This window comes from Erythrolamprus reginae (assembly GCF_031021105.1).
Source record: "Erythrolamprus reginae isolate rEryReg1 chromosome 13 unlocalized genomic scaffold, rEryReg1.hap1 SUPER_13_unloc_8, whole genome shotgun sequence".
Classification (NCBI taxonomy): Eukaryota; Metazoa; Chordata; class Lepidosauria; order Squamata; family Dipsadidae; genus Erythrolamprus; species Erythrolamprus reginae.
Genome location: NW_027248452.1, coordinates 54,236 through 125,537, shown reverse-complemented (window position 1 = coordinate 125,537; position 71,302 = coordinate 54,236). Strand labels below are relative to the sequence as shown.

The 71,302-nt window shown below is 39.3% G+C and overlaps 3 protein-coding genes across 4 annotated transcripts; 1 reads left to right on the top strand and 2 right to left on the bottom strand.

The window, feature by feature from the left end:
- Positions 1 to 23,440: 23,440 nt before the first annotated feature.
- Positions 23,441 to 25,102, top strand: LOC139155200 (serum amyloid P-component-like). The gene is made up of 2 exons (XM_070730285.1): positions 23,441 to 23,501; positions 24,498 to 25,102. Exons 1-2 carry the CDS (start codon positions 23,441 to 23,443, stop codon positions 25,100 to 25,102), a joined length of 666 nt encoding a protein of 221 aa, XP_070586386.1.
- A 5,776-nt stretch (positions 25,103 to 30,878) lies between these two features.
- LOC139155202 (mucosal pentraxin-like) lies at positions 30,879 to 44,243 on the bottom strand. Of its 2 annotated transcripts, XM_070730288.1 has the most exons (4): positions 44,052 to 44,243; positions 41,904 to 41,989; positions 41,548 to 41,745; positions 30,879 to 34,418 (listed from the first exon to the last, which is right to left on the bottom strand). In XM_070730288.1, exons 2-4 carry the CDS (start codon positions 41,981 to 41,983, stop codon positions 33,932 to 33,934), a joined length of 765 nt encoding a protein of 254 aa, XP_070586389.1. In that variant the 5' UTR covers positions 41,984 to 41,989; positions 44,052 to 44,243; the 3' UTR covers positions 30,879 to 33,931. The 2 variants fall into 2 exon arrangements, with proteins under 2 accessions (XP_070586389.1, XP_070586390.1); XM_070730289.1 differs by lacking the exon at positions 44,052 to 44,243 and having other exon boundaries at positions 41,904 to 41,953.
- Positions 44,244 to 52,286: 8,043 nt separating this feature from the next.
- On the bottom strand, positions 52,287 to 63,211 carry ACKR1 (atypical chemokine receptor 1 (Duffy blood group)). The gene is given in 3 exon segments (XM_070730286.1): positions 52,287 to 54,875; positions 54,877 to 55,197; positions 63,105 to 63,211. Coding segments are annotated over 3 exon segments (918 nt in total). The 5' UTR covers positions 63,126 to 63,211; the 3' UTR covers positions 52,287 to 54,299.
- Between the last annotated feature and the right edge of the window lie 8,091 nt (positions 63,212 to 71,302).

The window sequence follows — 71,302 nt, the reverse complement described above, 5'->3', positions numbered from 1 at the left end:
GAATTTTAGAAAATTCTAGAACATTTTAGAAAATTCTAGAACATTTTAGAAAATTCTAGAACATTTTTGAAAACTAGAACATTTTTCAAAATTCTAAAACATTTTAGAAAATTCTAGAATATTCTAGAACATTTTTGAAAATTCTAGAACATTTTAGAACATTTTTGAAACTTCTAGAACATTTTAGAAAATTCTAGAACATTTTAGAAAATTCTAGAACATTTTAGAAAGTTCTAGAACATTTTAGAAAGTTCTAGAACATTTTAGAAAGTTCTAGAACATTCTAAAACATTTTAGAAAATTCTAGAACATTTTTGAAAATTCTAGAACATTTTTAAAAATTCTAGAAAATTCTAGAACATTTTAGAAAATTCTAGAACATTTTAGAAAATTCTAGAACATTTTTGAAAATTCTAGAACATTCTAGAATTCTAGAAAATTCTAGAACATTTTTGAAAATTCTAGAACATTTTTGAAAATTCTAGAACATTTTTGAAAATTCTAGAACATTTTTGAAAATTCTAGAAAATTCTAGAACATTTTTGAAAATTCTAGAACATTTTTGAAAATTCTAGAACATTTTTGAAAATTCTAGAACATTTTTGAAAATTCTAGAACATTTTAGAAAATTCTAGAACATTTTTGAAAATTCTATAACATTCTAGAACATTTTAGAAAATTCTAGAACATTTTAGAAAATTCTAGAACATTTTTGAAAATTCTAGAACATTTTTGAAAATTCTAGAACATTCTAGAACATTTTAGAAAATTCTAGAACATTTTTGAAAATTCTAGAACATTTTTGAAAATTCTAGAACATTTTTGAAAATTCTAGAACATTCTAGAATTCTAGAAAATTCTAGGACATTTTAGAAAATTCTAGAACATTTTAGAAAATTCTAGAACATTTTAGAAAATTCTAGAACATTTTAGAAAATTCTAGAACATTTTAGAAAATTCTAGAAAAATCTAGAACATTTTAGAAAATTCTAGAACATTCTAGAACATTTTAGAAAATTCTAGAACATTCTAGAACATTTTAGAAAATTCTAGAACATTTTAGAAAATTCTAGAACATTTTTGAAAATTCTAAAACATTCTAGAATTCTAGAACATTCTAGAACGTTTTACAAAATTCTAGAACATTCTAGAACATTCTAGAACATTCTAGAACATTCTAGAACATTTTACAAAATTCTAGAACATTCTAGAACATTCTAGAACATTCTAGAACATTCTAAAAATTCTAGAACATTTTAGAAAATTCTACAAAATTCTAGAACATTGCAAAACATTTTAGAAAATTCTAGATTCTGGAAAATTCTAGAACATTTTAGAAAATTCTAGAACATTAGAAAATTCTAGAACTTTTTAGAAAATTCTAGAACATTTTAGAAAATTCTAGAACATTTTAGAAAATTCTAGAACATTAGAAAATTCTAGAACATTTTAGAAAATTCTAGAACTTTTAGAAAATTCTAGAGCTTTTAGAAAATTCTAGAAAATTCAAGAACATTTTAGAACATTCTAGAACATTTTAGAAAACTCTAGAACATTTTTGAAAACTCTAGAACATTTTAGAAAATTCTAGAACATTTTAGAAAATTCTAGAACATTAGAAAATTCTAGAACTTTTTAGAAAATTCTAGAACTTTTAGAAAATTCTAGAACTTTTAGAAAATTCTAGAAAATTCTAGAACTTTTAGAAAATTCAAGAAAATTGAAGAGCATTTTAGAACATTCTAGAACATTTTACAAAATTCTAGAACATTTTACAAAATTCTATAACATTCTAGAACATTTTAGAAAATTCTAGAACATTTTAGAAAATTCTAGAACATTTTTGAAAATTCTAGAACATTTTTGAAAATTCTAGAACATTCTAGAATTCTAGAAAATTCTAGAACATTTTTGAAAATTCTAGAACATTTTGAAAATTCTAGAACATTTTTGAAAATTCTAGAACATTTTTGAAAATTCTAGAGCATTTTTGAAAATTCTAGAACATTCTAGAACATTTTAGAAAATTCTAGAACATTTTAGAAAATTCTAGAACATTTTTGAAAATTCTAGAACATTTTTGAAAATTCTAGAACATTTTTGAAAATTCTAGAACATTCTAGAATTCTAGAAAATTCTAGGACATTTTAGAAAATTCTAGAACATTTTAGAAAATTCTAGAACATTTTAGAAAATTCTAGAACATTTTAGAAAATTCTAGAACATTTTAGAAAATTCTAGAAAAATCTAGAACATTTTAGAAAATTCTAGAACATTCTAGAACATTTTAGAAAATTCTAGAACATTTTAGAACATTTTAGAAAATTCTAGAACATTTTAGAAAATTCTAGAATATTTTTGAAAATTCTAAAACATTCTAGAATTCTAGAACATTCTAGAACATTTTACAAAATTCTAGAACATTCTAGAACATTCTAGAACATTCTAGAACATTTTACAAAATTCTAGAACATTCTAGAACATTCTAGAACATTCTAGAACATTCTAAAAATTCTAGAACATTTTAGAAAATTCTACAAAATTCTAGAACATTGCAAAACATTTTAGAAAATTCTAGAAAATTCTAGAAAGTTCTAGAACATTTTAGAAAATTCTAGAACATTTTAGAAAATTCTAGAACATTCTAGAACATTTTAGAAAATTCTAGAACATTTTAGAAAATTCTAGAACATTTTAGAAAATACTAGAACATTTTAGAAAATTCTAGAACATTTTAGAAAATTCTAGAACATTTTAGAAAATTCTAGAACATTTTAGAAAATTCTAGAACATTTTAGAAAATTCTACAACATTTTAGAAAATTCTACAACATTTTAGAAAATTCTAGAACATTTTAGAAAATTCTAGAACATTTTAGAAAATTCTAGAACATTTTAGAAAATTCTAGAACATTCTACAACATTGCAAAACATTTTAGAAAATTCTAGAACTTTTAGAAAATTCAAGAAAATTGAAGACCATTTTAGAACATTCTAGAACATTTTACAAAATTCTAGAACATTTTACAAAATTCTATAACATTCTAGAACATTTTAGAAAATTCTAGAACATTTTAGAAAATTCTAGAACATTTTAGAAAATTCTAGAACATTTTTGAAAATTCTAGAACATTTTAGAAAATTCTAGATTCTGGAAAATTCTAGAACATTTTAGAAAATTCTAGAACATTAGAAAATTCTAGAACTTTTTAGAAAATTCTAGAACATTTTAGAAAATTCTAGAACATTTTAGAAAATTCTAGAACATTAGAAAATTCTAGAACATTTTAGAAAATTCTAGAACTTTTAGAAAATTCTAGAGCTTTTAGAAAATTCTAGAAAATTCAAGAACATTTTAGAACATTCTAGAACATTTTAGAAAACTCTAGAACATTTTTGAAAATTCTAGAACATTTTAGAAAATTCTAGAACATTTTAGAAAATTCTAGAACATTTTAGAAAATTCTAGAACATTTTAGAAAATTCTAGAACATTTTAGAAAATTCTAGAACATTTTAGAAAATTCTAGAACATTTTAGAAAATTCTACAACATTTTAGAAAATTTTACATTTTAGAAAATTCTAGAACATTTTAGAAAATTCTAGAACATTTTAGAAAATTCTAGAACATTTTAGAAAATTCTAGAACATTCTACAACATTGCAAAACATTTTAGAAAATTCTAGAACTTTTAGAAAATTCAAGAAAATTGAAGACCATTTTAGAACATTCTAGAACATTTTACAAAATTCTAGAACATTTTACAAAATTCTATAACATTCTAGAACATTTTAGAAAATTCTAGAACATTTTAGAAAATTCTAGAACATTTTAGAAAATTCTAGAACATTTTTGAAAATTCTAGAACATTTTAGAAAATTCTAGATTCTGGAAAATTCTAGAACATTTTAGAAAATTCTAGAACATTAGAAAATTCTAGAACTTTTTAGAAAATTCTAGAACATTTTAGAAAATTCTAGAACATTTTAGAAAATTCTAGAACATTAGAAAATTCTAGAACATTTTAGAAAATTCTAGAACTTTTAGAAAATTCTAGAGCTTTTAGAAAATTCTAGAAAATTCTAGAACATTTTAGAAAATTCTAGAACATTAGAAAATTCTAGAACATTTTAGAAAATTCTAGAACTTTTAGAAAATTCTAGAGCTTTTAGAAAATTCTAGAAAATTCAAGAACATTTTAGAACATTCTAGAACATTTTAGAAAACTCTAGAACATTTTTGAAAATTCTAGAACATTTTAGAAAATTCTAGAACATTTTAGAAAATTCTAGAACATTAGAAAATTCTAGAACTTTTTAGAAAATTCTAGAACTTTTAGAAAATTCTAGAACTTTTAGAAAATTCTAGAAAATTCTAGAACTTTTAGAAAATTCAAGAAAATTGAAGAGCATTTTAGAACATTCTAGAACATTTTACAAAATTCTAGAACATTTTACAAAATTCTATAACATTCTAGAACATTTTAGAAAATTCTAGAACATTTTAGAAAATTCTAGAACATTTTTGAAAATTCTAGAACATTTTTGAAAATTCTAGAACATTCTAGAATTCTAGAAAATTCTAGAACATTTTTGAAAATTCTAGAACATTTTTGAAAATTCTAGAACATTTTTGAAAATTCTAGAACATTTTTGAAAATTCTAGAGCATTTTTGAAAATTCTAGAACATTCTAGAACATTTTAGAAAATTCTAGAACATTTTAGAAAATTCTAGAACATTTTTGAAAATTCTAGAACATTTTTGAAAATTCTAGAACATTTTTGAAAATTCTAGAACATTCTAGAATTCTAGAAAATTCTAGGACATTTTAGAAAATTCTAGAACATTTTAGAAAATTCTAGAACATTTTAGAAAATTCTAGAACATTTTAGAAAATTCTAGAACATTTTAGAAAATTCTAGAAAAATCTAGAACATTTTAGAAAATTCTAGAACATTCTAGAACATTTTAGAAAATTCTAGAACATTTTAGAACATTTTAGAAAATTCTAGAACATTTTAGAAAATTCTAGAATATTTTTGAAAATTCTAAAACATTCTAGAATTCTAGAACATTCTAGAACATTTTACAAAATTCTAGAACATTCTAGAACATTCTAGAACATTCTAGAACATTTTACAAAATTCTAGAACATTCTAGAACATTCTAGAACATTCTAGAACATTCTAAAAATTCTAGAACATTTTAGAAAATTCTACAAAATTCTAGAACATTGCAAAACATTTTAGAAAATTCTAGAAAATTCTAGAAAGTTCTAGAACATTTTAGAAAATTCTAGAACTTTTTAGAAAATTCTAGAACATTCTAGAACATTTTAGAAAATTCTAGAACATTTTAGAAAATTCTAGAACATTTTAGAAAATACTAGAACATTTTAGAAAATTCTAGAACATTTTAGAAAATTCTAGAACATTTTAGAAAATTCTAGAACATTTTAGAAAATTCTAGAACATTTTAGAAAATTCTACAACATTTTAGAAAATTCTACAACATTTTAGAAAATTTTACATTTTAGAAAATTCTAGAACATTTTAGAAAATTCTAGAACATTTTAGAAAATTCTAGAACATTTTAGAAAATTCTAGAACATTCTACAACATTGCAAAACATTTTAGAAAATTCTAGAACTTTTAGAAAATTCAAGAAAATTGAAGACCATTTTAGAACATTCTAGAACATTTTACAAAATTCTAGAACATTTTACAAAATTCTATAACATTCTAGAACATTTTAGAAAATTCTAGAACATTTTAGAAAATTCTAGAACATTTTAGAAAATTCTAGAACATTTTTGAAAATTCTAGAACATTTTAGAAAATTCTAGATTCTGGAAAATTCTAGAACATTTTAGAAAATTCTAGAACATTAGAAAATTCTAGAACTTTTTAGAAAATTCTAGAACATTTTAGAAAATTCTAGAACATTTTAGAAAATTCTAGAACATTAGAAAATTCTAGAACATTTTAGAAAATTCTAGAACTTTTAGAAAATTCTAGAGCTTTTAGAAAATTCTAGAAAATTCAAGAACATTTTAGAACATTCTAGAACATTTTAGAAAACTCTAGAACATTTTTGAAAATTCTAGAACATTTTAGAAAATTCTAGAACATTTTAGAAAATTCTAGAACATTTTAGAAAATTCTAGAACATTTTAGAAAATTCTAGAACATTTTAGAAAATTCTAGAACATTTTAGAAAATTCTAGAACATTTTAGAAAATTCTACAACATTTTAGAAAATTTTACATTTTAGAAAATTCTAGAACATTTTAGAAAATTCTAGAACATTTTAGAAAATTCTAGAACATTTTAGAAAATTCTAGAACATTCTACAACATTGCAAAACATTTTAGAAAATTCTAGAACTTTTAGAAAATTCAAGAAAATTGAAGACCATTTTAGAACATTCTAGAACATTTTACAAAATTCTAGAACATTTTACAAAATTCTATAACATTCTAGAACATTTTAGAAAATTCTAGAACATTTTAGAAAATTCTAGAACATTTTAGAAAATTCTAGAACATTTTTGAAAATTCTAGAACATTTTAGAAAATTCTAGATTCTGGAAAATTCTAGAACATTTTAGAAAATTCTAGAACATTAGAAAATTCTAGAACATTTTAGAAAATTCTAGAACATTCTAGAACATTTTAGAAAATTCTAGAACATTTTAGAACATTTTAGAAAATTCTAGAACATTTTAGAAAATTCTAGAACATTTTAGAAAATTCTAGAAAAATCTAGAACATTTTAGAAAATTCTAGAACATTCTAGAACATTTTAGAAAATTCTAGAACATTTTAGAACATTTTAGAAAATTCTAGAACATTTTAGAAAATTCTAGAATATTTTTGAAAATTCTAAAACATTCTAGAATTCTAGAACATTCTAGAACATTTTACAACATTCTAGAACATTCTAGAACATTTTACAAAATTCTAGAACATTCTAGAACATTCTAGAACATTCTAGAACATTCTAAAAATTCTAGAACATTTTAGAAAATTCTACAAAATTCTAGAACATTGCAAAACATTTTAGAAAATTCTAGAAAATTCTAGAAAGTTCTAGAACATTTTAGAAAATTCTAGAACATTTTAGAAAATTCTAGAACATTCTAGAACATTTTAGAAAATTCTAGAACATTTTAGAAAATTCTAGAACATTTTAGAAAATACTAGAACATTTTAGAAAATTCTAGAACATTTTAGAAAATTCTAGAACATTTTAGAAAATTCTAGAACATTTTAGAAAATTCTAGAACATTTTAGAAAATTCTACAACATTTTAGAAAATTCTACAACATTTTAGAAAATTTTACATTTTAGAAAATTCTAGAACATTTTAGAAAATTCTAGAACATTTTAGAAAATTCTAGAACATTTTAGAAAATTCTAGAACATTCTACAACATTGCAAAACATTTTAGAAAATTCTAGAACTTTTAGAAAATTCAAGAAAATTGAAGACCATTTTAGAACATTCTAGAACATTTTACAAAATTCTAGAACATTTTACAAAATTCTATAACATTCTAGAACATTTTAGAAAATTCTAGAACATTTTAGAAAATTCTAGAACATTTTAGAAAATTCTAGAACATTTTTGAAAATTCTAGAACATTTTAGAAAATTCTAGATTCTGGAAAATTCTAGAACATTTTAGAAAATTCTAGAACATTAGAAAATTCTAGAACTTTTTAGAAAATTCTAGAACATTTTAGAAAATTCTAGAACATTTTAGAAAATTCTAGAACATTAGAAAATTCTAGAACATTTTAGAAAATTCTAGAACTTTTAGAAAATTCTAGAGCTTTTAGAAAATTCTAGAAAATTCAAGAACATTTTAGAACATTCTAGAACATTTTAGAAAACTCTAGAACATTTTTGAAAATTCTAGAACATTTTAGAAAATTCTAGAACATTTTAGAAAATTCTAGAACATTTTAGAAAATTCTAGAACATTTTAGAAAATTCTAGAACATTCTAGAACATTTTAGAAAATTCTAGAACATTTTAGAACATTTTAGAAAATTCTAGAACATTTTAGAAAATTCTAGAACATTTTAGAAAATTCTAGAAAAATCTAGAACATTTTAGAAAATTCTAGAACATTCTAGAACATTTTAGAAAATTCTAGAACATTTTAGAACATTTTAGAAAATTCTAGAACATTTTAGAAAATTCTAGAATATTTTTGAAAATTCTAAAACATTCTAGAATTCTAGAACATTCTAGAACATTTTACAAAATTCTAGAACATTCTAGAACATTCTAGAACATTTTACAAAATTCTAGAACATTCTAGAACATTCTAGAACATTCTAGAACATTCTAGAACATTCTAAAAATTCTAGAACATTTTAGAAAATTCTACAAAATTCTAGAACATTGCAAAACATTTTAGAAAATTCTAGAAAATTCTAGAAAGTTCTAGAACATTTTAGAAAATTCTAGAACATTTTAGAAAATTCTAGAACATTCTAGAACATTTTAGAAAATTCTAGAACATTTTAGAAAATTCTAGAACATTTTAGAAAATACTAGAACATTTTAGAAAATTCTAGAACATTTTAGAAAATTCTACAACATTTTAGAAAATTCTAGAACATTTTAGAAAATTCTAGAACATTTTAGAAAATTCTACAACATTTTAGAAAATTCTACAACATTTTAGAAAATTTTACATTTTAGAAAATTCTAGAACATTTTAGAAAATTCTAGAACATTTTAGAAAATTCTAGAACATTTTAGAAAATTCTAGAACATTCTACAACATTGCAAAACATTTTAGAAAATTCTAGAACTTTTAGAAAATTCAAGAAAATTGAAGACCATTTTAGAACATTCTAGAACATTTTACAAAATTCTAGAACATTTTACAAAATTCTATAACATTCTAGAACATTTTAGAAAATTCTAGAACATTTTAGAAAATTCTAGAACATTTTAGAAAATTCTAGAACATTTTTGAAAATTCTAGAACATTTTAGAAAATTCTAGATTCTGGAAAATTCTAGAACATTTTAGAAAATTCTAGAACATTAGAAAATTCTAGAACTTTTTAGAAAATTCTAGAACATTTTAGAAAATTCTAGAACATTTTAGAAAATTCTAGAACATTAGAAAATTCTAGAACATTTTAGAAAATTCTAGAACTTTTAGAAAATTCTAGAGCTTTTAGAAAATTCTAGAAAATTCAAGAACATTTTAGAACATTCTAGAACATTTTAGAAAACTCTAGAACATTTTTGAAAATTCTAGAACATTTTAGAAAATTCTAGAACATTTTAGAAAATTCTAGAACATTTTAGAAAATTCTAGAACATTTTAGAAAATTCTAGAACATTTTAGAAAATTCTAGAACATTTTAGAAAATTCTAGAACATTTTAGAAAATTCTACAACATTTTAGAAAATTTTACATTTTAGAAAATTCTAGAACATTTTAGAAAATTCTAGAACATTTTAGAAAATTCTAGAACATTTTAGAAAATTCTAGAACATTCTACAACATTGCAAAACATTTTAGAAAATTCTAGAACTTTTAGAAAATTCAAGAAAATTGAAGACCATTTTAGAACATTCTAGAACATTTTACAAAATTCTAGAACATTTTACAAAATTCTATAACATTCTAGAACATTTTAGAAAATTCTAGAACATTTTAGAAAATTCTAGAACATTTTAGAAAATTCTAGAACATTTTTGAAAATTCTAGAACATTTTAGAAAATTCTAGATTCTGGAAAATTCTAGAACATTTTAGAAAATTCTAGAACATTAGAAAATTCTAGAACTTTTTAGAAAATTCTAGAACATTTTAGAAAATTCTAGAACATTTTAGAAAATTCTAGAACATTAGAAAATTCTAGAACATTTTAGAAAATTCTAGAACTTTTAGAAAATTCTAGAGCTTTTAGAAAATTCTAGAAAATTCAAGAACATTTTAGAACATTCTAGAACATTTTAGAAAACTCTAGAACATTTTTGAAAATTCTAGAACATTTTAGAAAATTCTAGAACATTTTAGAAAATTCTAGAACATTAGAAAATTCTAGAACTTTTTAGAAAATTCTAGAACTTTTAGAAAATTCTAGAACTTTTAGAAAATTCTAGAAAATTCTAGAACTTTTAGAAAATTCAAGAAAATTGAAGAGCATTTTAGAACATTCTAGAACATTTTACAAAATTCTAGAACATTTTACAAAATTCTATAACATTCTAGAACATTTTAGAAAATTCTAGAACATTTTAGAAAATTCTAGAACATTTTTGAAAATTCTAGAACATTTTTGAAAATTCTAGAACATTCTAGAATTCTAGAAAATTCTAGAACATTTTTGAAAATTCTAGAACATTTTTGAAAATTCTAGAACATTTTTGAAAATTCTAGAACATTTTTGAAAATTCTAGAGCATTTTTGAAAATTCTAGAACATTCTAGAACATTTTAGAAAATTCTAGAACATTTTAGAAAATTCTAGAACATTTTAGAAAGTTCTAGAACATTTTAGAAAATTCTAGAACATTCTACAACATTGCAAAACATTTTAGAAAATTCTAGAACTTTTAGAAAATTCAAGAAAATTGAAGACCATTTTAGAACATTCTAGAACATTTTACAAAATTCTAGAACATTTTACAAAATTCTATAACATTCTAGAACATTTTAGAAAATTCTAGAACATTTTAGAAAATTCTAGAACATTTTAGAAAATTCTAGAACATTTTTGAAAATTCTAGAACATTTTAGAAAATTCTAGATTCTGGAAAATTCTAGAACATTTTAGAAAATTCTAGAACATTAGAAAATTCTAGAACTTTTTAGAAAATTCTAGAACATTTTAGAAAATTCTAGAACATTTTAGAAAATTCTAGAACATTAGAAAATTCTAGAACATTTTAGAAAATTCTAGAACTTTTAGAAAATTCTAGAGCTTTTAGAAAATTCTAGAAAATTCAAGAACATTTTAGAACATTCTAGAACATTTTAGAAAACTCTAGAACATTTTTGAAAATTCTAGAACATTTTAGAAAATTCTAGAACATTTTAGAAAATTCTAGAACATTAGAAAATTCTAGAACTTTTTAGAAAATTCTAGAACTTTTAGAAAATTCTAGAACTTTTAGAAAATTCTAGAAAATTCTAGAACTTTTAGAAAATTCAAGAAAATTGAAGAGCATTTTAGAACATTCTAGAACATTTTACAAAATTCTAGAACATTTTACAAAATTCTATAACATTCTAGAACATTTTAGAAAATTCTAGAACATTTTAGAAAATTCTAGAACATTTTTGAAAATTCTAGAACATTTTTGAAAATTCTAGAACATTCTAGAATTCTAGAAAATTCTAGAACATTTTTGAAAATTCTAGAACATTTTTGAAAATTCTAGAACATTTTTGAAAATTCTAGAACATTTTTGAAAATTCTAGAGCATTTTTGAAAATTCTAGAACATTCTAGAACATTTTAGAAAATTCTAGAACATTTTAGAAAATTCTAGAACATTTTACAAAATTCTAGAACATTCTAGAACATTCTAGAACATTCTAAAAATTCTAGAACATTTTAGAAAATTCTACAAAATTCTAGAACATTGCAAAACATTTTAGAAAATTCTAGAACATTTAGAATTTTCTAAAATGGCTGTTGAAAGTTTTTTATTTTAGAAAATTCTAGAACATTTTAGAAAATTCTAGAACATTTTTGAAAATTCTAGAACATTTTTGAAAATTCTAGAACATTTTTGAAAATTCTAGAAAATTCTAGAACATTTTTGAAAATTCTAGAACATTTTTGAAAATTCTAGAACATTTTTGAAAATTCTAGAACATTTTTGAAAATTCTAGAACATTTTTGAAAATTCTAGAACATTTTTGAAAATTCTAGAACATTCTAGAACATTTTAGAAAATTCTAGAACATTTTAGAAAATTCTAGAACATTTTTGAAAATTCTAGAACATTTTAAAAAATTCTAGAAAATTCTAGAACATTTTAAAAAATTCTAGAAAATTCTAGAACATTTTAGAAAATTCTAGAACATTTTAGAAAATTCTAGAAAATTCTAGAACATTTTAGAAAATTCAGAACATTCTAGAACATTTTAGAAAATTCTAGAACATTTTAGAAAATTCTAGAACATTCTAGAATTTTAGAAAATTCTAGAACATTTTAGAAAATTCTAGAACATTTTAGAAAATTCTAGAACATTTTTGAAAACTAGAACATTTTTCAAAATTCTAAAACATTTTAGAAAATTCTAGAATATTCTAGAACATTTTTGAAAATTCTAGAACATTTTAGAACATTTTTGAAACTTCTAGAACATTTTAGAAAATTCTAGAACATTTTAGAAAATTCTAGAACATTTTAGAAAGTTCTAGAACATTTTAGAAAGTTCTAGAACATTTTAGAAAGTTCTAGAACATTCTAAAACATTTTAGAAAATTCTAGAACATTTTTGAAAATTCTAGAAAATTCTAGAACATTTTAGAAAATTCTAGAACATTTTAGAAAATTCTAGAACATTTTTGAAAATTCTAGAACATTCTAGAATTCTAGAAAATTCTAGAACATTTTTGAAAATTCTAGAACATTTTTGAAAATTCTAGAACATTTTTGAAAATTCTAGAACATTTTTGAAAATTCTAGAAAATTCTAGAACATTTTTGAAAATTCTAGAACATTTTTGAAAATTCTAGAACATTTTTGAAAATTCTAGAACATTTTTGAAAATTCTAGAACATTTTAGAAAATTCTAGAACATTTTTGAAAATTCTATAACATTCTAGAACATTTTAGAAAATTCTAGAACATTTTAGAAAATTCTAGAACATTTTTGAAAATTCTAGAACATTTTTGAAAATTCTAGAACATTCTAGAACATTTTAGAAAATTCTAGAACATTTTAGAAAATTCTAGAACATTTTTGAAAATTCTAGAACATTTTTGAAAATTCTAGAACATTCTAGAATTCTAGAAAATTCTAGGACATTTTAGAAAATTCTAGAACATTTTAGAAAATTCTAGAACATTTTAGAAAATTCTAGAACATTTTAGAAAATTCTAGAACATTTTAGAAAATTCTAGAAAAATCTAGAACATTTTAGAAAATTCTAGAACATTCTAGAACATTTTAGAAAATTCTAGAACATTCTAGAACATTTTAGAAAATTCTAGAACATTTTTGAAAATTCTAAAACATTCTAGAATTCTAGAACATTCTAGAACGTTTTACAAAATTCTAGAACATTGTAGAACATTCTAGAACATTCTAGAACATTCTAGAACATTTTACAAAATTCTAGAACATTCTAGAACATTCTAGAACATTCTAGAACATTCTAAAAATTCTAGAACATTTTAGAAAATTCTACAAAATTCTAGAACATTGCAAAACATTTTAGAAAATTCTAGATTCTGGAAAATTCTAGAACATTTTAGAAAATTCTAGAACATTAGAAAATTCTAGAACTTTTTAGAAAATTCTAGAACATTTTAGAAAATTCTAGAACATTTTAGAAAATTCTAGAACATTAGAAAATTCTAGAACATTTTAGAAAATTCTAGAACTTTTAGAAAATTCTAGAGCTTTTAGAAAATTCTAGAAAATTCAAGAACATTTTAGAACATTCTAGAACATTTTAGAAAACTCTAGAACATTTTTGAAAATTCTAGAACATTTTAGAAAATTCTAGAACATTTTAGAAAATTCTAGAACATTAGAAAATTCTAGAACTTTTTAGAAAATTCTAGAACTTTTAGAAAATTCTAGAACTTTTAGAAAATTCTAGAAAATTCTAGAACTTTTAGAAAATTCAAGAAAATTGAAGAGCATTTTAGAACATTCTAGAACATTTTACAAAATTCTAGAACATTTTACAAAATTCTATAACATTCTAGAACATTTTAGAAAATTCTAGAACATTTTAGAAAATTCTAGAACATTTTTGAAAATTCTAGAACATTTTTGAAAATTCTAGAACATTCTAGAATTCTAGAAAATTCTAGAACATTTTTGAAAATTCTAGAACATTTTTGAAAATTCTAGAACATTTTTGAAAATTCTAGAACATTTTTGAAAATTCTATAGCATTTTTGAAAATTCTAGAACATTCTAGAACATTTTAGAAAATTCTAGAACATTTTAGAAAATTCTAGAACATTTTTGAAAATTCTAGAACATTTTTGAAAATTCTAGAACATTTTTGAAAATTCTAGAACATTCTAGAATTCTAGAAAATTCTAGGACATTTTAGAAAATTCTAGAACATTTTAGAAAATTCTAGAACATTTTAGAAAATTCTAGAACATTTTAGAAAATTCTAGAACATTTTAGAAAATTCTAGAACATTTTAGAAAATTCTAGAAAAATCTAGAACATTTTAGAAAATTCTAGAACATTCTAGAACATTTTAGAAAATTCTAGAACATTTTAGAACATTTTAGAAAATTCTAGAACATTTTAGAAAATTCTAGAATATTTTTGAAAATTCTAAAACATTCTAGAATTCTAGAACATTCTAGAACATTTTACAAAATTCTAGAACATTCTAGAACATTCTAGAACATTCTAGAACATTTTACAAAATTCTAGAACATTCTAGAACATTCTAGAACATTCTAGAACATTCTAAAAATTCTAGAACATTTTAGAAAATTCTACAAAATTCTAGAACATTGCAAAACATTTTAGAAAATTCTAGAACATTTTAGAAAATTCTAGAACATTTTAGAAAATTATAGAACATTTTAGAAAATTCTAGATTCTGGAAAATTCTAGAACATTTTAGAAAATTCTAGAACATTAGAAAATTCTAGAACTTTTTAGAAAATTCTAGAACATTTTAGAAAATTCTAGAACATTTTAGAAAATTCTAGAACATTAGAAAATTCCAGAACTTTTTAGAAAATTCTAGAACATTTTAGAAAATTCTAGAACATTTTAGAAAATTCTAGAACATTAGAAAATTCTAGAACATTTTAGAAAATTCTAGAACTTTTAGAAAATTCTAGAGCTTTTAGAAAATTCTAGAAAATTCAAGAACATTTTAGAACATTCTAGAACATTTTAGAAAACTCTAGAACATTTTTGAAAATTCTAGAACATTTTAGAAAATTCTAGAACATTTTAGAAAATTCTAGAACATTAGAAAATTCTAGAACTTTTTAGAAAATTCTAGAACTTTTAGAAAATTCTAGAACTTTTAGAAAATTCTAGAAAATTCTAGAACTTTTAGAAAATTCAAGAAAATTGAAGAGCATTTTAGAACATTCTAGAACATTTTACAAAATTCTAGAACATTTTACAAAATTCTAGAACATTTTAGAAAATTCTAGAACAATTTAGAAAATTCAAGAACATTAGAAAATTCTAGAACATTTTAGAAAATTCTGGAAAATTCAAGAACATTCTAGAACATTTTAGAACATTCTGGAACATTTTAGAACACTAGAACATTTTAGAAAATTCTAGAACTTTTAGAAAATTCTAGAACATTTTAGAAAATTCTAGAACATTTTAGAAAATTCTAGAACATTTTAGAAAATTCAAGAACATTAGAAAATTCTAGAACATTTTAGAATATTCTAGATCCTGGAAAATTCTAGAACATTTTAGAAAATTCTAGAACATTTTAGAAAATTCTAGAACATTTTAGAAAATTCTAGAACATTTTTGAAAATTCTAGAACATTTTTGAAAATTCTAGAACATTTTTGAAAATTCTAGAACATTCTAGAACATTCTAGAACATTTTAGAAAATTCTAGAACATTGCAAAACATTTTAGAAAATTCTAGAACATTTTAGAAAATTCTAGAACATTTTAGAAAATTCTAGAATATTTTGGAAAATTCTAGAACATTTTAGAAAATTCTAGAAAGTTCTAGAACATTTTAGAAAATTCTAGAACATTTTAGAAAATTCTAGAACATTCTAGAACATTTTAGAAAATTCTAGAACATTTTAGAAAATTCTAGAAAATTCTAGAACATTCTAGAACATTTTAGAAAATTCTAGAACATTTTAGAAAATTCTAGAACATTTTAGAAAATTCTAGAACATTTTAGAAAATTCTAGAACATTTTAGAAAATTCTAGAACATTTTAGAAAATTCTACATTTTAGAAAATTTTACATTTTAGAAAATTCTAGAACATTTTAGAAAATTCTAGAACATTTTAGAAAATTCTAGAACATTCTACAACATTGCAAAACATTTTAGAAAATTCTAGAACATTTTAGAAAATTCTAGAACATTCTAAAAAATTCTAGAACATTTGAGAAAATTCTAGAAAATTCTAGAAAATTCTAGAACATTACAGAAAATTCTAGAACATTCCAGAAAATTCTAGAACATTTTAGAAAATTCTAGAGCATTCCAGAAAATTCTAGAACATTACAGAAAATTCTAGAGAATTCCAGAACATTTTAGAAAATTCAAGAACTTTTTAGAAAATTCTAGAACATCCCAGAACATTTTAGAAAATTCAAGAACATTCCAGAAAATTCAAGAAATTCTAGAACATTTTAGAAAATTCTAGAAAATTCCAGAAAATTCTAGAACATTTTAGAAAATTCTAGAAAATTCCAGAAAATTCTAGGGAGAGGAGAGAGAGAGAAGAGAGAAAGAGAGAGAAAAAGAGAGAGAGAGAGGAGAGAGAGAGAAAGAACGCGACGGAGAGAAAGAGAGAGAAAGAGAGGGAAAGAGAAAAAGAGGGAGAAAGAGAGAGAGAGAAAGAGAGAGAGAAAGAAAGAGAGAGAGAGAGACACAGAGAGAGAGAGAGAGGAGAGAGAAAGAAAGAGAGAGTGGAGATAGAGAAGAGAGAAAGAAAGAGAAAAAGAGAGAGGAGAGAAAGAGAGAGGGAGGGAGAGAGAGAGAAAGAGAGAAAGAGAGAGAGAGAAAGAGTGAAAGAAAGTGAGACAGAGAGAGAGAGAGAGAAAGAGAGAAAAAGAGAGAGAGAAAAAGAGAGAAAGACAGAGAAAGAGAGAAAGAAAGAGGATAGAGAGAGAGGAGAGGGAAAGAGAGAGAAAGAGAGAGAGAGAGACAGAGAGAGAGAAAGAGAGAGAGAGGAGAGAGAAAAAGAAAGAAAGAGAGAGGGAGAGAGAGAGAGAAAAAGAAAGAGAGGGAAAGAAAGAGAGAGAGAGAGAGGAGAGAGAGAGAAAGAGAGAGAGAAGAGAGACAAAGAGAGAGAATAAGAGTGAAAGAGAGAAAGAGAAAGAGAGAGAAAGAGAGAGGGAGAAAGAGAGAGAGAGAGAAAGTGAGAAAAAGTGAAAGAGAGAAAGAAAGCGAGCGAGAGAGAGAGAGAGAGAGAAAAAGAGAGAGAAAGAAAGAGGGAGAGAAAAAGAGAGAAAGAGAGAAAAAGACAGAGAGAGAAAGAAAGAGAGAGAAAAAGAGAAAAAGAGAGAGGAGAGAGAGAGAAAGGAAGAGAGAAAGAGAGAGAGTGAGGCAGAGAAGATAAAGAGATAGAGAGAAGAAGAGAGAGAGAGAGGAGAGAGAGAAGAGAAGAGAGAGAGATAGGTGAGAGAGAAAGAGAGATAGAAAGAGAGAGGAGAGAAAGAAAAAGAGAGAAGAGAGAGAGTAGAGAGAAAGAAAGATTGGAGAGAGAGAAAGAGAGAGAGAGAAAGAGAGATAGAGAGAAGAAGAGAGAGAGAGAAAGCCCACCTGCTGCTGTCGCCAGGGAAGCTCCAGCCTGGCGGGGCGCTGCAGCTGCCGGAAAACTTAAAAGACACAAAAAAGGAAGCTCAGCTTCCGGTCTCACAACTTTTTGCTTTTGACAAAAGTTGCGAGACCAGAAGCTGAGCTTCTTTCTTCGCGGCACACCTGATCATGTCTCGTGGCACACCGGTTGGGAAACACTGTAGTAGAGTGATGGTGTTTGGGAAAAAACTGTTCTTGTGTCTAGTTGTCTTGGTGTGCAGTGCTCTGCAGCGACAATTTGATTTTTTTTGTTTAGATATTAATAAATAGAGCAACTTATTCCATTCTCAGGAACCAACCCATTTCAAAATGTTACCAAGTTAACAACTGAAGTGATTCTCTTAAGAATTGTGGCTAGAACAATTGTAAAGCATTCGCACCAAAGACAAATCCCTTGTGTGTCCAATCATGTGTGTCCAATCACACTTGGCCAATAAAATTTCTATTCTATGCTATCATTTCCTATTCTACTCTACCCTACCCTACTCTCTATTCTATTCTGTTTATTCTATTATGTATTCTGTTATCTACTTATTTTATTCTATTTTGTTCTAAAATGGGGCGAAACTCACTTCACAAATGTTTTCACTTAGCAACATAAGTATAAAGAGAAGATAAGTAAGATTTTCAGTTGTGGGGTGTGTGGGTGTCACGTGACCCCCTTTTGCATTCTGATAGGCCGGGCATGCTGACGGGGGAATTCTGGGAATTGAAGTCTGTCTGCTTTCTTTCGACAGGTTGGGGACAAGTTGCCCAGCGTGGAGGTCTACGAAGGAGACCCTTCCAACAAAGTGAGGCTGTCCAGCCTCTTCAAGGGGAAAAAGGGCATTCTTTTCGGGGTGCCTGGCGCCTTCACCCCGGGTTGCTCCAAAGTGAGTAAGAATCAGTTTTGAGAAGCCGCCAGAATTGAAAATGTAAAGTCGGAGGCAGTCCACCAAAGAGCGCTAGAAAATCTTTGATGTAACGGTAGTCCTTTTTCTTTAATGGCTGTTGAAAGTTACACACGCAGCGAACAAGTTGGCAAAACCAGGGGTGACTACTTAATGCAGGGGTGGGCAATTAATTTTGCCATGGGGCCGCATGAGAAATGGAGATGGTTTTAGAGGGCCGGACTCATATAATTGTTCTGTCTGGGTCACTCCGGAAGCTATGACCAACCCAAAAAGATAAGCCAGACACACCGGTTGAATCCAAACACAGTTTTATAATGGTAAAGAGAAACGAAGCCAACAGGAAATGTCCTTACAGGTCAGGAAAGCACTGGAACTCCAAAAGAAACACGAAAGCAAAGTTTTCCCCGTTTGGGCATTTTTTCCCACTTACCAGACTTCAGAAAGGCCTGTGAACATACGTGGGGCAGCCGGGGTGGTGGTGGTTGCGCAGGCATGCGGGGGAGGGAAGTTGTGGGCGCACCACACTCACACGCACCCCTCTTGGCACACGAACCAAAAAAGGTTCGCCATCGCTGGCTTAGCAAGACACATTCCAGTCCCAATTGCGGTCATTCGTTTGAAGGATACCTCAATCTGTTTCCACTATAAAGAAGACGCTGCAGAAAATAAACTTTGCAAGGATGCCTCGACTTTACATGTAGTGACCTACAGAGTTACATTGGCGTTGAACAGTGACCTGTGACCATTTTTCACACTAATGACCGTTGCAACATCTCCATAGTCACATGATTCCCCTTCAAGCAAAGTCAACAGGTAGGTTCACAGGTAGGCAATGTTGGGCTCTTCTGACTTGTGGACTTCAACTCCCAGAATTCCTGAGCCAATCATGCTAGTTCAGGAATTCTGGGAGTTGAAGTCCACAAGTCATAGAAGAGCCAACTTTGCCTACCCCTGGTTTGGTTCATTCAGAGACACAGAAGATTGACAGCAGAAAAAGACCTCCTGGTCCATCTCTTCTGCCCTTATACTATTTCCTGTATTTTATATCTTAGGATGGATCTATGTTTATCCCAGGCATGTTTAAATTCAGTTCCTGTGGATTTACCAACCATGTTTGTTCCAAGCATCTACTACTCTGTCTCTAACTACATGTCCCTAACTTAGCAGCTGCAAAGATTCAGTTAACAGTGGCCAGAACGGTGGTTAAAATGGGGCAAAATTTTACTCTTAGCAAGACAAATTATTTCCGGCTCAGTTGTGGTCATAAGTTGAAGACTGTCTGTAATTCATTTTTTTTGTATCGTGTCCGATGACAGACCCATCTACCCGGCTACGTGGAGAAAGCCGGACAACTGAAGGGCAAAGGAGTTGAAATCATTGCTTGCTTATCGGTCAATGATATCTTTGTGATGAACGAATGGGGGAAAGCTCACCACGCTGAAGGAAAGGTAACAAATGAAGTGGGGGAGGGAAGGATAGGAGATTCCCCCTATCCTGGTTTCATTTTTCCAAAACACAAAAGCATTTTTTGGGGGGAAAATATACATTAAATGCTACTCAACTTTGGGACTTTTAAGAAGGGCGGACCTCAAAGCATTCTGGTTAGGGAATTGGGGGAGACAAATTTCCCCATTGTTAAAGCATGCTGACTTAATTCAACTCAAACCAGGCTTTCTTCCATACCACCTGGTGTTGCATTTGTTGCATTGTTAAGCACACGGTTAGTAGAGGATCTATATGAAGGAGCCACCGGGAGTTAATGATAATGGAAAACATGGTTATTGGAGATTGAAGAAGAGTCTTTATGGTCTAAGACAATCAGGCCATGAATGGAATAACTGTATTGTGCAGGAATTAGTTAATATGAGTTTTAAGGCTAGAATAGCTGATCCATGTTTATTTCGGAGACAAAAGAATGGTTTAATTTCTTAGTTATTATTGTTTACTGATGATGTAGCAATAATTACTAAGACTGAAGAAGAAGCCGATGAGATTGTTTACGATTTACAGAAGTTCAGGATTAGAACTTTAGGGGAGATTGAGCAGATTGTTAAAGAAGTGCAATACGGAAACCTGTAAACCTGCGATTTTGGGAATTGAATTCCACTCATTTTAAAACATACTGGGTGGGGAATTCTGGGAATTGAAGTCCACCCATCTTCCAATTTGCCAAGTTACAGCCACTCCTTTTTAAAAAACTTTTTTATTTTTATTTTTTATTTTATTTTTTTATAAGTCCACCCATCTTCCAATTTTCCAAGTTTCAGCCACTCCTTTTTATTTTTTTTATTTTTTATTTAAATAAAATAAATAAAATAAATAAATAAAAAAGGGGTCCCCAAACTTGGGAACTTTAAGACTTGTGGACTTCAACTCCCAGAATTCCCCAGTTTGCTGGAGAATTCTAGGAGTCGAAGTTCACAACTCTTAAAATTGCCAAGTTAGGGGACCCCCCCTTTTTTAATTCATTTTTTATTTAAATTAAAAAATTAAAAAATTAAATCTCACCACTGGCTTAAGGTTGACTCAGCCTTCTGATGTGGCTAAAATGAGGACCCAGATTGTTGGGGGCAAGAGGTTGATTCTACAAACAGCTTAGAGAGGGCTGTATAAGCACTATGAAGCAGGTATATAAGTCTAAATGCTATTGTTGTTGCTATATCCCACCTCTGGAGAGCTGCCCTCTTGCAGCGTCCATTCATGGTTCTTCTTGCAACATGCCCATCAAGGCCTACAATGTTGACTTTCTCTTTTCACTGGTTGTTCTGCCCTTGTTCAGCTAAGATTGCCAGCTAGTTGGATCTCTGTGTGCCAGTCGCAGCCCTGGCATTAGACCAACCATTCAGGGCAATTTTTTTCTTTGTTTAATATCTGGCAACTTTGCAAGTCTCTTTCTCTCTCTCACACACACACAGAGGGCAGAGAATACAGAATGACAGGCTCAGAAAAGAACTTAGTGGTCTTCTAGTCCAACCCCACTGCTGTGCAGAGAGAGAGAGGGTGAGAGAAAGAGGGAGAGAAAGAAAAAGGGAGAGAGAGAGATGGAGAGAGAGAGAGGGAGGGATGTGTGTATGTATTGAGATGGACTTCAATTCTCCATCAGATCTCTTCTAAGATTCTCAAGGAAGGAAGGGAGGGAGGGAGGGAGGAAGGAAGGGAGGAAAAAGGGAGAAGGAGGAAGGGAGGGAGGGAGGGAGGAAGGAAGGATAACAGTCTGGATGTTTTGTAGTCCAACAGGAAGGAAAGAAAGAAGGAAGGAAGGAAGGAAGGGGAAGGAAGGAAGGAAGGAAGGATAACAGTCTGGATGTCTTGTAGTTCAACAGGAAGGAAAGAAAGAAGGAAGGAAGGAAGGAAGGGGAAAGAAGGAAGGAAGGAAGGGAGAAGGAGAAAGGAAGGAAGAAGGGAGAAGGAGGAAGGAAGGACGGAAGGGGAAGGAAAGGGAAGGAAGGGAGGGAGAGGGAGGAAGGAAACTCCAAAAAACAGTCAATGCAAGAATTCCTCCATCATCTGCCAATTTAGTCCTTCATGCTTCCCTCCTTCTTATCCTCACCTGCCTGTCATTGTTGTGAGTGACCCTTGTCCACCCCAGGTCGTGCCTGATTCGGAAGAGGATGAGCCAGGCCCCTCAGGGTACCCTGGGCCAGGGGGGCTGCCAGAGGAAGCTGAGAGCGAGAGTGAGGCAGAAAGAGACTGTGGACAGACTAGCAGGCTGATATGATATTAGGAGAGTGGCCCTAGTCAGACAGTGATGAAGACATGTTAGTGGAAAACAATTGGACAGATCCTCGTTATCGAAGAATGGTTAGAAGGCGAGAGGAGATCCAGAATAAAAGGTATTAATTCACTTCCTTTCTTCTTTGAGGTGTGATGTCACTTCCAGGCAATATAAAGGAATGGGGTTGTGGGAAATGGGGGCAACGTTTGTTCCATGGAAGAGCCGAGAAACTGTGGTGTGTCTGAAAAGGAATCCTAAAAACCCTGACCTCTGTCTCCAAATACATTCTTTGCTGGGTTCCTGTATTAGCAAAAGTATTCGGTGACCTTCTGCCTATGTTTTGATCAATGAGAAGGGAGTTATCTAGGAATGTGGTAAGGATTGAGTTTGGCGATCCAGAGTCGAGGCTGGTTTCTTAATGAGATAGAAATTGCGAGAAAACTAATGTAATACATATCACATAACACATCACTACTAATACCTACTAACACATATTCTCTTTTCTCTCTTTTTTCCTTTTACATATAAAATACAATTACTATATTATGCATATACTCCTCCTACTACCTTTCCACAAAAGTCGTCCCTGTAAACGTAAATTCTTGATAATATTAACGATATTGTTTATCCACTGCTTATTTACAATGTTTAAGAAATACAACATTATTACCAAGAATTACATGTATTATAATCTACAACGTATAATGTATAATCGTATCACCCCACCCCCTTTTTTCCTTTCTGTATACCCCCTACTACCCTTTTCCTATTTCCTTCTTTTTTCCATATTTATAAATAAAGTATATTATTTTTTTTAAAAAGAAATGATGAGAAAAAATTAGTATATACCTCTACCCAGGTAATGGTTAACTAATATTTATTACGGCAATTAGAACACATGCCGTGATGGAAATACCTTCTCGTGAGAAAGTCCCAGGGAGAAATAGTCCTCTTTGTTCTGCACTCAAATAAATATCTGAGGAATGTCACCATTTGAAGAGTTGACTTGGTCTTTGGAGGAGGACAGAGCTCTTCGGTCAAGGAGATTGATGCAAGAAGGCTGCCCAGAGTTCCTGCGGCTGACTAGTTCCTCCATCGTCCAGCAAGATGGCCCTCCTTCCTTCCCTCCTGCTGATCGCCTGCCTGCCAGGATCCTTCGGCCAAACAGGTGAGGCTTAAACCTCTGTAGGAGCAGCTCCACCTGTCCTTGGAGTGTCTTCTGGTCTCCAGAAGGCTGGGTGAAATCAGTTGAGCTTTTCATTGGCGTGGCTCTCAATGGGGCCGTTGGATCTTCTGTTCATGGTAGAGCTTCTTGGTGAGGGAGAAGGTCGAATGGTAAGGCTGAGGGTTGGTTTCCACACAAGATTCTTCTGAGGTGGCTTCACCCAAAGCCCATGTAGTATTTCCATGAGTAAAGAGGGATCTGAAATCCTGTCCACTATTCCCTCCCTCCCTTCTTTCCTTCTTTCCTCCCTCCCTCTATCGTTCCTTCCTTTCTACCTCCCCCATCTCCTCCTCCCTCCCTTTTCTCTTCTCTCCTTTGCTCCCCTCCTTCCTTCCTTTTCTCCTCCCTTCCTCCCTCGCTCCCCTCCTTCCTTCCTTTTTATTCCCTTCCTGCCCCCATTCCTCCACTCCTTCCTTCTTTTTCTCCTCCCTGTCTCTCTCCTGTTCTCTTCTTCCTTTCCCCCATTCCCTCCTTTCCTTTTATCCTCCCTTCCTTTCCCTCCTCTCTCCCCTTCCCTGCCTCCATCCCTCCACCCTCCCTCCTTTATTCTCTCCCCTGCCTCCCTACCAATCTCTTCTCCCTTGCTCCCTCCCTTCATTTTCTCTTCCCTCCCTCCTCCCTCCTTCCCTCCCATTCCCTCTCCCTCCCTCAGCCAGAAAAGGAAGGAAGGAAGGAAAGGAAAAGAAAAGAAACGAAAGGAGGGAAAGGAAGAGGGAAAGAAAAAGACACAGAGAGGAAAGGAAGGAAGGAAATGACAGAGGGAAAGGAAGCCAAGCCTTCCCTTCCTTCCTTCCTTCCCTTCCTTCTGTTTCTTTTTCTTTCCCTCTTCCTTTCCTTCTTTTCTTTTTCTATTCCCTCGAAGTCACATCCACAACCCACCACTGCTCCCACTACCTGATTATACACAGGTTAACAGAGAGGTCTTTTGTCCCTTTCCAGATCTACAGAAGAAGGTCTTCGTTTTCCCGGCCGCTGCCAACAAGGCCATGGTGCAGGTGAACGTCTCTCTTCAGCAGCCCTGGACCAACCTCACCGTCTGCTTGAGGTACAGCCCCGTCCAGATCCGTCCCTACACCCTCTTCTCTTACTCCACCAAGCCCAAGAGAAAAGACCTGCAGATCATCAGGCCCAACCCCAGCCAGTTCAATCTCCAAATCGGTGGGATGACCCAAATCATTCCGCTTTGGAAGACGTCGCCTTCAGGGTGGCAGCACGTCTGCGTGGCCTGGAACTCCACCACCGGGTTGGTTCATTTTTGGCACGACGGCGAGCTCTACCCTCGCTTTGTGATGAAGAAGGGCTACGAGATGCAACCAACTGGGTCCATCATTTTAGGGCAGGACGACGATTCCTGGGGCAGGAGGGAAGGTTTCGTGGGGGAAATGGCAGATGTCAACGTATGGCCGCGGGTCTTGAAACCCGATGAGATTCAGAAGGTGAAGAAGAACGACGAGGTGGCTAATTCCGTGGTCAATTGGGGCGCCCTGAATTACCAACTCCACGACGACATTAGCGTCGAACAGGCTTTGCACCAGGTTTCCTGAGTATAAGGCCTCATGTCTGCAAAAGGAGGAAAAAAATTAGGAATTGATGGGGCGGGGTGGGAGAGAGAAAAAAAATAATCTGTAGTTTTGCAACCTTGTTGCAAATAGCTGAAGCCGACCGTGATTGAGTTGTAGACGATCCACCGTCCGTAAATCGCGAGCGGGCCTTCAAATCCCCTTGCAATAAAGTTTAGCCGCTTAGTCATGCTACGTTGAGCATTTCTTTTACTGTATTTCTTTTATTTTTCCAACCGAAAAAGAATAGAGGTCGACCTTGATTTACAGACCTTTCTTTCTTTCTTTCTTTCTTTCTTTCTTTCTTTCTCTCTCCCTTCCTTCCTTTTTCGAACCCTAAAAGAATAGAGGTTGACCTCGATGTATGGACCTTTCTTTCTTTCTTTTTTCTTTCTTTCTTTCTTTCTCTCTCTCTCCCTCTCTCCCTCCCTTCCTTTTTCCAACCCTAAAAGAATAGAGGTTGACCTCGATGTATGGACCTTTCTTTTTCTTTCTTTCTTTCTTTCTTTCTTTCTCTCTCTCTCTCTCTCTCTCTCTCTCTCCCTCCCTCCCTTTTTCCAACCAAAAAAGAATAGAGGTCGACCTCGATTTACGGACCTTTCTTTCTATCTTTCTTTCTTTCTTTCTTTCTTTCTTTCTCTCTCTCTCTCTCTCCCTCCCTTTTTCCAACCAAAAAGAATAGAGGTCGACCTCGATTTACGGACCGTTCTCTAAGCGAGCGTTCGAAGTTGCAAGGGCGTGGAGTAAAAGGGATCTTCTTGTGACCATAAAAAATTTTTTTTTTTCCTCCCCAAACTCCTGCACAAATCAATCTACACATGCCGTGGAATATATCATTAATATACATGTTTAAATCAATCAATTCCTGTTTGTTTGTTTATTTAATTTGACTTCTACGCTGATCAATCCCGAGAGACTCGGGGCGGCTTACAACAATATAAAATTATCATATAAAAATTACAAATAACAATAAGAAGTCAAGAAAAGAAACTATAATTCTAAAACCCTGATTAAAACTCATAACGAGGCAATACACGACCCACACATACCATTCACAAAGTCATGGTCGATCTAAGTATTGCCCACAAAATCATATGCTGCAACGTCCTGCCTGTCCATGACTACTTCAGCTTCAACCGCAACAACACAAGAGCATGCAACAGATTCAAACTTAATATTAATCGCTCCAAGTTTGACTGTAAAAAATATGACTTTAGCCATCGAGTTGTCGAAGCGTGGAACTCATTACCGGACTCAGTAGTGTCAACCCCTAAGCCCCAACATTTCTCCCTTAGTCTCTCCACGATTGACCTCTCCAGGTTCCTAAGAGGTCAGTAAGGGGCGTGCATAAGTGCACTAGCCTGCCTTTCGTCCCCTGTCCAATTGTTTCTCCTTATCTCATATATATCGTTTCTTCCTTCCTTTATTTATTTATTTATTTATTTATTTATTAGATTTGTATGCCGCCCCTTTCCGTAGACTCAGGGCGGCTCACAACAAAATAAAACAATTCATAACAAATCTAATAATTTACAATTTAAAATTTAAAGTAGTTAAGAAAACCCCGTTTTTAAGCAGACATACCTACAAGCATACCATACATAAATTACATAGGCCCGGGGGAGATATCTCAATTCCCCCGTGCCTGACGACAAAGGTGGATTTTGAGGAGTTTACGAAAGGCAAGGAGGGTAGGGGCAGTTCTAATCTCTGAGGGGAGCTGGTTCCAGAGAGTCGGGGCCGCCACAGAGAAGGCTCATCCCCTGGGGCCCACCAACCCACATTGTTTAGTTGATGGGACCCGGAGAAGGCCGACTCTGTGGGACCTAATCGGTCGCTGGGATTCATGCAGCAGAAGGCGGTCTCGGAGATATTCTGGTCCGATGCCATGAAGGGCTTTATAGGTCATAACCAACACTTTGAATTGTGACTGGAAATTGATCGGCAACCAATGCAGACTGTGGAGTGTTGGTGTAACATGGGCATTTTTGGGAAAGCCCATGACTGCTCTCGCAGCTGCATTTTGCACGATCTGAAGTTTCCGAACACTTTTCAAAGATAGCCCCATGTAGAGAGCGTTACAGTAGTCGAGCCTCGAGGTGATGAGGGCATGAGTGACTGTGAGCAATGAGTCCCGGTCCAAATAGGGCCACAACTGGTGCACCAGGCGAACCTGGGCAAACGCCCCCCTCGCCACAGCTGAAATATGGTTCTCTAATGTGAGCTGTGGATCGAGGAGGACACCCAAGTTGCGGACCCTCTCTGAGGGGGTCAATAACCCACAGCCACTCCATCTTATCCGGGTTGAGTTTGAGTCTGTTGACACCCATCCAGGCCCCAACAGCCTCCAGACACCGGCACATCACTTCGACTGCTTCGTTGACTGGACATGGGGTGGAGATGTAAAGCTGGGTATCATCAGCATACTGATGATACCTCACCCCATGCCCTTGGATGATCTCACCCAGCGGTTTCATGTAGATATTGAATAGCAGGGGGGAGAGGATCGACCCCTGAGGCACCCCACAAGGGAGAGACCTCGGGGTCGACCTCTGACCCCCCACTAACACCGACTGCGACCGACCAGAGAGGTAGGAGGAGAACCACTGAAGAACACCCCTCCAGCCGGCGCAGAAGGATACCATGGTCTTTTCCTCCGGAAAGGGGTAGCATACAAATCTAATAAATAAATATAATACTTCATGTCTATTCTCTTCAATATGTATTGTGTATTGGACAAAATAAACAAACAAAATAAATAAAAAATAAATAAATACAGGTGCTCAAGTTGGTGTTCATTTAGGATCCCCAAGCCTGCCGGCATAGAGAGGTCTTTATGGCGTTACGGAAAGACAGCAGGGTGGGGGCCATGCAGACATCCAGGGGGTGGGGAGTGAGATTGCAAAGAGCCAGGGCAGCAACAGAGAAACCTCTCCCCCGGGATCCCACCACCAGTCTACATTGCACCATTAGAGAACCATCTTTTCACTGTGGCGAGGAGGGCGTTTGCCCAGGTTCGCCTGGTGCACCAGTTGCGGCCCTACTTGGACAGGGACTCACTACTCACAGTCACTCATGCCCTCATCACCTCAAGGTTTGACTACTGCAATGCTCTCTACATGGGGCTACCTTTGAAAAGTGTTCGGACACTTCAGATCGTGCAGAATGCAGCTGCGAGAGCAATCATGGGCCTCCCCAGATACACCCAAGTCTCATCAACACTCCACAGCTTGCATTGGCTGCCGATCAGTTTCCAGTCACAATTCAAAGTGTTGGTTATGACCTATAAAGCCCTTCATGGCATCGTACCAGAATACCTTTGGGACCGTCTTCTGCTGCACGAATCCCAGCGACCAACTAGTTAGCCTTCTCCGGGTCCCGTCGACTAAACAATGCCATCTGGTGGGACCCAGGGGAAGAACCTTCTTTGTGGTGATCCCAGCCCCCTGGAATCAACTCCCCCCAGGGATTAGGACTGCCCCCACCCTCCTTGCTTTTCAAAAGCTCCTGAAGACCCACCTATGTCACCAGGCATGGGGAAACTTACTTACTTACTTACTTACTTACTTACTTACTTACTTACTTACTTACTTGATTGATTGATTGATTGATTGATTGATTGATTGATTGATTGATTGATTGATTGATTGATTTGTATGCCGACCCTCTCCGTAGACTCGGGGCGGCTCACAGCAACAATAAAACAATTCAAGACAAATCTAATAATTTAAAAACATTTTTAAAAAACCCGTTATTAAAGCAGACATAAACACAAACATACCATACATGAATTGTATAGGCCCGGGGGAAATGTCTCAATTCCCCCATGCCTGACGGCAGAGGTGGGTTTTAAGGAGTTTACGAAAGGCAAGGAGGGTGGGGGCAGTTCTAATCTCAGGGGGGAGCTGGTTCCAGAGGGTCGGGGCCGCCACAGAGAAGGCTCTTCCCCTGGGACCCGCCAAACGACATTGTTTAGTCGACGGGACCCGGAGAAGGCCAACTGATACATCCCCCTAGCTATAATGGTTTTATGTATGGTCTGTTAGGTCAGTGTTTCCCAACCTTGGCAACTTGAAGATATCTGGAATTCAAATCCCAGAATTCCCCAGCCAGCTGGAGAATTCTGGGAGTTGAAGTCCAAATATCTTCAAGTTGCCAAGGTTGGGAAACACTGTGTTAGGTTGTGTGATTGTTTTTCTTTTTATAATAAGGGTTTTAAATTGTTTTTTAACGTTAGATTTGTACATGGTGCATTGTTGTTGTCAGCCGCTCCGAGTCCTCGGAGAGGGGCGGCATACAAATCTAATAAATTATTATTATTATTATTATTGCTTGGCTGACGGGACTTGGAGGGGGGCCAACTCTGTGTGCTCTAATTGGTCTCTGGGAGATATATGGCAGGTGACGGTCCCGTAAAATAATCTGGCCCTAAGACATATAGGGCTTTATAGGTAATAACCAACCCCTTGAATTGTGCCCGGAGACTGATGGGTAGCCAGTGCAGCTCACGGAATATAGGTGTTATATGGGTGTACCGAGGCGCACCCATGACAACTTACACAGCTGCATTCTGGATAATTTGAAGTCTCCGAACACTTTTCAAGGGTAGCCCCATGTAGAGCGCATTGCAATAGTCGAGACGGGAGTTGATGAGCGCAGAACCTCCTGGTCCAAATAGGGCCACAGCTGGTACACCAAGCGAACCTTCTCCCTTTCTTTCTCTGTCTCCTTTTCACCAGCTTATTGCCTTTTCTCCTTTCCTTCTTTCCTCCCTCCCTCTGTCTTCCTCTCTCCTTCTCTCTCCTCTCTCCTCCTTCCTCTTTTCCTTCTTTCTCTACTTCTTCTCACCGGCTCATTGTCTTCTTTCCTCCTTTCCTTCTTTCCTCCCTCTCCCCTCCTTCCTCTTTCCCTTCTTTCTCTACTTCTTCTCACCGGCTCATTGTCTTCTTTCCTCCTTTCCTTCTTTCCTCCCTCTCCCCTCCTTCCTCTTTCCCTTCTTTCTCTACTTCTTCTCACCGGCTCATTGTCTCCTTTTCTCCTTTCCTCCCTCTCCCCTCCTTCCTCTTTCCCTTCTTTCTCTACTTCTTCTCACCGGCTCATTGTCTCCTTTTCTCCTTTCCTCCCTCTCTCCTCCTTCCTCTTTCCCTTCTTTCTCTACTTCTTCTCACCGGCTCATTGTCTTCTTTTCTCCTTTCCTTATTTCCTCCCTCTCTCCTCCTTCCTCTTTCCCTTCTTTCTCTACTTCTTCTCACCGGCTCATTGTCTTCTTTTCTCCTTTCCTTCTTTCTCCTTCCCTCCCTCTTTTCCTCTTTCCTTCTTCCTGCCCTGCCCCCTTCTGTCTTCATATAATATGATAGGGTTTTCGTTATTTCTTTTAATATTAGATTTGTGTCACTATAATATCGTTTTTAATCATTGTTGTGAGCCGCCCTGAGTCTTCGGAGAGGGGCGGCATACAAATCTAATAAATTATTATTATTCCTCCTTCCTTCTCATTCTCTCTTCCTCCCTCCTTTCCTCCTTCTCTCTTCCTTTACCCGAATTGCAACACTCACAACTATATCCCTAGTTCATAAAATATCACTCACACATTCAATTTTGGAGGCTGAACAAATCTTTGGGATTGCAAATTGCCTTTCTGAAACTCCAGACAAACAACAACAATGTTGGGTGAAGATGTTATACACGGATGAATTTATTAAAAGCCCCTGACGTTTTTGCTTGAAAAACTTCCCATTTCTTGCAAATCCCCCACCCCAAAAATCAAAACCTCAATGCTTCACGGTGAACAATGACCCTCCTGTTTGCTTACCAATTGCTGCCAAACAAATAATAAAATTAGGTCTGGTCTTGTGGTGATCTGATTTACGGCCATCACAACTTAAAACTCTAGTTGCAGGACTCAATTATCATTATTTATTTATTTATTTATTTATTTATTTATTGATTGATTGATTGATTGATTGATTGATTGTTAGAGTGGAAAGGGGCCATGGAGGCCATCGAGTTCAACCCCCTGCCCAAGCAGGAACCCTATAGTACACCAGTCAAGTGGCAGTTCAATCTTCTCTTAAAAATGTCCAGAGTGTTGGAGTTCACAACGTCCGCTGGTAGGTTGTTCCATTGGTTGATCGCTCTGACCGTCAGGAAGTTCCTCCTTATCTCCATGTTGAATCTCTCCTTGGTCAGCTTCCAGACGTTGTTCCTCATCCGGCCCTCTGGTGCCCTGAAGAATAAAGTGATCCCCTCCTCTCTGTGACATCCCCTCGTATACTTGTAGACTGCTATCATGTCCGCTCTGGCCCTCCTTTTCTCTAGGCTATCCATGCCCAGTTCCCTCAGTCTCTCTTCATAAGTCTTGGTTTCCAATCCCTTAATCATCTTGGTTGCTCTTTTTTGCACCTTCTCCAGAGTTTCAATGTCTCTTTTGAAGGGTGGTGACCAGAACTGAATACAGTACTCCAGATGTGGTCGGACCAGGGTGTAGTAGAGTGATAATAAGACTTCCCTGGTCTTGGAGTGTATTCCCCTGTTGATGCAGATTAGGATTGTGTTGGCTTTTTTAGCTGCTGCTGCACATTGTTGGCTCATGTGTGATTGATTGTCCACCAAGACTCCGAGGTCTCTTTCGCAGTCGCTACTGCTAAGAGGGGATTCTCCCAGATTGTATGTGTGTCCAGCGTTTTTCCTGCCGAGGTGAAGGACTTTGCTCTTGTCGATGTTAAACATCATTTTGTTGGTGTGGGCCCACTGTGTTAGTCTGTCTAGGTCTTTCTGTAATTTGAGCCTGTCTTCTAGGGTATTGGCTACCTCCACCAGCTTGGTGTCGTCTGCGAATTTGATCAGTTGCCCTTCTATTCCCTCGTCCAAGTCGTTGATGAAAATGTTGAAGAGCACAGGGCCCAAGACTGAACCCTGTGGTACCCCGCTGCCTACGTTCTTCCATGTGGATTTGGAACCGCTGAGGACAACTCGTTGGGTGCGGTTGGTCAGCCAGCTATTGATCCATCTGCACGTGTTGTAGTCTATAATAATATAATTTGAAGATTGTTCCTCTTGGTTTACACGTTTGGGGGCCAAAACAAAAGAGGCTTGTTCCTGGATATTTGAAAATTTTGCTGGCTTTTCTCACCTGACTTTGATTTTTTGAGGGGGTTGACTTATCCACAATCATTCGCGCCCCAAGCTAAAGGGACTATACTCCTTCAAAAACTTCCCAAAAATATTATTAATGTATCAATAATGATAGCATGATGTATTATGAGCCTCTTAATACAGAGTACCTAATTTTATATTGTGATGTTATGATTGATTAGTATAACTTTACTGCTGTTTTTAAACGCTTTGTCTATACTGGTGCAGAGTATGTTCATTTAATGCTTACTACCAGGAGTACTAACTATGTGATCTGTGCATATAAAAACACAGGATATTTTTGGGGCAATGTGGAAGATAGGACAAGATTCCGAAGAAAGCTAACTCTGCCCACTGTCGGCAGTTCGATCCTGACCAGCTCAATGTTGATTCAGCCTTCCATCCTTCCGAGGTGGGTAGAATGAGGACCTAGATTGTTGGGGGCAAGAGACGGACTCTCCGTAAACCGCTTAGAGAGGGCTGTCAAAGCACTGTGAAGAAGTATACAAGACTTTTCTTCCTTCCTTCCTTCCTTCCTTCCTTCCTTCCTTCCTTCCTTCCATTCTTTCTTCCATCCTTCCTTTCCTTCCTTTCCTTTCCTCCTTCCTTCCTTCCATTCTTTCTTCCATCCTTCCTTTCCTTCCTTTCCTTTCTTCCTTCCTTCCTTCCATTCTTTCTTCCATCCCTCCTTCCTTCCTTTCCTTTCCTTCCTTCCATTCTTTCTTCCATCCTTCCTTCCTTCCTTCCTTCCATTCTTTCTTCCATCCTTCATTTCCTTTCCTTCCTTCCTTCCTTCCTTCCTTCCTTCCGGAGTGGGCAAAATGAGGACCCTTTTGGGGCAAGAGGCTGACTCTGTAAACTGCTTAGAGAGGGCTGTCAAGCTGTGAAGCGGTATATAAGTCTAAGTGCTATTCCTTCCTTCCATTCTTTCTTCCATCCTTCCTTTCCTTCCTTCCTTCCTTCCTTCCATTCTTTCTTCCATCCCTCCTTCCTTCCTTCCTTTCCTTTCCTTCCTTCCATTCTTTCTTCCATCCTTCCTTTCGTTCCCTTCCTTCCTTCCATTCTTTCTTCCATCCTTCCTTTCCTTTCCTTCCTTCCTTCCTTCCAGGGTGGGCAAAATGAGGACCCTTTTGGGGCAAGAGGCTGACTCTGTAAACTGCTTAGAGAGGGCTGTCAAGCTGTGAAGCGGTATATAAGTCTAAGTGCTATTCCTTCCTTCCTTCCTTCCTTCCTTCCATTCTTTCTTCCATCCTTCCTTTCCTTTCTTCCTTCCTTCCTTCCATTCTTTCTTTCATCCCTCCTTCCTTCCTTTCCTTTCCTTCCTTCCATTCTTTCTTCCATCCTTCCTTTCGTTCCCTTCCTTCCTTCCATTCTTTCTTCCATCCTTCCTTTCCTTTCCTTTCCTTCCTTCCTTCCTTCCAGGGTGGGCAAAATGAGGATCCTTTTGGGGCAAGAGGCTGACTCTGTAAACTGCTTAGAGAGGGCTGTCAAGCATTGCGAAGCGGTATATAAATCTAAACACTATTGCTATTCATCAGTGAGCCGGATGGATGGGAAGGACCAAAGGTAGAGATTTAGTAATTCTGACACTTATATGACGGCGAGGCAAGATAATCCAGGACCACGTTGCCTTGGGTTTCATAGCTCAGGTCGGACCACCTGATCATAGCTGGATTGTAGCTAGAGTGGTTGTTGCCGGTAGTGTTCCACATGTTCACTTGCTGGATCTCTCCATGGAAGAAAATGTCTTCGTGGTGGGCTCGGCCAAGCTGGATCAAAGCGTGGGGCTTGATGAAGTAGCCTTGGCGTACCACCTTCCTGGCCAAATCTACTCCGTTGAGCTGGAAGGCGAGGACGCCCGTCTCCGAGGCCCATCGGATGCAGATCCTCTGCCAGTCTTGGTAGGAATCGGCCACGCGGAAGCGTTGAGGCACGCCGCCGATGTGGACTGTGTACCACCAAAAGCTGTTGGCAGGGCTGTAGACCTTGGAAATCAAGATCTCCTTGTCTTGGTCTTTGGTGGCGTAGGAGAAGAGGGCTTGCTGGGAGGGCGAGTCGGAGAAGGAGCAGAGGCAGACGGTGACGTTCTGGAGGAGGCCCTGAGGCTGATCGGCCTGCAAGGTGACGTAGCCTTTTTGGGAGAAGACGAAGGAGTAGCCCCAAAGATCTGGAGAACGGAAAGAGAGAAGGCATGTTGGATTCAGGCTGGGTGGCAGTTACATTTCCACCACATTGTTGCTTTGGAAAACTCAAGAAGGCAGGAAGAAGGGAGGGAGAGAAGAGATGGAGGGAGTAAGGAAGGAAGGAGGGAGGGAAGAGAGGGAGGAAGGAAGGAAGGAGGGAAGGAAAGTAGGAATGGAGGGAGGGAAGAGAGGGAGGAAGGAAGGAAGGAGGGAAGGAAAGTAGGAATGGAGGGAGGGAAGAGAGGGAGGAAGGAAGGAGGGAAGGAAGGTAGGAATGGAGGGAGGGAAGAGAGGGAGGAAGGAAGGAGGGAAGGAAGGAAGGTAGGAATGGAGGGAGGGAAGAGAGGTAGGAAGGAGAGAAGGAAGGGAGGAATGGAGAGAGGGAAGAGAGGGAGGAAGGAAGGAGCAAGGGAGGGAGGGAGGAAGGAATGAGGAAGGGAGGGAAGGAGGGAGGGAAGGATGAAGGAAGCAAGGATAGAAGGAAGGAAGGAAGGAAGGAAGGAGAGAGGGACAGAAGGAACAAAGGAGGGAGGGAGGGAAAGAAGGTAGGAAGGAGATGAGATGAGATGAAGAGGAAGGAAAGTAAGGAAGGAAGGAGGAAAGGAGGAGGCAGGGAAGGAAGCGAGGAGGGAAGGGAGGAAGGAAGGAAGGAGGGAAAGAGGGATGGATGGAGGGAGGGCGGGAGGAAAAGAAAGAAGGAAGGAGATAAGTGAGATGATGTGTGGATGGAAGGGAAAGGAAAGGAAGGAAGGAGGGAAGAAAAAGAGAGGGAGGGAGGAATCTCAAGTTGAGGGAATAGCACTCTTTTTATTTTATCCTCTTGCTGCCCCCTCTCTTTGCATTGCCATGCGCTAAATAAACTAATAATAATAATAAATTAATTTACAACTTTGCTACTGGTAGTTCTTGACATACAACCAACCACAAGCGAGGCATTTTACGATTTTTTTTCTTGACAAATTAACACATTTTCTTGACGTATTCATATGCCCAGAAAATACCCCGGGGGTGGTTAGAGTCGATGTGGCGCAGTGGTTAGAGGCCAGCACTGCAGGCTCCTTCAGCTAACTGTTAACTGTAGTTCAGCAGTTCAAATCCCACCACCGGCTCAAGATTGACGTCCTTCCGAGGTGGGTCAAATGGGGACCCAGGTTATTGGGGGCAAGAGGCTGACTCTGTAAACTGCTTAGAGAGGACTGTAAAAGCACTACGAAGTGGGTATACAAGTCTAAATGCTATTGTTGTTGCTATATCCCATCTCCAAAGAGCTGCCCTCTTGCAGTGTCCATTCATGGAGGTTCTTGCAACATGCCCATCAAGGCCTACAATGTCGACTTTCTCTTTTCACTGATCGTTCTGCCCTGGTTCAGCTAAGATTGACAGCTGGCTGGATCTCTGGGTGCCAGTCGCAGCCCTGGCATTCGACCAACCATTCAGGGCGGGGGGTTTTCTTCTTAATACCTGCCCCCCCCCACACACACACTAAAGAATACAGAATGACAGGCTCGGAAGAGACCTTAGAGGTCTTCTAGTCCAACCCCACTGCTCAAGCTGGAGCTGCTGTATCATTCTGGGCAAAGGCTTCTTCTTTTAAGAACGCGCTTAAAACCGTCATCCACAAATATAATAAGGAAAGATATTGACAAAATTGAACGGGTCCAAAGACGGGCTACAAGAATGGTGGAAGGTCTTAAGCATATCAGGAAAGACTTCATGAACTCAATCTGTAGAGTCTGGAGGACAGAAGGAAAAGGGGGGAGATGATCAAAACATTTAAATATGTTAAAGGGTTAAATAAGGTCCAGGAGGGAAGTGTTTTTAACAGGAAAGTGAACACGAGAACAAGGGGACACAATCTGAAGTTAGTTGGGGGAAAGATCAAAAGCAACATGAGAAAATATTATTTGACTGAAAGAGTAGTAGATCCTTGGAACAAGCTTCCAGCAGACGTGGTAGATAAATCCACAATAACTGAATTTAAACATGCCTGGGATAAACATAGATCCATCCTAAGATAAAATAGTATAAGGGCAGACTAGATGGACCATGAGGTCTTTTTCTGCCGTCAGACTTCTATGTTTCTAAAGAAGGAAAGAGCAAAATATCTCTCCAATTGTTTCTTTATTTTACTTGTAAATTTCTTCTTACTTTTTACTATTTGTATTTACTTTTCTTTTTCCTCAGATGTGTTCATATCTATTTTTTGATTTCTGTTCTAATCAGAAGCTACCCTTTTGGCTAACGGGAATAGCAGAACAGAGAACGTGGAATTATAACGTTCTAATATAAAAGGATAACAATACACTCTTACATACTAATATGCAGGAAAACAGAATGACGGGAATGTTCTGAGTTAGGCCACAGATGTTAGCCAGTCGTCCCTGTGGATATTCTGCCTTCACAACCCCGTCGCCTTCTCTTCTCTTCTCCCAAATCTCAGAACTCCATAAATTATACGTTGGAACAACATCTCACCACCATGTTCCGCATGCATTAGCAGGTGTGGGATTTATGTACCTCGCTAAACTTCCTAGATCAGGCTAATTATCGGCTTGCATGTGGCGCTCTCCAATTCCTGCTGCAATTACACACACACACACACAGCAAAAAGCAGCGAGTGCGAATCTCCCTCTCTCTCTTTCTTCTCCCAGCTCCGATCCCGTTGGCAGGCTGGGAGCCCGTTGCAAACACGACGGAGGGGTTGCATCAACAGAGGCACGGAATCGACAAGATGAGAAGTGTTAGTGCCACTTTATAGTAAGGCCAGGCGTGGAATGCCGCATCTGATTTTGGTTTTCCCACATTACCTAAAAAAGATGCTTTGGGAAAAAAAGCAACAGAGAAGAGCAGCGAAGGTGATTGAGAGGTTTTGGAGGCTAAAATGTACGATGAATTTGCTGGTACGAAATGAACTTTTCCCAGTAAGATAACTCAGCACAACAAGGTATCGCAGATTATTTTATTACGGGCATCCACACGATAACTCGCGGTTATGATGCGATTCCTCTGCAGTATAATCTTTCCCATTGTGCAGGTAAAACGAGGTTGAATCGTCCCCAGTTCTACATGTTGCTTCTACATGCTGGCTTACTTAGTGAAGAACAAAGAACCTGCTGGAACGCATGCTCCAATCACGCCTCATCCCGGGTCAGAGCCAATAGGAATACACAGATGTGGTCACATGTTAAACTACGTTACCCAGAGTGCAATTTCACAACATTTCCCCTAGTGTAATGTCTTAAAGAAACATGTCTTAATATAATCTATCTATCTAACTATTCTAGATTATTTACTATTTCTAGAATGTTTGGAGGATTTGGGTTTGGTCAGTCTAGAGAAAAGAAGAACTGGGGGGACCTGATAGCCATCTTCAAATATTTGAGGGGCTGACCCAAAGAAGAAGGGGTCAACCTATTCTCCAAAGCACCAGAAGGCAGGACAAGAAGCAATGGATGGAAGCTAATCAAGGAAAGAAGAAACCAGGAGCTAAGGGGGGGGGAAACTCCTAAGGACACTGAGAACAGTTAACCAGTGGAACTGCTTGCCACCAGAAGTTGTGGGTGCTTCATCACAGGAGGTTTTTTAAGAACAGACTGGACGGCCACCTGTCTGAAATGGTACAGGGTCTCCTGCTTGAGCAGGGGGCTGGACTGGATGACCTCTAAGGTCCCTTCCAGCTCTATTCTGATTGATTGATTGACTGATTGATCAATCAATTGAAATGGTACAGGGACTCTGATTGCTTAATTGTCAATCAACTCTTCAGCAGGGATCCGGCGTTCACATCCAATTGCAATCCAGAGAAGCCACAGGAAAGGGGGAGAAATTCAGATGGGAAGGGGAACATAGGTAAGGCAGTTGCTGTTGTGCATGCTGGGTCTCCAATCTAAAATGCTCCTCCTGAATACAAGGCAGCTCTATTTTCTCTCCAGCTCTTAATTGAAATTGAACAGGCTTTGTTGGCGATGATTTAATGCATTCTTAAGGAAGACTGTGTTTGACCGAATTTCATATTTTTCATACTTTAATAACTACTTGAGCGTAATTGGTTTCCTTTGTGCCCAAATGTATCTTTTAGATTAGGCATTGAATGCAATTTCTAAGGAAGAGTCTGTAAGTATCACCATGCCATCAAAGGAATCCGTAGCACAGAAAGACAACAGACTTTCACAATATTGCCACTTAAGTTCTTGTGTGTGAGGGAGAGGAAGGAAGAAAGGAAGGAAGGAAGGAAGGGAAGGAGGAGGAGGGAGGGGAAAGGAAGAAGGAAGGAAAGAAAGGAGAAGGAGGGAGGGAAAGAAAGAAAGATAGATAGATAGAAAGAAAGAAAGAAGAGGGTGGCAAAGTGAGGAAGAATGGAAAGAAGGAAGCAAGGAAAGAAAGAAAGGAAAAAGTGGGAGGAAGGAAGGAAAGAGAGGAGAAGAAGAGAGGGAAGGAGAGTGAGCGAGGGAGGAAGTGAGGAAGGAAAGAAGAAAAAGGAGAAGGTGGAAAGACGGAAAGAAGGAAGGAAAGAAAGGAGGAGGAGGAGGAAGCGGGATGGAAGGAGGAAGGAAGGAGTGAAGGCAAGAAAGGAGAAAGGGAGGGAGAAGGAGGGAGGAAAGAAGGAAAGAGAGGAGAAGGAGGGAGGGAAAGAAGAGTAGGGAGGAAGAAAGGTAGGAAGGAAAGAAAGAAGGAAAGAAAGAAAGAGAAAGAAAGAAAGGAGAAAGCGGAGAGAGGGAGGAAAGAAGGAAAGAGAGGAGGAGGGAAGGAAAGAAGGGGAGGGAGGAAGAAAGGCAGGAAGGAAGGAAAGAAAAGAAAGAAAGGGAGGCAAAGGGAGGGAGGAAGGAAAGAAGGAAGGAAAGAAAGGAAAAAGCGGAGGGTGAGGGAGGAAGAAAGGAAGGAAAGAGAAGAAAAAATGGAAAGAGAGGGAGGGAAGACAGAAGGGAGGCAGAGAAGGAAGGGAGGAGGGAGGGAGGGAGGAAAGAAGGAGGGAGTGGGAGAGGGAATGGAAAGGAAGGAAGGAGTGAGAAAGAGGGGAAGAAGGAATTGTAGGGCTGGAGAAGCAGACTCAGCCCCCTACGTGAATATCTAACGTGCTGGAATAGATTATTTGGATAAATAATTTTAAAAATCAAGAAGAGGGCAAAAAAATGGGAACGCCCTCTTTGCAGAATCTCTCAGCGATCCTTCTTGACATTATTTAGTCCAAGACCAATTATTTTTTTGGGGGGGGGGTCTCACCCCAAATCCTGGCTCCCTCCGTCCACTTTTCTAAGGACGCCGTGCAGGAAAAACTCCCCTGCTCTTCACCATGTGTGCAAGAAAAGGAAGTTGGAAATAAATGATTTTTTTGACAGATCGTTTTTTTAAATTAATGGTAGGATGTCTCGCTATTTCAAGTGGGGGGAGAAAAATGAAATATTTCTTTATCAGCATCTGCCCAAAGCAGCTGACTCTCCTGTTTCCTTTATGGCTACCAGCTAATTAAATAATTTGTATCCCATAAATCATTTCCTTCCCCCTTAACCTCCTATGAAAAGGAAATGTCATTTTCAGTCCCTGATTTGCAAGGTCCTGCCGCCTTTCGGCTGCCCACCCGTCGTTAACCGCTTCCAAATTCCCAGCATATACAACGCCGGGGCATTGACGGGGCTTCTTCAAAAACATGACAACGCTCATATAATGCCAACAATATATGCTTTTTTTTTTTTTTAGCAATGTCGTCGTCTCAGGCCTAATTTCCTCCCCAAACCGCCCAAACTTGTGCTGACTTGAGAGAAGTAGAAAGCAGAGAGAAAGAAAGTGACAGAGAGGGAGAGAGAGAGATAAAGAGACAGAGAAAAAGAGAGAGAGAGAGAGAGAGAAAGAATGGGAGGGAGGGATGAAGGAAAGATTAAGAGAGAGAGTGAAGGAAAGGAAAAGAAGGAGTGAATGGGAGGGAGGGAAGAAGGACTAAGAGAGCGAGAGAAGGGGAGGGGAGGAAAGAAGGAAAGGAAAGGTAGAATGGGAGGGAGGGAGGATTAAGAGAGAGTGAAGGAAAGTGAAGGAAAGGAAGATAGAAGAAAGGAAAGGAAGATAGAAGAAAGAGAACAGAAAGGAAAGGGAGGGAAAGGAGGGAAAGGAAAAAGAGAAGGGAAGGAAAGAAGGAAAGGTAGAATGGGAGGGAGGATTAACAGAGAGTGAAGCGAAAGGAAGGAAAGGAAAGGTAGATAGAAGAAAGGAAAGGAAGGGAGGGAAAGGAAAAAGAGAAGGGAAGGAAAGAAGGAAAGGTAGAATGGGAGGGAGGATTAACAGAGAGTGAAGCGAAAGGAAGGAAAGGAAAGGTAGATAGAAGAAAGGAAAGGAAGGGAGGGAAAGGAAAAAGAGAAGGGAAGGAAAGAAGGAAAGGTAGAATGGGATGGAGGATTAACAGAGAGTGAAGTGAAAGGAAGGAAAGGAAAGGTAGATAGAAGAAAGGAAAGGAAGATAAAAAAGAAAGGGAACAGAACAAAAAGGAAGGGAGGGAAAGGAATGGAAGGGAAAGGAAGGAAAGAAGGAAAGGAAAGATAGAATGGGAGGGATGGAGGAATAAGAAAGGAAAGGAAGATAAAAGAAAGGGAAAAGAGAGGGAGGGAAGGGGAAAAGGGAAGGGAAGCAGCATAGGAAAGGTAGAATGGGAGGGAGGGATGATTAAGAGAGTGAAGGAAAGAAAAGGAAGATAAAAATGAGAAGAGAAAGGAAAGGAAGGGAGGGAAAGGAAGGGAAGGTAGAATGGGAGGGAGGAAGGACTAACAGAGAGAGAAGGGAAAAGAAATGAAAAGAAAGATAGAATGGGAGGGAGGATTAAGAGAGGGAAGGGAAGAAAGAAAAGATAGAATGGGAGCGAGGGAGGAAGGAAGGACTAAGAGAGCAGAAAGGAAAGAGAGTCAATGGATGGAGAACAGAGGGAAAGGAAAGGAAGACACATCATAAAAGAAAATGCAAAGCAAAGCAAAGAGTTAAGTTTAAAAAAAAAAAAAGACCAAAAGTAAAGTATAAAATCAAATAGAAAGTCCAGCCAAGTAGCTCAATCTTCTGGCCCTTGTGAGTCGGTTTTAAGTCTTCCCTGGTGAAAGGGGGCTGCTGTTTCCCTTCGTCAAATCACTCCATACTTACTTTCCTGGAGAGACGTTTTTGAGAGACCAGCGAAGAGGGCCAGGAAGACCCACCACGGGGCCATCTTTTCCTTTCCCGGGGAAAAAGAAACGGACGAGAGGTGGGATTCGGTCCGCGAGAAACGGAGCTGCGTGGTGGCTTGGACAACCGTCTGCTCTGCAAATACGTAGCCCTCCAGGGCTGGGTCGAATATTTATCCTGCAGGGAGATTTGGGGTGGGATCCAAACCACAAATATTTGGGGTGTGCTTCTGGGTGTGTGGAAGCCATCCAGATGTGGGCCAGAGAGAATCTTTCTGAACTCAAATGTCTACGGAGATTCTCAGCTACCCAAGCCAGGGGTGGGACTCCACTTACCTTTTGCTATCGATGAGCATTGCATCCAGTAATGGGTTTCTGCCCCCATGGTCTACGGAGTCTACGGAGAGGGGCAGCATACAAATCTAATAAATAAAATAAACGGTGGGGGGATGGATGCAGTAAGTTTAGAAAGGAAGAAGATTGACGGCAGAAAAAGACCTCCTGGTCCATGTAGTCTGCCCTTCTACTGTTTCCTGTATTTTATCTTAGGATGGATCTATGTTCATCCCAGGCATGTTTAAATTCAGTTCCTGTGGATTGACCAACCACATCTGCTGGAAGTTTGTTCCAAGCATCTACTCCGCTTTCAGTAAAAATAATATTTTCTCACGATACATAGAAACATAGAAGATTGACGGCAGGAAAAGACCTCCTGGTCCATCTAGTCTGTCCTCATACTATTTCCTGTATTTTATCTTAGGATGGATCTATGTTCATCCCAGGCATGTCTAAATTCAATGACCAACCACGTCTGCTGGAAGTTTGTTCCAAGCATCTACTACTCTTTCAGTAAAAATAATATTTTCTCACGTTGCTTCTGATCTTTTCCCCAACTAACCTCAGATTGTGCCCCCTTGTTGGTGTGTTCACTTTCCTGTTAAAAACACTTCCCTCCTGAACCTTATTGAACCCTTTCACATATTTAAATGTTTCCATCGTGTCCCTCCTTTCCCTTCTGTCCTCCAAACTATACAGATGGAGTCCATGAAGTCTTTCCTGATAGGGTTTATGCTGAAGACCTTCCACCATTTTTGTAGCCCGTCTTTGGACCCGTTCAATTTTGTCAATATCTTTTTGTAGGTGAGGTCTGCAGAACTGGACACAATATTCTAAATGGGGTCTCACCAGTGCTCTATATAGCGGGATCCAACTGACTCATGTGGACTAATTTCTGCTTTCATTTCTCTTATATGGGGAGGTGTGTGTATGTGTCAGGGTCCTACTGCATTTTTCAGGCCATTTTTTGCCCTCCGACGGCTCAATTAATCTCTAAAACTGACTTCCATAACTTTGAGCTTTCCAAGGGAAAAAAAAGAGTGCTAACATACAATTTACCACTAGGTGGAGATGAAGAGTTCATTTTTCTCCCTTCCATCTCTTGTTCTGGCCCTCTAGTGGCTTTTCAGATCTTTGCAACCCAGATCTGGGAATTTTCTCCAGGACCATGGACGACTGGTTTAATCTGGATTGAAAAAATTCTTAAATTGTTTTTTATGGATTTGTGCTTTGCATGTTGATTCTGGCAAAATGTTAAGAGTCAGGCGCTTCACAGCTGAGGCTGCCTGACGGTGGTTCCCGGTGAAAGGCCCTCTTATGAAATTTGATGACACATCACCCTGTTGTTCCCGATTCTGCCTCGGGCAGAATAAATGTTGATCCTGTTTTTGATGGTCAAGGGGTAAAAGTCACTGAACAGGGTGGCTTTGTTCTCCAAGCAGATGGAATGCCAATCTGGAATAACACAAACACCCATTTGTGTTCACGCAATGAGCTATGCAGAAAATGATAAAACCATGTTGATTCTTAACAGGGGGCCTCTTTCAAGCCAACATATTGTTGGAACTCAGCTATTAGAAAAATGTCATGGAGATCAGCCTTAACTTGCAAGGTTTGATCAGACCCTTCCTTCCTTCCTTCCTTCCTTCCTTCCTTCCTTCCTTCCTTCCTTCCTTCCTCCCTCCCTCCCATTTCTCCTTCCTTCCTCCCTCCCTCCTTCCTTCTTTCCTCCTTCCCTCCATTTCTCCCTTCCTTCCTCCTTCCTCCCTCCTTCCCTCCATTTCTCCTTCCTTCCTCCCTCCTTCCTTCTTTCCTCCTTCCCTCCATTTCTCCTTCCTTCCTTCCTCCCTCCCTCCTTCCTTTCTCCTTCCCTCCATTTCTCCTTCCTTCCTTCCTCCTTCCTCCCTCCCTCTTTTCCTCCTTCCTTCTCCTTTTCCCATTTCCTCTTCATCCTCATTTTTCCTTCCTTCCTTCCTTCCTTCCTTCCCTCTTCCCCTCCCTCCTCCCCATCCCACATAATTTCCCCTCCCCTCCTTTCCTCTCTTCCCCTCCCCTCCCATCATTTTAAAAGTAAGAAACGAGGGAATGACAGAATGGGGGATTTACTTTCCTCGCCTCTCTTGAAAAACTGTGATGCATGCCACTCACCTCATCTAGACAGGGGACAATTACAGGCCACAGATGACCATGTCACTTCATCCCCCAGACTGAAACCATCTTTGATGACCGGGAACTGCCAAGCGTGGGCAGCCCTGGGGCTGAAGGCAAGAGACGAGGCACTGCCGCACTTAATAACTAGTCAACTACCATGTCAACTGTGAAAGAGAAAATGGTGGTGATAATAACAATACTAATAGCAATATTAATACTAATAACAATACTAATAACAATAACAATACTAATAACAATAACAATACTAATAACAATAACAATACTAATAACAATAACAATACTAATAACAATAACAATAACAACAGTAGTAGTAGTAGTAGTAGTAGTAGTAGTAGTAGTAGTAGTAAGCTGTTCCACTAGTTAATTGCTCTGTTAGGAAGTTTCTCCTCAGTTTCAGGTTGCTTCTTTCCTTGATTAGTTTCCATCCATTGCTTCTTGTCCTGCCTGCAGGTGCTTTGGACAAACCAGTCATCAGATGGATGGATGGAGATGATAGATCACCTGATCAAAACTCACTTAACAACTGTCTCACTTAGCAACAGATCAGAGGTGGGTTGTTCTCGGTTCGGAACAGATCTATAGAACCGGTAGTGGGAATTTTCCCAAGCTCGCGGAACCGGGAGAGATCCAATCACTAGTTGGCCATGCCCCCGTCTAATGGTGGAGCTGTAGGCACCACCATCTTGTTTTTGGCTTCTGCCCATGCCCAGAAGCTGCTTTTTGCTCCTGTGCATGCGTAGAAGTTGAGTTTTTGGCACTGCGCAGGTGCGCAGCCTCGCAGCGTAGGAGGAAGCGAATCGACGGCGAGGTACCAGATACCTGGCGGCTCCATCGTGCGACGGATACCTTGTTGCTCCATCGTGGCTATAAGCCAAAGACTACCTGCATGACAATATAGCCTTATCTCCATAAAACGATATTCTGGCCTTTCCGCAGAGTTGATTTTTCTGATCTTTTCTACTCTCCTGGAAGTGACAAGCCGCCGTTTAGCAATGCAGATTTCTGTCCGCCTCTTCGCCTGGCTGCCTTGCTAATTTGTCATGTTTCTGTTGCCTGCTTTTAATGCAGTTTGACAATAATCACTTAGAGATGTGCAAGCTTTGATGGGGTGATTAGAGTCGGAGGTAATGCAAGCCAATCAGCTCGTCCAAGCGATATGTTTTCTGCCCTGAATCGGAGCAGGCTTGGAGATCCGTTTTTTTGGGCTGAGTTTCTAATCCCTCCGGCATCTTTTCATGCGCAGGAAACAGCAAGTCCAGCCAGAGTCCAGCACATAAAGGCTGCTTGTGATCTCTCTGGACACACAGAGCACAGAACCTTAGCACTTGAAGGGGCCCTAGAGGTCCTCTAGTCCAGCGGTCACCAACTGGTGGTCCATGATAAAATTTTGGTGGTCCATAGAAATAATTATTTGCATTTTTTATATTGCACTAAATCAGGGCTCAATAATAATAATAATAATAATAATAATAATAATAATAATAATAATAATAATAAATGATAATAATAAAATAAAAACAACAACAACAACAAAACAACAATAATAGATGCTTAGGAAGTGTTCGACTTGTGATATTGTGATATGAAGTCCAGCATATCAATCTCATTTGCTGTGTGTTACTGTTTTTTGTGATAATAATAATAATAATAAATAATAATATCATCATCATCAACAACAACAATAACAACAACAGCAACAACAGCAGCAGCAAAAACAACAACAGAGTTGGAAGGGACCTTGGAGGTCTTCTAGTCCAACCCCCTGCTTAGGCAGAAAACCCTACACCACTTCAGACAAATGGTTATCCAACATCTTCCTAAACAGCTAGTGTTGGAGCATTCACAACTTCTGGAGTCAAGCTGTTCCACTGGTTAATTGTTCTCACTGTCCAGGAAACTTCTCCTTAGTTCTAAGTTGCTTCTCTCCTTGTTTAGTTTCCACCCATTGCTTCTTGTTCCACCCTCAGGTGCTTTGGAGAATAGGTTGACTCCTTCTTCTTTGCGGCAACCCCTGAGATATTGGAACGCTGTTTTCATGTCTCCCCGAGTCTTTTTTCCCCATTAAAACTGGATATATCCAATTCCTGCAACCGTTCTTTGTATGTTTTAGCCTCCAGTCCCCTAATCCTCTTTGTTGCTCTTCTCTGCTCCTTTTCTAGAGTCTCCACATCCCTTTTACGACCAAAACTGAATGTAATATTCCAAGTGTGGCCTTCCCAAGGCCTTAGAAACTGGTATTAAACTCTTCACCCGATCTTGATTCAACCCCTCTGCTTTTCAATCCCTCTTCCTTTTAAGAAGAGATTGGACAAGCCTTTGGCCGAAATGGCATATGGTGGGGTTGGACTGGATGGCCTCTAAGGCAGTGAATTTCAACCTTTTTTGAGCCGTGGCACATTTTTACATTTACGAAACCCTGGGGCACATTGAGGGGGGCAGGGGGAGGGGCTAAAAAAGGTTTGGACAAAAAAAATCTCTCTCTCTCTCCCTTCCTCCCTTTCACTCTATTTCTCTCTCCCTCTTTCTCTCCCTTCCTTCCTCTTTCTTTCTCTCCATTTCTCTTTCTTTCTCTTCCTTTCTTCCTCTCTTTTTTGCTCTCTTTCTCTCTCCCTCCCTACCTTCCTATATGTCTTTCTCTCTCTCTCCTTCCCTTCCTCTCTTCCTCTCTCTCTCTTGCTTTCTTTCTCTCTCTCTTGCTTTCTTTCTCTCTCTCTTGTTCTCTTTCTCTCTCTCTCGCTCTTTCTTTCTTTTGCTTTCTTTCTCTCTCTCTTGCTTTTTTTCTCTCTCTTTTGCTTTCTTTCTCTCTCTGAGCTTCGCGGCACACCTGACCATGTCTCACGGCACACTAGTATGCCGCGACACACTGGTTGAAAAACACTGCTCTAAGGTCCTCCCAACCCTGTTATTCTGTTGTAGTGTTTACCTAGATGGGCCCTCGAGGTCATCTCCCTTACAGACCACAAAGTTTCCGTCTGCTTTCTTGCTTTCCTCTTGAGCTACAATTTTCGCTCCCGAGACTGCGTTGCAACGAAATTTCGTAAGCCCATTGTCACCGGCAATTCATAACCCGGAGAAGATCCGTCCATGATGCAAGAAGAATTTGTTATCCTGCAATCTGCAATGCCAAGGGTTTTTCCTTTCCCTCCCTGGAGCGCCAGGTTCCCTCTGTGAGCATTTCCCAACCGCTCCCTCGCGCTGCCAAGGCAAGGATGCGCCTTACGACTTCTCCTGCTGAAATAATTAAGATCCCCAGGGGAGTCATTGCTGGGAAGCGGGAGCTTTCTCCGGCTTACAAATTAGAGAAGAAAGTTAATAACGTCGGAGGGGATCTTGGCACATTTAGCAGGGGGAAACGGTGCGACTTAAATCGGGACTTTGGAAAACAGGTCCTTGTTTATTCTGAGTAGGGAATGGGATTTTTCACCCTGGTCTGGTAAAAGGCAGAAACGGGACCTCCACTTACAAACACTTCATTTAGTGACTTCTATTCTATTCTATTCTATTCTATTCTGCCACTCTCCTCTCCTCTCCCCTCCTCCCCTCCTCTCCTCTATTTGGTTGGCTTTATTCTATTCTATTCTACTCTACTCTGCTCTGCTCTGCCACTCTCCTCCCCTCCCCTCCTCTACTCTATTTGGTCGGCTTTATTCTATTCTATTCTACTCTGCTCTGCCACTCTCCTCCCCTCCCCTCCCCTCCTCTATTTATTTGGTCGGATTTATTCTATTCTATTCTACTCTGCTCTGCCACTCTCCTCCCCTCCCCTCCCCTCCTCTCCTCTACTTTATTTGGTCGGATTTATTCTATTCTATTCTACTCTGCTCTGCCACTCTCCTCCCCTCCCCTCCTCTACTCGGTCAGATTTATTCTATTCTATTCTACTCTACTCTGCTCAGCCACTCTCCTCCCCTCCCCTCCTCTCCTCTACTTTATTTGGTCGGATTTATTCTATTCTATTCTACTCTGCTCTGCCACTCTCCTCCCCTCCCCTCCTCTACTCGGTCAGATTTATTCTATTCTATTCTACTCTACTCTGCTCAGCCACTCTCCTCCCCTCCCCTCCTCTCCTCTACTTTATTTGGTCGGATTTATTCTATTCTATTCTACTCTGCTCTGCCACTCTCCTCCCCTCCCCTCCTCTACTCGGTCAGATTTATTCTATTCTATTCTACTCTACTCTGCTCTGTCACTCTCCTCCCCTCCCCTCCTCTACTCTACTCAGTCAGATTTATTCCATTCTATTCTACTCTATTATCCTATCCTATCCCACTCTATTCTATTCCCTCTACTCTATTATTCTTCTCTTCTCTTCTCTTCTCCTCTCTCTCCTCTCCTCTTGCTGGGGGGGGGGGAGAACCTGCAATGCTCATGCCAGACGGCAGGGGGCAGTGTCAACTCACAAAAGGCTGACGCACCCCCCCCCCCCGCCGCCCTCCACTCTCCAATTTTCATAAGGGCACGTTAATTTGATGCGCAGTTAAGTTGATGGAGCAACAGTCAATAAAAGCCTGCGGAGAATGAATGAACGAACGAACGAACGGGGAGAGAGGCCCCTTTCTGGTTCCATCCTGGTTAAGAAATACAATGAGATGAATAATCCAGCTCATCAAAGAAGCACCTCGCTTAGGAAGGAAGGCAATTTTGCAAATTGTGTGTGTGTGAGTGTGTGTGTGTGTAGTTGATGTGCTGAGCGCATCGACCCGATAGCCTCCTAACTCTTATCCTTGTGTAAAGCTGGCCAGAGGGAGACTTGAACCACAAAACAGAGAGCATTGAAGGGAATCTCTGGATCCTAGGAACAGTGCAAACCACATTTGCTGTGTTAAAGCTCTGTATTAAACTATAGAAATGGCTGTTTTTAAAATTTGGAAAAACCAATACAGTGATACCTTGTCTTACAAACTTAATTGATTCTGGGATGAGGTTCTTAAGGTGAAAAGTTTGTAAGAAGCAACAATGTTTCCCATAGGAATCAATGGAAAAGCAATTAATGCGTGCAAGCCCAAAATTCACCCCTTTTGCCAGCCGAAGTGCCCGTTTTTGCACTGCTGGGATTCCCCTGAGGCTCCCCTCCATGGGAAACCCCACCTCCGGACTTCTGTGTTTTTGCGATGCTGCAAGGGAATCCCAGCAGTGGAATCCCAGCATTGCAAAAATGAGCGCTTTGCTGGCAACAGAAGTACGGAGGTGGGGTTTCCAGCAAAGGGAGCATCAGTGAAATCGCAGCATCGCAAAAACACTGAAGTCCTTGAAACCCCACCTCCGGACCTCTGTGCTTTTGCGATGCTGAGATTTCACTGAGGCTCCCCTAGCTGGGAAACCCCACCTCCGTATTTCCGTTGCCAGCGAAGCGCCCGCTTTTGTGCTGCTGGGATTCCCCTGCAGCATCACAAAAACACGGAAGTCCGGAGGTGGGGTTTCCCATGGAGGGGAGCCTCAGGGAAATCCCAGCAGTGCAAAAACGGGCGCTTCGCTGGCAACGGAAGTCCGGAGGCGGGGCATCCCAGCAGCGGCGGTGGGTTTGTAAGGTGAAAATAGTTTGTAAGAAGAGGCAAAAAAATCTTAAACCCCAGGTTTGTATCTCAAAAAGTTTGCATGACGAGGTGTTTGTAAGACGAGGTATCACTGTAAATAAAACTTTTTTAAAACCCCCAAGATAAACACCCTCCAACCTCCAACCTTTTTAAACATGAATAGATAGCTCGCCATTTCTAGAACACCAAACCTTTCTAATCAACCAAACAAGATCAAAGTTTCATTTTCCCCCGGTTCTTCTTCACAAGCACAAATCCTGGAAGTGATACGTCCAAATAAGAACATATTTTCCTCTTTAAATAAAGTGATCCATGTAACCCTCTTCCTGCTTTATCAACCTTGCTAGGGAAATAATGCGTGTAACCATTTGCCCCTGGATTTTCCTATCATTGTTTCTTAAAGGGAAGCCATAATCAACTCTGGTATTTTAACTCTTCCCAGAAAGGCTTCCTGACGCCTTACTCTTTGCCCGAAACTAGTGTGTTTATTTTGGCATCTTGCAACCTGTTGCTTCCCAAAAGTTGGGATTTAATCACTTGGTAGTTTGGGAACGATCAGCCACAAGGACTTTCAGAACTGAGGTTGGAAGTTGAGAAGGAAAGAAAGGGGGTTTCCTTACTTATTCCGCTTGCCATAATAATTGTTCCATTTGTCAGAAAACGTTTCCTGCATCAAATAGAAACATAGAAGACTGACGGCAGAAAAAGACCTCATGGTCCATCTAGTCTGCCCTTATACTATTTCCTGTATTTTATCTTACAATGGATATATATGTTTATCCCAGGCATGTGTAAATTCAGTGACTGTGGATTTACCAACCACGTCTGCTGGAAGTTTGTTCAAGGATCTACTACTCTTTCAGTAAAATAATATTTTCTCACGTTGCTTTTGATCTTTCCCCAACTAACTTCAGATTGTGCCCCCTTGTTCTTGTGTTCACTTTCTTATTAAAAACACTTCCCTCCTGACCCTTATTTGCAGTGACCTTCCATGGCTCCTGTTTATAGGTTTTGGAGTCACACACCGGCCTTTGCCAAATTTCTCTCCTATCAGCAGGAGAGAATCAGATATAATTTCAAAGAAGAATGATTAAAGTCTTGGAGACTAGATATCAGAAGAGCAAGAAAGATGACTAGAGGGTTGGAGACTAAAATTACATAACAACACAACAAAATAATGACAGAGTTGGAAGGGACCTTAGAGGTCTTCTAGTCCAACCCTACACTATTTCAGACAGATGGTTATCCAACCTCTTCTTAAAAACCTCCAGTGTTGGAGCATTCACAACTTAATAGGAAAGTGAACACAAGGCGGCACAATCTGAGGTTAGTTGGGGGAAAGATTAGAAGTAATATGAGAAAATATTATTTTACTGAAAGAATAGTAGATGCTTGCAACAAACTTCTAGCAGACGTGGTTGGTAAATCCACAGTAACTGAATTTAAACATGCCTGGGATAAACATAGATCCATCCTAAGATAAAATACAGGAAATAGTATAAGAGCAGACTAGATGGACCAGGAGGTCTTTTCTCTTACAACTTTCCTTTTCGCCTTTTATTTTGAAGAGCTTATCTTTCTCGTTATTTTCATAATTATCGTATAAAAAACTTGTACCTTAGATTCTTCTTTTCTGTTTGTCTTCCTTTTCTGCTTTGCTAGATTATATTCAGAATTTTGATTCTTCTTCTAGTTTTCTTCCCACTTGTAAGGTCAGACTGCAATGGCCGAATCCTCGAAAAGACGAGGATCGGTTCTCCAGGCTCCAAAGCTGCAGGGTGGTCCCTTCCCTCCGAAGCTTCGGCGATAGCTCCTCGGGTTCAGGGAAACCCCCTGTTCTATGGTTGGACCATCCGGGCCCGATCCGATCGCAAATACCAACCTTTGGAGGGGTAGAAGGAGCCTCGGGGACAGAGCCCTGCCCCGGAACCTCCGCTGCAGCCCCGGTCCAAACCGGAAGTCCGTTTCTATGTTTCTAACTTCTGGAGGCAAGCTGTTCCACTGGTTAATTGGTCTCACTGTCAGGAAATTTCTCTTTAATTCTCAGTTGCTTCTCTCCTTGTTTAGTTTCCACCCATTGCTTCTTGTTCTACACTCAGGTGCTTTGAAGAACCCGAATATTCGAAGAACAGTTACAATGAAAATAAGGACTAAGGGGTGACATATTGACAGTCTTCCAATATTTGAGGGGCTGCCCCAAAGAAGAGGGAGTCAAGCTATTCTCCAAAGCACCTGGAGGCAGAACAAGCAATGGGTGGAAACTAAACAAGGAGAGAAGCCATTTAGAACTAAGGAGGAATTTCCTGGCAGTGAGAACAATTAACCAGTGGAACAACTTGCCACTAGAAGTTGTAGGTTCTTCATCACTGGAGGTTTTTAAAAAGTGATTGGACAACAGATTGGAGAGGGGCGGCATACAAATCCAATAAATTATATTATTATTATTATTATTATTATTATTATTATTATTATTATTATTATTATTATTATTAGGGTTCCTGCCTGAGCAGGGGGCTGGACTAGAACATCTCCAAGGTGCATTCCAAGCTCTATTCTGATTGGATTGTGATCATGCCTGAACCTCCGGCAATCAAATATAATAATAATTGTTCTGCCGGGCTTCTCGACACGAGCCCCCGAATAAGTTCAAAGGTAGGAATTCAGACACACACAGCTGTAAAGTCAATAACACTGTTTTATCGAAAGGAAAATACAAGCCAAACACACATTTAGTCAGTCAAAGTTTTCACCTTCAAAGCAACAGCCTTGAATGCCGTGAAGAACAATAAACAAACACGAAGCAGAGGAAAGGCAGCTGTAAAGACGTCACAGCCACCCTCCTTCAAGAGTTCTCAAGTCACAAACTTAAATAGGATTTAGTTCAAAAGTCCTGGAAACAGTTCAAAGAGTCCTTGTAGAATCCTGATGCAAAGCACACGTCTCTCCTTCACCGAACAGATAAACTTCCACGCCCAGAGGCAAGAACGCTGACAATTTAACAGCAGCCCCATTAGCCTAATTGCGCCCAGCCACAAGTGATCTCCTTTATTTCCTATAGTATTTACGCAGTTGCTCTTTCCTAGACATTGCTCTGTGTCTGCGTACATCAATGAATGTCTCCTCTTCCGAATCCAGTGATGATAATGATGATGAATCACTCACCGGGCGACTACCTAATGGGCTGCCTGCCATTACCTCCTCTGAGGATCCCACTACACTTTCACTATCTGCTACAGACGCTTCGCTGTCGGAAGCAGTTGGCAGTAAAACTGGCCTCTGACAATGGGAGGATTCACCCACATCCACCCCCACAGTCCTTGGAGCAGGAGCTGGCCCAGAGCCAACCACAACAAATAATAATAATTTCTTAGATTTGTAAGCCGCCCCTCTCCGAGGACTCGGAGCGGCTCACAACAACAATACACAGGGTACAAATCTAATCTTTTCACCAGACTCAATTCATCCAAAGCATGCAAACCTCTTTATTTGCAAGGCTGCAACACAAAATTTAAAAACCACACACATGCAAACTCTTATGGAAAACACAAACGGGATTTGTTCAATAGCGAAAGCAAATCAAACTTCTGTGAAATCAAACTGTCCACTTAGGAAGCAACATTGATTGACAATCAATTTCACCGGCTGTTGTGCACATTCAACTTTGTACAGAACAAAGTATTCAATGAGAATATTTCATTCATTCAGATCCAGGATGTGTCCGTCGAGTGTTCCCTTTATTTTTTTGAGCAGTATACATATCTAAAAAAATCCAATTAATATAGCTAAAAAACTTCAAAAACTCTAATAACATTTAAAACAGCAAGACATAGTACACATGGTACACATGTCAGCCAGGGGGCTAGAGTCTAATGGCCCAAAGCCTGGCGGCATAAATGAGTCTTCAGACTCTTGTGGAAGGTGAGGAGGGTGGGGGCAGTGTGAATGTCTGGGGGGAGCTGATTCCAGAGGGCCGGGGCCCACACAGAGAAGGCTCTTCCCCTAGGCCCTGCCAAGCGACATTGTCTAGTTCAGTGTTTTTCAACCAGTGTGCCATGGCACACTAGTGTGCCGCGAGACATGGTCAGATGTGCCGCGAAGCTCAGAGAGAAAGGAAACAAGAAAGAGAGAAAGAAAGAGCAAGAGAGAAAGAAAACAAGAGAGAGAGAAAACAAGAGAGAGAGAAAAAGAAAGCAAGAGAGAGAGAAAGAGAACAAGAGAGAAAGCAAGCAAGAGAGAGACAGAGAGAAAGAGAGGGAGGGAAGGTGGGAGAGAGAAAGACATAGAGGGAGGGAGGAAGAGAGCAAAAAAGAGGAAAGAAGGAAGAGAGAAAGAGGGAGGGAGAAATAGAGCGAAAGGGAAGAGAATTTTTTTGTCCAAACTTTTTTTAGCCGCCCCCTCCCCCCCCCCCAGTCAATGTGCCTCATGGTTTTGTAAATGTAAAAAATGTGCCGCGGCTCAAAAAAGGTTGAAAATCACTGGTCTAGTTGACGGGACCTGGAGAAGGCCGACTCTGTGAGACCTAACCGGTTGCTGGGATTCATGCCGACGGAGGCGATCCCGCAAGTAATCTGGTTGGATTCTGAATTGCATTTGGAAACCAATCGGCAGCCAGTGCAGTCCGTGGAGTGCTGGAGAAGTATGGGTTGAAGTCCACTTGTCATGGAAGAGCCAGCTTTTGCCTCCCCCTGGTTTAGGCCGTCTTTCGGCAAAGAAACCCCAACCCCAAAATTAAGAAGGGGCTCAGGCAACAGTGAAGCATCCCCCATGCTTCCGAAAGACGCAGGAAGGAGTTGAGGCCGTTCAGGAAACGGCAATTTCGGGAAAACACCGTTTCCTCCTGGATCATGTTCAGAAACGTGGTGACTCCGTAGGGACCCCAAAAGAGGTAGAAAACCCAGGTGACGTTCCAACGGGGGTACCCTTTCTCGAGACACGGCGTGGCTAAGACCACGATGAGCGGGAGGAGGACCAGAATCACCAAGCAGAAGGTCACGTGAACCAGGGACCAGGCGTGAAACCCGGAGAGGCGACTCGGGATGCAAAGCCCATCGGTGCTGCTCGCTACCACAGCTGGGATGGCGCAGAGGAAGCCCATCATCCACAGCAGGGCGGGCAGAAGTGGCTCGGGGAGACCCCGCGGGCTTCGGCAGGCGGTGCCAACCACCATCAACCCCTGAGCGAAGACGCTGCCGGATTTGAGTCCGTGGATTGCTTGGCAGAGGCGGTCATCAAAGGCCCACCGCCAGCCGATGCCCAGGGCGAAAAAACGGCAACGTGAGCGTGAAGATGAGCCCACCGACGGCAAGGAGGAAAAGCTCCACTTTGCCTGGCTGGCAACGATCCCAAAACCAAGGGCATGCGACCAAGGCGACGCCGAGCGCCACATTGCCTATGATTCCCAGGAAGCAGGTGATCCCTAGGAAAGCCGGAATACCGCCGATATAACTGGAGCAGAAGGTGTAGTGGCACGGTTCGGCGATGTCTTGATACCAGTAGTCTTCGGCCGTTTCGTTCTGGGTGAAGTTGTCGATCAGCTGCCAGAAGTCAGGGTTAGTCGTGTAGTCAAACACGGTGCTGTTGCCTAAATCCTGTCGGTGGGAGAGAGAAGATAGAGAGGTGAGGGACATAAGAACCTAAGGATGACCAACTTTGGCTATGCGATCCAACTGGAAGACTGGGAAAAACTATGGTCAGTAAACTACAAGATGACGCTATCAACACCTTACAAAGAAAATCTCTATAAAATGTTCTTCCGATGGCACTATGCGCCAGAGCGCTTAGCCAAAATAAATGTGAATGTAAGCAACAAATGTTGGAAGTGCAAAAAAGAGGTAGGAACATACTACCACATTTGGTGGCGGTGTAAGGAAGCAAAAAAAATTTGGACCCAAATTCAGACATGGATGGAAGAAATATTGGATTATAAACTTGAGATAAAACCAGAAATGTACTTATTAGGAATAATTAGAGGCAAACATAGTAAAGAAAATTATTACTTAATAAATCATATACTCACAGCTGCAAGATTAGCATTTAGCACAAGTATGGAAGCAAGAAAAGGACTCCAAACGAAGAAATGGTGATTAAAAAAATATTAGACTGCGCCAAATTTAGCAAATTAACATACGAGATACAAGACCAACAAAATAAGGACTATTACAGAGTGTGAGAGAAATTATACAACTGGGTGGAAATTAAGAAAAATGTATAGTAAATAGAATTGTAAAAGATAAATTTTGTATACATATAAATTGTAAATGTTTAATGTTGTTTGTATGATGTTTAAATGTTTGTATGTTAAATAAAATCATTATAAACCAAAAAAGAAAAAAAACCCTAAGAACCTAAGAAGAGCCCTGCTGAATCAGGCCAAAGCTCATCAAGTCCAGGATTCTGTGGCCCACAGTGGCCCACCAATTGTCCATGGGGATCTTGAGCAGAAAGAGAAGGCAAGACCCTCCCTTTCCCTTGACCCCCAAGAAATGGGACCCAAGGGAACCCTGCCTGTCTCAACCAACATAGAGGCGGTACATGGACATCCGTTTCATGGACCGGGATAAAATGGAAAATGCGAAAGGAATTAAGAAGGGTTATACAGATATAACCGAGTTGGAAGGGACCTTGTAGGTCATCGAGTGCAACCCTGCCACCCAAGAAGGAGACTCTACACTACTGATGCTGAACCTATGGCACGGGTGCCACAAGTGGCACGCGGAGCCATATCTGCTGGCACGCGAGCCGTTGCCCTAGCTCACCTCCAACATGCATGTGTGTGCCGGCCAGCTGATTTTTGACTCACACAGAGGCTCTGGGAGGGTGTTTTTGGCTTCCCGAAAGCCTCCGGGGGGATGGGGGAGGGAATTTTTACCCTCTCTCAGCTCCAGGGAAGACTTTGGATGGAGCCTGGGGAGGGTGAAACATGAGCCCACTGGGCCTACCAGAAATTGGGAAACAGGCCATTTCCAGCCTCCAGAGAGCCTCCAGGAGGCTAGGGGAAGCTGTTTTTGCCCTCCCCCGGCATTGAATTATGGGTGTGGGTACTTGAGCATGCCCTCTTTCGGCACTTGAAGGAAAAAAGGTTCACCATCATTGCCCTACACCATTTCTGACAAGTGGCTGTCCACTCTTTTTTGAAAGCCTCCAGGGATGAAGCTCCCACAACTTCCGAAGGGAACTTCTGTTCCGTGGGTTGATTGTTCCCACTGTCAGAAAATTCCTCCTTATTTCCAGGTTGAATCTGTCCTTGGTCAGTTTCCACCCATTCTTCCTTGTTGGGGTGTTTTGGAAAACAGCCTGACCCATTCGTCTCTATGGCAGCCCCTCAAATACAGTGGTAGCTCTACCTAAGAACGCCTCTACTTACAAACTTTTCTAGATAAGAACCGGGTGTTCAAGATTTTTTTTTGCCTCTTCTCAAGAACCATTTTCCACTTACAAACCCGACCCTCTGAAACTGTAACCGGAAAAGGCAGAGAGAAGCCTCCATGGGGCCTCTCTTGGAATCTCCTGGGAGGAAACAGGGCTGGAAAAGGTGGGGAGAAGCCTCTGTGGGGCCTCTCTTGGAATCTCCTGGGAGGAAACAGGGCTGGAAAAGGTGGGGAGAAGCCTCCATGGGGCCTTTCTAGGAATCTCCCAGGAGTAAACAAGGTCGGAAAAGGCGGGGAGAAGCCTTCTTGGGGCCTCTCTAGAACTCTCCTGGGAAGAAACAGGGCCAGAAAAGGTGGAGAGAAGTCTCCGTGGGGCCTTCGTAGGAATCTCCTGGGAGGAAACAGGGCCTCCACCCTCCCTGTGGTTTCCCCAATCACACGCCTTATTTGCTTTTACATTGATTCCTATGGAAAAAATGGCTTCTTCTTACAAACTTTTCTACTTAAGAACCTGGTCACGGAACGAATTAAGTTCGTAAATAGAGGCACCACTGTAATTGGAACTCTCGTTCCTGACAATACAGCCAAGAACATAGGAAGGGCACAACATGTGGAAGGCGTCATGTCTCTTTGTGCAAAATCTGGTGTGGGGGGAAAATATGGGGCCTGGGGGACTTTTTTTTTTCTGCAGATCCCAAGGGGGCAAAGCTGCAGGAGGATTTGCGGATATTTGTGTTTAAGGTTTCCAAGAGCGGAGGATCCATTTGGCTCAGGAGGGAGGGAAAACCAGTTACCGAAGGGCACACTTGCTTGGCATGTGAATCTGTTTCCCACCCCAGACGTTTCTTTGATGGCTTTATGCCTCCCTTGCTAGGCTGCCACTCGGAATTAATGGGAATTTAGCTCCCACCTTCGCCTTTCCTTAAACACATTTATTATCGGGGAGTGATGGCGATGGTGAGGGGTGGGGGGGAGAAAGACATCTGGGAGGCTGAGAGAGAGAGGGAGAGAGGGGAGGGAGAGAGGGAGGGAGAGAGAGAGGGAGAGAGAGGGAGGGAGGGAGGAGAGAGAGGGAGGGAGAGAGAGAAGGAGAGGGAGGGAGGGAGAGAGAGAGGGAGAGAGGGAGAGAGAGAGAGAGAGAGAGAGCTGCCTCAAAGGGGAAGCTGAGAGTGAAAGGTTGGAAGGAGAAGTGAAGGAGAAGAGGAAGAGAAGGACGAAGAAAATGAAGATGGGATAAAAAGGAAGGAGGAAAAAGAGAAGGAGGAGAAAGAGAAGGAGAAAGGAGAAGAAGAAGAAAGGAAGAGAAAGAAGAAAGGGAGAAAGAAGGAGAAGAGAAGGAGGAGGATGAAAATGAGGAGGAGATGAAAAGGAGAAGGAGCAGTAGAAGGAAAAAGAGAAGGAGGAAGAGAAGGAGGAAGAAAATGAAGAAAATGAAGAAGAAAAGGAAGGAGGAGAAGCAGAAGCAGGACAAAGAGAAGGAGGAGAAAGAGAAGGAGGAGGAGAGGAGAAAAAGAAGAAGAGAAGAAGAAAGGAGAAGAAGAAAGAAAAAGAAGCAAAAAGGAGAACAAAAGGAGGAGGAGGAAGAAAATGAGGAGCAGATGAAAAGGAGGAGGAGAAGGAGAAGGAGAAAGACAGGAGAAAAAGAAGAGGAGAAGGAAGAGAAGGAGGAGAAGCAGAAGCAGGAGAAGGAGAAGACAAGGAGAAAAAAAGGAGAAAAGAAAAAGAAAGAAGGAAGGAAAAAAAGAAGAAAGAAGGAGAAGAGAAGAAAATGAAAGAAGAAAGGAGTAGAAAGAAGGCAAAGATTTGTAGTGTGATGGGGGCCGAAGGGTGTCGGTTTTTGGTGTGTATGTTGTGTGTCTGTGTGCACGAGACGCCCCTTCTCAGAGAGTGGTGAATTCTTATATGCTTAATCCTTCCTCCCCGTGGCCATCGCTTTTGCCCAGCATGGAAGGAGATGAGGCCATTTTTCATTCTCTTCCTTTAGGTGACGATAAGATCGCAGGCTTGAATTGGAAAAAGAGGTCGGGCGAAAGGCAGTCAATTTCTCCCCCATCACGGTTTAATGAAGCAGAAATCCCAACATCTTCTAAAACCCCTCCCTCCTCCTCCCTCCCTCCCTCTACTTCCTCCTTCCCTCTACTTCCTCCCTCCCTCCCACTCTCTTCCTTCCTTCCCTTCCTTCTCTCCCATTTTCTTTCCTTCCCTTCCTCCCACTTTTTTCATCCCTACCTCCCTCTCTCTCTCCCACTCTCTTCCTTCCTTCCTTCCCTTTCTCCCACTTTTTTCCTCCCTCCCTCTCTCCCTCCCTCCTTCCCGCTCCCTCCCTCCCGTCTTTCCTCCCTCCCTCCATCAATCCTCTTTTCCTTTACTCCCCTCCCTTTACCTTCCTCCCTCCCTCCCTCCATCAATCCTCCTTTCCTTTACTCCCCTCCCTTTTCCTTTCTTCCTTCCTCCCTCCCTCCCTCCCTCAACTTCCTCCCTCCCTCCCTTCTCTCCTTTCCTCCCTCCCTCCTTTGCAAGTATACTTCCACCCCATCTTTTAATTTAAAAAGATCTCAAGCTGCTTTCCCAAGGAGGAACATCATTAAAGTACAATAAAATTGCTAAATTGCAAACCTAATAAAAAACAGTAAAATATAGAACGCAGCCTAACATAATAAACAGCTTTACAATAACATTTCCGACACGGCGCAGAACATTATGAAGATAAAGTCATTCTGGGCCAGACAGGAGCTCAGCTCAGTGTCTCCCGTTCACACCAATCTGCTCCGATGCCCAAAACCGGCAGCTTCTCTTGATGTGTCTTCTAGTAAACCGCTCCTGGACATGGAGGTTCTACCAAGACAAGCAACCCAAAACGTATGGCTAGACCCATATACAGTGGTACCTCTGCTTACGAACTTAATTCGTTCCGTGTCCAGGTTCTTAAATAGAAAAGTTTGTAAGAAGATGCAATTTTCCCATAGGAATCAATGTAAAAGCAAATAAGGCGTGAGATTGGGGAAATCACAGGGAGGGTGGAAAGGCCCCACGGAGGCTTCTCCCTGCCTTTTCCGGCCCTGTTTCCTCCCAGGAGATTCCTAGAGAGGCCCCACGGAGGCTTCTCCCCGTCTTTTCTGGCCCTGTTTCCTCCCAGGAGATTCCTAGAGAGGCCCCACGGAGGCTTCTCCCCATCTTTTCCAGCCCTGTTTCCTCCCAGGCATTCCTAGAGAGGCCCCATGGAGGCTTCTCCCCACCTTTTTCGGCCCTGTTTCCTCCCAGGCATTCCTAGAGAGGCCCCACAGAGGCTTCTCTCTGCCTTTTCTGGCCTTGTTTCCTCCCAGACATTCCTAGAGAGGCCCCACGGAGGCTTCTCCCTGCCTTTTCCTGTTACAGTTTCGGAGGCTCGGGTTTGTAAGTGGAAAATGGTTCTTGAGAAGAGGCAAAAAAAATCTTGAACACCCGGTTCTTATCTAGAAAAGTTTGTAAGTAGAGGCGCTCTTAGGTAGAGGTACCACTGTAGGTAGAGCCTTTCCCCTTGGCCTAAAGTTACCCTACTGGGATTTGCCTCTTGGCCTAGGATCAGTGGGGAAACCAGGCTTTTTGCACTGGATTTTTACACACTAATTTTTGCACGCCCTTGAAAACGCCTCTCCTATAACATATGCGCAATTAAGCGAGGACCTACCCAGAGAAGAAACGATTATTAAAGAAAATAATGGAATGTGCCGAGATGGATACGTTTACCAAAAAGTTAGAAGGGAAAGAGGAAACAGATTATTATTATATAGTTTGGATCAGTTCGGACTGGTCCGAACCGATCCAAACCCACCTCTGACGTGGTTGTGTTTTATAACGCTTTTGCTCAAAATCTCACCGTTTGACTTCTGAATTTGCAGAAAAATTCAGTCCACCGATTCCCTGAACAACCGCGACGTTTGGAGCCAAAAATATTAGGGGTATCCAATCAGATTGGTCATAAAAATGGATTCGCGTTATGACCCCAAATAGAGCCCCTGTCGGGCAGGGCTCCATGATGGTCGTAATTTGAGGACCACCTGTAGGAGAGCCAAGGTATTTTTGCTTCGTATCGTTTTATCCGTTGGTATTTTAGGCTTTTATCCAATGGATTGTCTAGCTTCTCTTTGCAGTGTTGGTGTTAGCTTACATCAATAAGTGTTATTTCTGGGAGATTTTTGCGGGGAGGGAAAAGATTTTATTCTTTTTTTCCGGCTCTCTTCCATTTAAATTCTGATTTGGAAGGTCTGTCTACCTTGAAAGTCTGCTACAATGAAAGGCAGATAGACCTGTCTTGCTATCAAGTTGCATAATTCTTTCATTTTTATTGTCTGCAAGGGAAGGTCAGTTTGGGGCTCCCGAGGAAAAACCCCCCACTCACCCACCCCTTCTTTCCGTCATTATTTTTGCAAGCTGATTTCTGCTCCAGAAAAGGTTAATGTCAGCTTTGAAAGAGGAGACCCAAACATAAATGAATTTACTGTGGATGGTTTGAGGCTAACTGTGGAATTTGACTTTTGAAAAGGTTCAGAATTCATTTTTCTTGCCTTTTTTTTTGTCTAAGCAAAAAATAGTAAAAAAATAAAATCCCACATATGGAGAGATGGGGAAAGAGAGAGAGAGGGAGAGAGAGAGAAAGAGAGAGGGAGAGAATGAGAATGAGAGAGAGGCAGAGAGAGAGAGGGAGAAAGAGAGAGAGGGAGAGAGAGGGAGAGATAGAATGACAGGCAGAGAGAGAGAATGAAAGAGAGAATGAGAGAGAGGCAGAGAGAGGGGGGAGGCAGAGAGAAAGGGAGAAAGAGAGAGGGAGGCAGAGAGAGAATGAGAGGCAGAGAGAGAGAATGAGAGAGAGGCAGAGAGAGGGGGGAGGCAGAGAGAAAGGGAGAAAGAGAGAGGGAGGCAGAGAGAGAATGAGAGGCAGAGAGAGAGAATGAGAGAGAGGCAGAGAGAGAGGGGGAGGCAGAGAGAGAGGGAGAAAGAGAGAGAGAGAGGTAGAGAGAATGAGAGAGAGGCAGAAAGAGGGGGAAAGAGAGAAAGAGAGAGAGACGGAGGGAAAGAGAGAGGGGCAGAGAGAGAAAGAGAGGCAGAGAAAGAGAGGGAGAGAGGGAGAGAAAGAGAGAGAGGGCGGTAGAGAGAGAATAAGACACAGAGGGAGAGTGGGAGAAAGAGTGAGAGGTAGAGAGAAGGAGCTGCACAGAGAGAGAATGAGAGAGGGTCGAAAAGAGGGAGAAAAAGAGAGAGGGGGAGAGGGAGAAAGAGAGGGGAAAGAGGGAGAGAGAGAATGAGAGAGGGAGAGAGAGGGAAAGAAAGAGAGAAAGGGAGGCAGAGAGAATGAGGAAGAGAGAAAGGGAGAATGAAAGACAGAGAGAGAGAGAGAGGGGCAGAGAAAGGGAATGATTTCTGCATCTCTGGCGTTGCACACTCATGCGTCCCAGCGAGATTTTGCTTCTGCGCATGGGCAGGAAACAAAATCTTGCACGGGCACCCTTGCATGCGTCAGATTTCAGCAACGTTTTGCTTCTGCGTATGTGGGACCTGACCAGTTGTTGGTATTCATGTAGCTAACTAACTAACTAACTAACTAACTAACTAACTAACTAACTAACTAACTAACAACAACAATAATTATTATTATTAAATATAATAATAATAATAATAATTATTATTATTATTAAATATTATTATTATTATTATTATTATTTATTAGATTTGTATGCTGCCCCTCTCCAAAGACTCGGGGCGGCTCACAACAACAATAACAGTACAAATCTAATAGTTAAAAGCTAAAGTTAAAAACCCACTACCATTAAAAAACAATCGATACTACACAACCATACCCTACTCAAGTCCTACTAGTCAGAAGGGGGCCCATTAATCCCCCCCATGCCTGGAGACATAAATGGGTCTTCAGAGTCTTGCGGAAGTTGGAGAAGGGCAGCATACAAATCTAAATAATAATAATAATAATAATAATAACAACAACAACAACAATAACAACAATAGTAACAACAACAACAACTATGTAACTAACTAATATTAGTAGTAGTAATAGTAGTAGTAGTATCTTTCTCCCAGACCCTCCTTGCCCCCCCCCACCATAAAATATCTTGGAAACCCTGGGAAGAACTCACTGTGTGAACGCAGTTACCCATGTCTACTATGCCGAGTCTTCTTGGCTTCTACTGATGTTTGTGACCTGGTGGCACCTCCAACGGTCTTCTTCGGTTGTTGGTGTTTGGTCTCGATAGATAAGGTTGGGGAGGGGGGGGAGAAGGAGGAGGGGGAGGAAAATAAGCAAGGTGGGTGTGTTCTTGGGCAGGAAGCACCAAGTGGACTCTAATTTTCGGAGTGGAAAATGGAAGGTGAAGAGAGAGAGAGAGGAGACGGGGGTTTGGCAGGAGCTTGAGGAAGTATCTCCAGAAGGTTTTGGAAGCCAGGCCACATCCCCTGGTTTTGACCTTCTTCCTGTCTTAGTAGACCTCTCCAAAGCTGGCCAAAAGCTACAAAGGGGTCAAGGAAGAGGTTCTTCAAGAAAGACTCAGGAGTGGGCAGCACAGGGAATTGACAACATGCCTTGCGTGTTGCGTCTTGAAGGCCAACCCTCTTTCTTGAGGAGGCTTTGTGAGGCAGTGTGAGATCTTTCTCCTAGGAACAGGCTGGCAAGTTTAATTTAATAAGAGATTATAGTAATACAGAAGGTACAACGATACGCAAACCTGCAAAATGAGTAAATACCGAATTGTTATTCCTTATGTAAGGGTTTGTCATGTCATGTAAGGTGGATGTTATGTATCGTTTTTCTTTTCTTTTCTTTCTTCCTTCCTTCCTTCCTTCCTTCCTTCTGGATTCCTTCTTTCTTTCTCTCTCCTTCCTTCCCTTCTCTCCTTCCTTTATCTCTTCTTCCTTCCTTCTTTCCTTACACCCTTCCTTCCTTCCTTCTGGATTCCTTCCTTTTTTCTTTCTTTCTTTCTTTTTCTTTCTCTCTCCTTCCTTCCTTTGTCTCCTTCATCTCTTCTTCCTTCCTTCTTTCCTTCCATCCTTCCTTCCTTCCTTCCTTCCTTCTCTCTTTCCTTCATTCCGTCCATGTTTTTTTGTTTCTTTGTTTTGTATTTATAATTATATAACGTATTGTATATACATACATTGTAATTATATGCCGTTATGTTTTTAAAACTGCGAGCTTGCTTAATGACCGCTGCACAAAAATTAGGTCGGTTATGTGATGACTCACATTAACGACCAGGCCCAATTACAGTCTTACAACACACACTACCTGCCCTCTGTTTCCCCTCTTTGACAGTACACCCAGTTAGGAAAAAAAAAACCCATTTCCTTTTCTCCCTGCAGCTCCCATTGTCTTTTCCCCGTCGGTTTGGGGCGTTCGGTATTTGTAAGGTAGACAGCCACTGCCCAGGGAGGCTCGGCATGGATCCCACGGGGCCGGTTGTACGTCTCATAAAAGCCCGTCGGAAAAGCACTTAGAAACTCTTGTCTGTGCCTCTAGCTGGAGTGATTGATGGCCTCCAATCTTCCAGAGAGCTTTTGGGGAGAAACATGTCAGCATCAGGTAGCAGATGAATTTGATCTGCCTGTTTATTATACTTCCCTTGCTTACATTAGCATGATGGGGTTTTATTGCTTTTGTTCTTATCGGTATGGTAATTTCTATCATCTGCTCTGACAGCTTTCTCTCTTGGTTTCTCTCTGTATACAGCGCTGGTGAGACCTCATTTGGAATAATACGGTCTTCAGTTCTGGAGACCTCACCTACAAAAAGAGATGGATCAAATTGAACGGGTCCAAAGACGGGCTACAAGAATGGTGGAAGGTCTTAAGCATAAAACGTATCAGGAAAGACTTCATGGACTCCATCTGTAGAGTCTGGAGGACAGAAGGGAAAGGGTGTGTGTTGTTTGGTGATGGGCACATGCACTGTGCACTGTTATATGTTTGTTTTATGTAAACCTATAAAACCAATAAAAATTGTTTTTTAAAAAAAGAAACATTTAAATATGTGAAAGGGTTAAATAAGGTCCAGGAGGGAAGTGTTTTTAATAGGAAAGTGAACACAAGAACAAGGGGACACAATCGGAGGTTAGTTGGGGGAAAGATCAAAAGCAACATGAGAAAATATTATTTGACTGAAAGAGTAGTAGATCCTTGGAACAAACTTCCAGCAGACGTGGTTGGTAAATCCACAGTAACTGAATTTAAACATGCCTGGGAATATTATTAATAATATTTAATAATATAATATAAATAAATAAATCACACTGGCTGGGGAATTCTAGGTGTTGAAGTCCACCCAGCTTAAAAATTGAGAAAGACTGCAGTAGAAGGAAGGTCTTAAGCATAAAACATATCAGGAAAGACTTTATGGACTCAATCTGTATAGTCTGGAGGACAGAAGGAAAAGGGGGGACACGATCAAAATATTTAAAGATGTGAAAGGGTTAAATAAGGTTCAGGAGGGGAGTGTTTTTAATAGGAAAGTGAACCGAAGAACAAGGGGGCACAATCGGAGGTTAGTTGGGGGAAAGATCAGAAGCGACGTGAGAAAATATTATTAATAATATTTAATAATATAATATAAATAAGTAAATCATGCTATTTGGGGAATTCTGGGAGTGGAAGTCCACCCGGTTTAACAATTGAGAAAGACTGCAGTAGAAGGAAGGTCTTAAGCATCAAACCTATCAGGAAAGACTTCATGGACTCCATCTGTATAGTATGGAGGACAGAAGGGAAAGGGGGGACACGATCAAAACATTTAAATATGTCAAAGGGTTAAATAAGGTTCAGGAGGGGAGTGTTTTTAATAGGAAAGTGAACCCAAGAACAAGGGGGCACCATCTGAGGTTAGTTGGGGTAAAGATCAGAAGCAACGTGAGAAAATATTATTAATAATATTTAATAATATAATATAAATAAATAAATCATGCTATTTGGGGAATTCTGGGAGTGGAAGTCCACCCAGCTTAAAAACTGAGAAAGACTGCAATAGAAGGAACAACCTCATCTCACCAACATTATCCTACCACGTTCAATGACATTTACTCCCAGGGTACAACTGTAATACTTAACTTAATTTGCACCGTGTGGTGGCTTAATATTAATAACATTAATAATACCACCATTGCTTTTATATTAGACACTTCCCATCCCGTTGGTAGCCTCCTCCAGTTATTTTGCAAAGCTTATTTTACTTAGTGGGGTTTGTTTTTTTTAAAATGCCCTCTTTTTAGAGGGCAGGAAAACCTCCCACATAACACCAGGCAACATCTACAATTCCGAGGTCGCAAATGCAATTGGTTTTCTTGCAGGTGACGCCTATTTTTCCCCCGCCGGGCGAATTCCTGCACCGTGTTAGTAATTACTCGGGATCTGAATAATTCAGCAATAATTTTGTATAACAAACGAAGTTTCACATTCTTTAATTACAGAATTGAAGTGGCAGAGAGAGCGCGCGTGCGCCTTTCTGCTAAATTATTCATCGCCGATCATCTCCGCGAGCAACTATTAAGACGGATTACTCAGGGGACAAACCAACCTGTTTGGAGGGAATGCGCTAAATTATTGATTCTCTCTAACCCCCCCCTTCCACTGATTTATCTCTTCTTAAGACGTCACAACATGTCTTCGGGCCTTCTGCAAAAGGCAAACGTAAATAACCTCTTTCGCTTTAGAGTTGAAATCAAAGGAAATTAGCTCAACTTGCCTCCCTTTCAAAGTTAAATGCTAACAGATTAACTAAGTTGGAAGGGCCCTTTGCGGGTCATCTAGTCCAACTTGGGTTTCCCCAAATATGCCCATGTCACACCAACACTCCGCAGTCTGCATTGGTTGCCGATCAGTTTCCGGTCACAATTCAAAGTGTTGGTTATGACCTATAAAGCCCTTCATGGCATCGGACCAGATTATCTCAGGGACCGCCTTCTGCTGCACGAATCCCAGCAACCAGTTAGGTCCCACAGAGTGGGTCTTCTCCGGGTCCCATCAACTAAACAATGTCGTTTGGCGGGGCCCAGGGGAAAAGCCTTCTCTGTGGCAGCCCCGGCCCTCTGGAACCAACTCCCCCCCGAGATTAGAATTGCCCCCACCCTCCTCGCCTTTCGTAAGCTCCTTAAAACCCACCTCTGCTGTCAGGCATGGGGGAACTGAGATATTCTTTCCCCCTAGGCCTTTACAATTTATGCATGGAATGTTTGTTTGTATGTAAGTTTGGTTTTACAATAAGGGTTTTTTAATTGTTTTAGTATTGGATTGTTACATGCTGTTTTTATTACTGTTGTTAGCCGCCCCGAGTCTACGGAGAGGGGCGGCATGCAAATCCAATAAATAAATAAATAAATAAATAAATAAACCCATTGCCCAAGCAGGAGACCTTAATGTCTGTCTCTACCTAGGATCGAACTCACAACCTGATGATTACGAGGCAAGAGCTCCACCTCTGGGCCACAGCAGTTGCTGATTGCTTTGGTAACATTATAAACAGGTTGTCTGTCGACTTACAGCAGTTCGCTTAGTGACCATTCGAAGTTATGATGGCACTGAAAAAAAGGGACTTATTATGACCATTTTGCACACTTATTACCGTTGCAGACCGTTGACTATTTTTATGAATGACATAACAACAACAATCTGTCAGTTGCAAAAGGCCACCGTACTTGGATGTGCACGCATCATATGAAAATACATCACACAGTCCTACGTGCTTGAGAAGTGTTCAACTTGTGATATTGTGAGACAAAATCTAGCATATCAATCTCGTTTGCTATGTATTACTGTTTTTGTGAATAAAATAATAACAACAACAATAATAATAATAATAATGGGCGCAGTGTGAAAGGTTTACAGTGGACATTTGAAAACCATCGGAATTGACAAAATCTCCATCTGTCAATTGCAAAAGGCCGCTTTACTGGGATCGGCAAACATAATTCGCCGCTACATCATGCAGTCCTAGGTGCTTGGGAAGCGCCCGACTGGTGATGAAATACAAAATCCAGCATAGTGATCTCGTTTGCTGTATTGGATTGTTGAAATAATAATAATAATAATAATAATAATAATAATAATAATAATAATAATAATAATAAGCAGCTAGAGAAATTAGTGAAATATGAAGATCTAAAAATTGAGCTGCAACAACTCTGGCATAAGCCAGTGAAAGGGGTCCCAGTGGTACTTGGCACGCTGGGCGCAGTGCCAATGGATCTCAGTGGACATTTGAAAACCTTCGGAATTGACAAAATCTCCATCTGTCAATTGCAAAAGGCCGCTTTACTGGGATCGGCACACATAATTCGCCGCTACATCACACAGTCCTAGGTGCTTGGGAAGCGCCCGACTGGTGATGAAATACGAAATCCAGCATAGTGAACTCGTTTGCTGTGTTGTATTGACATAATAATAATAATAATAATAATAATAATAATAATAATAATAACAACAACAACAACAACAACGATGATGATGAAAATAATAATAAATAACAACAAACAACAACTCATAGATGTTGAAAGGGGTGTGCCACCATACCAATTCCCTAAGACCCATGGCTACCCAATACTCCAGAAAAAAAAATCATTTCTTTTCTCTTCTAAAAAACAATAAAACGATAAAACACCTTTAACTGCTATTTTAAGCCGCCCCTTCCTGGCTGGGTGGCCACCAGGAGGCACTGTGGAGCTACCGATCCCAGCCTGGCGCTCCCTCGATGGATATTGCTGGAAAATATTTGGGGTGGGGGCGGCGGAGGTAAAGAAAAGCTGGGTTTCTCTGTTCATAAGAGACAGGGGGAGTGGGGGGGGGGTTTAGAGGAAACAAAGCAAAGAAATGTACTTCTCTCTTGATTGACACTTCCCATCTGCCTGGCATCTCCTTGCTCTGTTTCAAGAGGGGTGGATGGGGTGGGGGTAGGGGGGCTTGCAAGTTTATTTTGGAAGATGGATTGTCTTTTTGGAATGGAGACAGTTAAGGTAGTTGGCCGTCTAATCTCCCTCTTGGGCCTCTTATGTGATCAGCATGCCAATTTGTGCCATGGATCACGTGATGCCGGGGGAAGGGAAGGATGGAGGGAGGGAAGGAACAAAGGAAGGAAGGAAGGAAGGAAGAAGAGAAGGGGAGAGAAAGGGGAGAGAGGAAGGAAAGAAGGAAATGGATAGAGGGTGTGGGAGAAAAGAAAAGATACAGAAATGAAGAAAAGGAGAGGAAGGAAGAGGAATGGAAGAAAGGAAGGGTATCAGAGAAAGTATTCTGTAAGAGATGAAGGAAGGAAAGAAGGAAGGGAGGGAGGGAGGGAACAAGGAAATGGAATGGAGTAGGGAAGGGGAAAGGAAGGAAGGAATAAAGGGGAGAGAATGTGGAGACAGGAAGGAAAGAAGGAAATTGATAGAGGAGAAAGAAAAGGTACAGAGATGGATGAAAAAAGGGAGAGGAATGGTAGAGAGGCAGAAAGGAAGGATATTAGAGAGTATTGTGTAAGAGAAGAAGGAAGGAAGGAAGGAAATTAGAGGATATTATGGAAGGAAGGAAGGGAGGGAGGGAGGGATTGGGATAGAGTAGGGAAGGAGAAAAGGAGGGAAAAGAAGGAGAAAAAACGGGGAGAGAGGAAGGAAAGAAAGAGATGGTGTAGGACAGAAGGAGAGAAAAAGACAGAGGGATGAAGAAAGGAAGAAGAGGAAGAACGGAAGGACATTAGAGAAAGAACACTGAGAGAGGAAGGAAGGAAAGTGAGAGAAACGAGGGAGAAGGAAGGAAGGAAGGAAGGAGTGAATGACAAATGAGCTAATTTACAATTCAGGATAACACCAATAGTCTCCACCAAGAGAGATGGCAAGAAGGCCCATTTACACACTTCCGGGAGGCCCATTTTTTGCCCTCCCAGAGCCACCGCGTGGGCCCTGCACTTAAAATGGCATCCAAAACAGGCCGTGTGGAGACTTGTGGGAGGGGCAAAGCAGGGTGGGCGGGGTCAGCCACTCCTTGCAACTACCAGTTCGGCGAACCGGGTGTAAAATTAGCAAACCGCCCGAACCGGTACGAACCGGTCGAATCCCACCCCTGCTGCCTGTGTCACCGCGTCTTTTAAGTCCCCCACTGGCAGTCTCTCTCCCTCTTTTTATGAGCAGGAATAAAAGTTATTGCCATCTTTCCCAAATGATCTGCCTGTATGATTCCTGAGTTCAATTCCCCCTTCTGGCTTTATTACGGCGGATGACAGATGGAGTCCCTGCAGGTCATGGAAACGGTAAGCGGTTTCGAGCAGAGTAACCGATGAGTAACTTCAGACGGCGTCTAGGAGAAGCGAGGAGAGGTCATCAATCTCGCAGGGAATGGAAAATTTCCGCTGGGGAAGAGACCGTTTATGGCTTTACTTTATTGTGATGATTATTTTTAACAAGAGGACAACAGATTTTTCCCCCCTCCCTCCACCTCACCGTGGGAGAGGAGGCTGTGGGCAAGATGCAACCATGAAGTTGAGTGCCTAGAGCGTCTCCCCCCTCACTTGCCAGATAGGAACCTGGGAAGAATATATTAATCAAGGGGGGATATTCCAGAGGGATTTGGATTTTTGAGGGGCAGAGGAAGGCAAGGGGGCATGTTGGTAAATTGATTAGAAAAAGGAATAGAAGGGAATAGAATAGAATAGAATAATAGTGGAACGGAACGGAAGAACAGAACAGAATGGAATGGATTGGAATGGAATAGAACAGAAATACAATAGTATTTCATGTCAAAATACATATTTTGACATAAAACACTATAAACTATTGTATATTGTATAGTGTTCTTAATGTTTATATTTGTACATATTCTGTATTTACAGAGTAGAAGGGAAGTGAATAAAATAGAATAGGGTAGAATAGGACAGGATAGCATAGGATAGGATAGAATAATAAATAGAAGTAAAATAGAATAGAATACTAGAATAGAATAATAATACTAGAATAGAATACTAGAATACAATACTAATAGAATAAAATAAAATAGAATAGAATACTAGAATAGAATAATGCTAGAATCGAATAGAATAGAATACTAGAGTAGAATAATAAAACAGAATAGAATAATAATAATAGAATAGAATACTAGAATAGAATAATGCTAGAATAGAATAATAATAATAATAGAATAGAATACTAGAATAGAATAATAGAATAAAATAAAATAGAATAGAATACTAGAATAGAATAATGCTAGAATCGAATAGAATAGAATAGAATACTAGAGTAGAATAATAAAATAGAATAGAATAATAATAATAGAATAGAATACTAGAATAGAATAATGTTAGAATAATAATAATAGAATAGAATACTAGAAT

Coding starts and splice junctions, on each gene's coding strand:
- LOC139155202 (XM_070730288.1), bottom strand. CDS start 41,983: ATGCTGCCCCTCTCCGTAGACTCCGTAGACCATGGGGGCAGAAACCCA. Junction 41,746..41,903: donor ATGCTCATCGATAGCAAAAG/GTAAGTGGAGTC, acceptor ATCTCCCTGCAG/GATAAATATTCGACCCAGCC. Junction 34,419..41,547: donor AAAAACGTCTCTCCAGGAAA/GTAAGTATGGAG, acceptor TCCGTTCTCCAG/ATCTTTGGGGCTACTCCTTC.
- LOC139155200 (XM_070730285.1), top strand. CDS start 23,441: ATGGCCCTCCTTCCTTCCCTCCTGCTGATCGCCTGCCTGCCAGGATCC. Junction 23,502..24,497: donor AGGATCCTTCGGCCAAACAG/GTGAGGCTTAAA, acceptor GTCCCTTTCCAG/ATCTACAGAAGAAGGTCTTC.